The 72,089-nt window shown below is 41.3% G+C and overlaps 5 protein-coding genes across 5 annotated transcripts; all 5 read left to right on the top strand.

The window, feature by feature from the left end:
• The first annotated feature begins 13,095 nt into the window (after positions 1–13,095).
• LOC115816128 (odorant receptor 131-2-like) lies at positions 13,096–14,502 on the top strand. Its single transcript, XM_030779096.1, has 2 exons — positions 13,096–14,026; positions 14,486–14,502. Exons 1-2 carry the CDS (start codon positions 13,096–13,098, stop codon positions 14,500–14,502), a joined length of 948 nt encoding a protein of 315 aa, XP_030634956.1.
• Positions 14,503–15,913: 1,411 nt separating this feature from the next.
• Positions 15,914–16,813, top strand: LOC115816129 (odorant receptor 131-2-like). Its single transcript, XM_030779097.1, has one exon. It carries the CDS (start codon positions 15,914–15,916, stop codon positions 16,811–16,813), a length of 900 nt encoding a protein of 299 aa, XP_030634957.1.
• Positions 16,814–29,305: 12,492 nt separating this feature from the next.
• LOC115816130 (odorant receptor 131-2-like) lies at positions 29,306–30,235 on the top strand. Its single transcript, XM_030779098.1, has one exon. It carries the CDS (start codon positions 29,306–29,308, stop codon positions 30,233–30,235), a length of 930 nt encoding a protein of 309 aa, XP_030634958.1.
• A 4,228-nt stretch (positions 30,236–34,463) lies between these two features.
• LOC115817506 (odorant receptor 131-2-like) lies at positions 34,464–35,375 on the top strand. The gene has a single exon (XM_030780820.1). It carries the CDS (start codon positions 34,464–34,466, stop codon positions 35,373–35,375), a length of 912 nt encoding a protein of 303 aa, XP_030636680.1.
• An 11,552-nt stretch (positions 35,376–46,927) lies between these two features.
• Positions 46,928–47,839, top strand: LOC115817512 (odorant receptor 131-2-like). Its single transcript, XM_030780828.1, has one exon. The coding sequence runs from the start codon at positions 46,928–46,930 to the stop codon at positions 47,837–47,839; it is 912 nt and encodes a 303-aa protein (XP_030636688.1).
• Positions 47,840–72,089: the final 24,250 nt, after the last annotated feature.

Genomic DNA, 72,089 nt, shown 5'->3' on the forward strand with positions numbered 1-72,089 from the left:
CCTTTCATAAAACCTGTTTGGTCCAAATGGATATGCTTACCTAATACTTTCTCAAGGCATAAAGCTAGCACTTCGCCATACATTTTCAGCTCAGCATTTATTAATGAGATGGGACGATAGTTAGCACATTCCAAGGGGTCTTTGCCTGGTTTTGGTAACTCTTAAAATAGCTCTTATTCCTTTGAAGGCGCTCCTCGGGCCGTACCTGCGCTGTAGTCAGAGTAAAATTCCAAATGTGTGCCATCCAGAAGGGCTGGTTTTGCTTTACTTGCGCGCTGTAAGATTACCTGATGGTCAGAAAATGGTCAGATGGGCTCTATCGATCTCCAATGGCAGGGTGGCTGTCTTCTCTAACTCATTGATCCATTTCGGTAGCATGACTTTCAGGAACCCAGTGGCATCATCCCCTTCAAATCCCAGAGGAAGACTAGCAATTCTGAAGTTGTTTCGTCTCCATCTCTACTCTAATTAACGGTTTAGCTCCGCCTACCGGAGATATGAGAACTAGATAAATTAACAGAAGAACTTGCCAGAGATCTAGTTGAAGAGAAGACGTTCGACACGAACGGAAAGAAATAAAGAAATCCAAGAGACCCAATACGCTAAAAGTAAATTTTTTAGTGTTTATACTTACCGTGGTCATCCAGGTTAAACTCCTAGAAGAGAAGAAAAAGAAATAATGGATTACAAGTTTTGTTGAACATAATTGAATCAGCGTAAATTAGTTTTGTGATTTACACAAAGGGATTTGGTGAGTTAAACTCTTTAATTTTCAGAATGTGCATTTTATTTGTGAAAAAGTGTTGTGTAGCGTCGAAATTTGCAAATGCATGGAAATGTTGTGTGACTATATAAGTTGCTAGTCAGCTAGTATGCCGCGAGCAAGCCGGTTAAGTTAACGTAGCTGAGTTACACGTGTTTGGAAAAAGACGGTGTGATATTTAGTTATTTTGATGCCAAAAGATATGATGTTGATTAGAACTCATGGACTGTAATCCTGTTATATACAGGTCAGGTTTTTTTGTATGTATTATTCGAACTGACTTTCTACGGAGGAACCACCATAGCACCGAGGTGACAACGAAGTAAGATGGCGAGCCTACCCAAGAGAAAGGACGAACGCGAGAGCGGACTGCTTCGCAACACGGAGGATTTAACACGGTCGGATGTGTAATTTTCTTCTTATTTGAAGGACTTGACTCTGAAAAAAAAACTGAAAGATTGAACGTTGTGCACAAACTTTTAAAATCAGGTGATTGACTTGCAGTTTTGTTATGAATGGGATGTGTTGACGAAATTGTAAGTTTTAACTGTGTCTTTTGGTTCTAAAATTACGTTGTACTTACCGGGAGGCAAAACTGCAGTGAACTAAAATACCTAAAAGTAGAAGGAAGAAACATAAGTATTAAACAATATAATTAGACAAAATATTCCAAAATAACATTTTGAAATAACATTCCGGTACTTTTCTAATTAAATAGGGATCGATAAAAGGTTAGAGATAACCTAACTGAAGTTTTAATTAGTGAATAAAATTAGAACTGATAGGTCAAACAAACTTGGTGAACTTAGTGAGCCGCATCTAACCAAAGTAGTCTGATTTTCATTTTCTTTAATATCCAAAGAGGTGATGTCTTTTGTTGTTTCAGACTCGGGTTTGTTAAGACTTCAATTTACCTTGTTTTTCTATAAATAAATAATCTTAGAGGTGTGCGCTTCTCTGTTTACTGCCTCTCTTGATACCTAGAGTCTTTTCCATGGCCCAGTTTGTACCTATGGTCGCATAGGGATTACAAGTTCTTAATGGAATATCTTTAGAGGAGAGCCAAACTTTCTGACCTGGTTGATATTCTGGAGCGGGGATCCGGTGCTGATCTGTGATGCGGCGATTTCTCTCGGTGGAGTGGAGCGGAGTGGAGCCGAGCGGGCGTTCCTCCAGATCTTACGGAACCTCCGTAGATGGGCTTGGACAGACGGTACCATGAGGTCAGCTTCTTGCGCTGGAAACAAAGGAGGTTGGTAGCCTAAAGCTCACTCAAAAGAGGAAATCCTGGTAACAGCACTAGTCAAGGAATTATGGGCATATTCTACCTAGGGAAGCTGGGAGCTCCAGGAAGATGGATTCAGAGCAGCGATGCAACGAAGAGCCGCTTCCAGTTCCTGGTTGGCCCATTCTGACTGACCGTTAGTTTGTGGGTGAAAACCAGAGGATAGACTCACCGAAGCTCCCAGAGCCTGACAGGAGGACTTCCACACCTGAGAAACGAATTGAGGTACACGGTCGGAGACAATGTCCAAGGGGATGCCGTGCAGATGGAAGACGTTCTGTGTGAGAAGTTCAGCAGTCTCGAAGACTGTAGGAAGCTTGGGGAGAGCGACAAAGTGCACAGTCTTGGAAAATCGGTCTACAATGGTAAGTATCACTGTGTTACAGAAGGAGGTAATCCTGTAACGAAGTCAAGGCCTATGTGCAACCGGGGATGTCCAGGAACTGGCAGTGGATGGAGCAACCCTGCAGGTGGACAGTGGGAGGCTTTCCCGCGGGCACATACTGTGCAGGCAGAGACATATGCCCGAGTGTCAACATTCATGGTGGGCCAGGCAGGCAAAACGGGAGGTGTGGATCCACTGGAGAACCTGAGAGCGAATAGAATTTGGCACAAAGAGACGACCAGGAGGGCCATTACCTGGGTCTGGCTGATGACGTTGGGCTTCCTTGACCACTGATTCGATCTCCCAACTCACAGCAGCCACGACACATAGTTTCATTCTGCGGGGGATAGACGGCGAGAGAAAAAGGCACATGGATGGAGCTTTTGATCTGAGTCACAATGTTGGGATAGAACTGCTCCCACACCTGTGTCTGAGGCATCTACTTCAAAAATAAACTGGCGAGAAGGGTCGGGCTGAATTAAGATGGGGGCTGAGGTGAAACGTTTCTTTAAATCCAAGAAAGCATGGTGTGCTTCGGGAGGCCAGGGGAACGGCAAGGACGGAGAGGTAAGTCAAGTAAGGGGTGCTGTGATGTGACTATAGTTCCTAATTAAGCGGCGGTAAAAGTTGGCAAATCCGAGAAATCATTGCAGCTGCTTGAGGGATGTTGGTGTCGGCCATTCAGCTACTGCCTGGATTTTTTTTGGGTCCGTCCTCACTTGCCCACTAGCAATGATGTATCCTAAAAAACTAACTGAATTTACATGAAAATCGCATTTCTCTGCCTTGACGAATAATTTATTTTCCAAAAGCCTTCGTAATTCTTGACGGACATGGTCTACATGTTCAGTGTAATTACGGGAGAAAATAAGAATGTCGTTTAGATAAACAAAAATGAAATCGTTGAGGAAATCTCTTAAAACATCTTTTACCAGTGCTTGAAAGATGGCGGGAGCGTTGGTTAATCCGAAAGGCATGACTAAGTATTCGAAGTGACCGAGGGGGGTGTTGAAGGCTGTTTCCATTCATCTCCTGCTAGTCGTCTGACTCGATGATATGCATTTCTTAAGTCCAATTTGGAAAAGACGGTGGCTCCGTGAAGGAGGTCAAACGCTGAATTAATCAGAGGGAGCAGGTACTTGTTTGACAGTTATGTTGTTTAAGCCACGATAATCTATACACGGACGATAGACCAATGACTTTACCGGTAGCCCAATCTAGATGGGGGTTGTGTTGAGATAACCAAAAATGACCCAGAATCAGAGGTGCATTAGGGGAGGAAATCAGATAAAACTGAATCGACTCACAGTGGTTGCCAGAAAAGACCAGAAGTAGCGGCTCTGTACGATGAGTCACTCAGGCTAGAAGTCGTCCATCTAATGCATTGGCGTTCACAGGGTGAGCGAGCGGCTCCAGCGAAATTCCGGCTTGAGAGGCTAGGGCAGCATCCAAGAAATTCTCATCAGCTCCAGAGTCTACCAACGCGAGCAGGGGTAAGGATTGTTGTTTCCAGCACAGTGTTGCAGGTAACTGCATTCTGGGTCGTGAAATACGGGAGGCCGTTCGGCTCACCAGCACCCCCACTGTAGCTGGTGAGCCTATTATTTTGGGTGAAGAGAGCAGGTGGCAAGAAAGTGACGGGTCTGTCCGCAATACAGGCACTCGCCCACTCTCATCCTGTGGATACGTTCAGCAGAGGACAGGCGAGCTCGACCCAGTTGCATTGGTTCCTCTCCTGTGGCCAGAGGGGCAGCAGGAAGTGCTGGTAGAGGCAAAGAGGGTGATTCTGGGCTGGTCCGCACCTGAGGTAAGGAAGACACAAAGGCAGGTGATGGTCTATCGGTTCTTTCCCGACGGCGCTCACGATGTTGGTTATCCAGACGTGTGGCCAGTGAAACCAGGGAATCCAGACTAGTTGCCTTGTCTTGAGCAGCCAACTCATCCTTCATCTGTTTGTTCAATCCATACAGGAACACTCCTTTAAGGGATTCATTATTCCATCCAGAACCTGCTGCGAGGGTTCGGAATTCAATGGAATATTCTACCACATTACGAGAGCCCTGACAGAGAGTGAGAAGGCGTTTCACCTCGTCTTTGCCTCGCACAGGGTGATCGAACACTTTTTCATCTCTGTTACAAAACTAGAATATGATGAACTGATGTTCGGCTGGTTCTCCCAAATAGCTGTTGCCCAATCTAATGCCGTATCTTTAGGCAGACCCATAATATAAGTGATTCTCTGTCTATCGGTAGTGAAACTGGAAGGTTGTTGCTCGAACGCTAGAGAACACTGAAGGAGAAAAGCTCTACATTTTCCTAGATCACCAGAGTAATGTGCAGACTCAGGGAAGTGAGGTTCACGGGTCGGGAGAGCTGGCGGAGCGGAGGGAGCCACAGGAGCAGGTTGAGGCTCCAAAGCAGTCTGGGCGAGACAAGTAGAGATAAAGTCCACCTGATGGCCAATCTGCGCCACTTGAGTTGATAATGTCTGGAGTCTTTCCATTAATTCCTGGAGGGTTTGATCATGTTGACCCACTAAGGCCCCTTGGCTGGCGAAGGCTTGTTCGTTCTGTTACAAACGAAGGAGCGAACCCAAATGCAGACACAGACTCGAAAAGAAGGTTAAACAGATATTTATTGTAGTATGAGCTATGGGCAGTGGGTTGATGAGCAGGCAGGCAGAAACACTCGGCAAAGGAGGCTGATGGAGGTGAGGCTGGTGAGTAGGAGACGATCGGAGGGCAACAGGCAAACAAAGAGCAGAGAGTGTGGTTAGAGGTGACGATTGTAGTCAAAAAGCAGGCAGGTACGCACGCAGGCAGGCAGCAGTGGCGTGAATGATCCGATGCTGACTTAGACAATGAACTGGCGGAGAGCAGACGAAAAGCTGGTGTCTAAATGCAGCAGCGTCGATGAGTTGCAGGTGTGATGAACTGATGAGACAGGGCACCACGCCCACACACAACACACAGAGAGACAACAGGGGGAACACAGGAGACACAAGGAAAGGACCACACTAGAAACACAAGGGAAAAAATAACTAGAAATGTGACGGGTCATGACAATTGTACCTACATCTTTTGGTGCCCCATGTTAGGATTGCTATTGTACCTACTCTGGACAGCCTGTGTCCTCTATCCACAAAACCTGCTTGCTCTACCCAGCCTCACCCTTGGCCGACTGTTACTATTTGAAAGCTGCATACTGATCTCAGAAGCACTGAGAGAAAAAGGTGTGAATCCAGCGACCCCGCTGATCTCATGGCTTATTGATCGCTCCTATCTTCCTTGTAATCCAGCATCAGTGCTGCCAAAAGTGCTTTTTACAACGATAAGATAAGCAGTACCTCAGATACTCAGAAATAGTTTTCCACCTTTAATACATTACTCAGTTGGCCACCACCTCCTCCAGACTCTAACCTCTCAGCGGACACCTTTGGCTTTTTCTTTACTGAAAAAGTGGCAGCCATCAGTAGCCACTGAAAGCAAGGTATCTAAGCATGTAGCGGTCCCATTCCCACCAACCTCCTCCAAGCTGTGTCATCCACCATTGTGCCAGGAGTCACACTTGTGATAAATACTTCACTGGCTTCCGGAACGTTTCCAAACACATTCAAACTGGCTCAGATAACACCTCTGCTCAAAAATCCTTCACTCAACCCTGCTCAAGTTGAGAACAACTGAGCAGTCTCATTATTTCCATTCCTGTCTGAGGTTATCGAAAGGGCTACTTTCAAACAGGTTTCAGAATTCCTCACTCAGAATGATCGCCTTGATACAAATCAATCAGGCTTTAAGAGTGGCCACTGTGACAGAAGTCCTAAAGGCAGCCAGAGCCACTCAGTGACTCCTCAGTGCTTATTTTACTGGACCTATCAGTAGCCTTTGACACAGTCAACCTCCGCATCCTGTTATCCGTTCTCTCCGATATAGGTATCTCGGGAAAAGCGCATTTGTCACAGCCTGCACCTCATTTTGGACTCTTGTTTTGATATATCTTTGTGCTCCTGTTCTGTGTCTGTCTCCGCCCCTCACCTGATCCTTTTTGTCCCATTTATTAACCTCGTTAATTTGAACCAATCCTGTTTTGCCCTGTTTAGTTCTCCTTCTGTATTTAAGCCCTTGTGTTTGCCTTGTCCTTTGTCTATCGTTGTTAGTGTTTATATGCACTCTGTCAGGAGTGCAGTGGTGCAGGACCCCAGTGCAAGACACGATGATGGTGGTGACAAAAAGGAGGACTTTACTTACAGAAATGAAGATGAATAAACAGGTGCAAACAGGAACAAAGGCTAGTAACAAAAAGGTGCAGCCTAACAGAGTGCATATAAACACTAACAACGATAGACAAAGGACAAGGCAAACACAAGGGCTTGATCTCTGTGAAGCTGCTTTGAGACAATTTCTGATTGTAAAAATGCCTTTTTGCTCCTTGGGAATGGACCCATAAGGTCAATTCCCAGCATCTCCCCTGGTGCTGTGACTACGGTGCTTTGCAGCAGACCTGATGGCTTGGTGTTGTCTGCCTTGTACTGCCCAAGGGATGACTGCTCAAGGGATTGTCATGAAAGTATCGAAGGAACTCAGGGACCAGAGACTGGGGAACAACCAACTGGCACTTTTCTCCTTGGTCTCGTAATGGGACTCTTTGGTACAGCACCCCCTGGTGGATGACGAAGCCAATGCGGTTGGGAGGAGCAGATGAATGCAAACTGTCCTTTCTTTGGTCGTACACATGTTAGTCCTTATCATGTTCCTGGGCAATTTCTGGTAGGCAGCTCGGAGTGGACTTTAGTGGAGATGGCCAGACATGGTTACGGATGAATGGAGAGGGGTTCAAAAGCTCTGGACAGTGCGTCAGGAGTAGAGTTGAGGCATCCTTTCCGGTAGTGGACTTTGAAATTGAATTGCTGCAGTTGAAGTGTCCACCTTGTTAGACGAGAGGTGGTCTTTGGGCAGTTAAAAGCCCAGGACAGTGCAGCGTGGTCAGTGAAGACATTGAACTCCACCCCCTCCAGATAGTGTCTCCACTTCTCCACAGCCCAGACCACTGCCAGGCACTCTTTTTTCAGAGGTGGAATAATTCCTCTCTGGGCCTCGGAGTCCCCTGGAGGCGTAAGCTATCACCCACTCACCCTCTGGTGTCTTTTGGGGGGAGGATTGCTCTGAGACCCACTTCACTGGCATCAGTGAGTACCTGGAAGGGCAGGGATGGATTGGGCTGTGCGAGCACTGGAGGGTTCATCAAAGCCTGCTTCAAGGCGTCTATGCTGGCTTGACACTCACTGGTCCAGTTCCACTCCACTCCCTTCCTCTTGAGATGGTTTAGAGGGGCCGCCAGATCAGCAAAGTGAGGAATGAATTTGTGGTACCAGCCCGCGAGTCCCAGGAAACGCTGTAAGGCCTTCACATCCTGAGGAACAGGGAAGTCCAACACAGCCTGTGTCTTGGATGGATCAACCTCCAAGCCTCTGTTGGAGACAATGTGGCCCAGAAATTTCAACTCCCTCTTAAAAACGTGGCATTTTTTCATGTTGAGGCTGAGGTTGGCTGCCTGTAGCCTCTGAAAGACAGATGCCAGGTCACGAAAATGCTGTTCTTGGGAGTGAGAATACACAATAATGTCATCTATGTAGACAAAATATATTTTTCCCCTCAACTCTCCCAAGACCTTCTCCATTAACCGTTGGAATGTTGCAGCTGCATTCCGTAGTCCAAATGGCATGCATTTAAACTGGAAGAGGCCAAGAGATGTTATAAAGGCTGTTATTGGCTTGCTCTCTTCTGCCATAGCCACCTGGCAGTAGCTAGACTGCAAATCCAATGAACTGAACCGGGAGGCGCCTTCCAGTGATTCAAGGATGTCATGTATGATTGGCAATGGATAGGCGTCTGGTAAGGTCTTCGCATTTACTCGCTTATAGTCGACACAGAATCTGTAGGATCCATCGGGTTTGTTAACAAGGACCACAGGAGAGGACCAGGCTGACTGAGAAGGTTCAATGATGTTATCTTGAAGCATTTTCTCAACCTGCTCTTCTATGACTCTGTTCTTCAGAGGAGACGCGATATGCCTTGGATCTCACAGGCATATCATCCCGCGAGAAGATGGTGTGCCATGACAAATCTCTGTCTCTCCGCGGGTAGGAAGGCTTCCTCTGCAAGTGCCATCTGCTTCCACAAGCTCTCCATCAGGGTGAACGTACTGCCTGTGTCTATAGGAGATTAGGTTCTTTATTTCTGTAGCCCTGATATTGCACTACAGTGACCTCCGCTGTTACCTTCTGAGATGGTTTCTTGCCTGGTTTACCTGTGCTTGCCTGTATCTTCTGCCAGTGCTCCTTAGGTCCAGAGCAATCCCTCTCGACCATGGAACCCACCCTCACCAGCTGTGTCACGGTTGTCACCGTTCCACGCAGGCATCCAGCTACCTTTGGGTTGATGTTGTTCAAAATACGCCTCACTATCTCCTCCTCTGGCATGTCTCGCTTCCATTTGAGACACAGCGTCCGATAATCATAAGCAAAGTCTCTAAGACTCTGCTCAGGTTTCTGCACCATGGCCTTCAGTTTCCCTTCCACTTCACTCATATAGTCAGTGGGGAGGAAAGCAGACATAAAAGCATTTTTGAATGAGACCCAATCATGAACATGGCTTTTTTCAGCCTTCCACCAAATGAGTGCTGGCCCCTTTAAAACTGTGGACAGTGCACCTAAAAGCTCATGGTTGGAAAGTGGTCTTAGATCGAGGAAGTTTTCACACTGCTCTATAAAAGTTAAGAACATCAGAAGTTTCACTAGTGGAGCCAAAGGTTGGAAATTCCAGACGGACAGGAGGCTTGGAGTAGTATGGAGATGCACCAGGCAGACTAAATGGTGTTGTGGGAGCTATGGGAGCTATGGGACTGACATCAGTGGAGACCGCTATGGTTCGTTGTGGTATGGGAGTGCTTGTTGGTCTTAGTCTGTTAAGCTGTTTCTTCCATTGCTCCTCTCTGCGTAGGAGACAGTTAACTATGCCCCTCTCCAGCTTTCCTATGTTTGCCATTAGCAAATCTTCTAGTTTGGAAGCTAGAATTGACATAGTCCCTTAAGTTTGTCTCTCTATTAAAGGCACTGAAAACAGAATCTCTAAAATCAGTTTCAAGTTTGCTAACCTGATCTTTTAGAGAAATTACATTGTTTTTTAACTCCTCATACTCATTTTGTGCACCATTCTCCCCTTCTCCTCTGTTATTTTCAGGAATTGGTTGACCACCCACATCCTTGTCACCATCATCATCATGTTCAACATGTACATCAACACTGCCACCATCATCATTATTTTCACCATCAGCATTATCATTATTTTTGTCATCAACATTATCATCGTCTTCTAGGTATAAAGAACTCAACAAAGATGTTATTTCTTCAGCTGGATTTCTCCTTGTTACAAAAGGCTTAGCAGTGAAATCAGGATCACCAAAAGCAGGCCAGGAGCTTTGTTCAGCCATAGAAGTGGTTGCCTCAGCAAGGTCTATCAGTTTATCTGTTGCCATTTTACACAATCCAGTACAATTAATTTCACAGAAACAAAATCAGTGTAAATCAATCCCCGTACGGGCCACCATATGTAACAATCAGCTATCAAAACAGCGATTTATTACCAACAAATGCACAGGTTAAAATTGATTCTCTTTAAGATATGATTGACGTTTCTTTTTAATTGCGGCAAATTCGGATTGGTAAATAAAACAAATATGCAACACAGAAGATGCCTTTTTTAAATATATTGTCATTAACCCACCATCAAACACAAACATACACCCAACGCTTATCATTCACACACAAACCAAATACAGTTCTTAAAGTTCCAGTAGTAAAACGCTAGCTGCGCTTTATGCATCCGTGCTCCTCTCGCAACCAATGTAGAAAGTCATTCCGAAAGAGCGTGTAATCCAACGAAATACGAAAAAGGCAACCAAAAATTACACCAAAAAAAAAGAGTCCCAAAAAACCAACAAACAGCAAAAAAGATAATCCACAAGGAAACCAGCAAAAAGAGGATGAAAAAGAACAATCTCACCGGTTTGGCAGACTAGGGATCCGAAGACAATACCCCGCACTCAGCCCTGAATCTTCGGTGAGTGTAAGTTTAAGAAAACTTTCACAAAATTTTTTCACTTTCCCTTTATTTCAAGTGCACTTTTTCGATCTCGGCATTCAGGTCCCTCGCAGACTCCCTGACTTTCTTTTCACCTCTCTCCTCCCTCCTGGCACACCCGTGTTTCCTTTTAAAAGGATTTGAAAAGTTCCCGGGTTGGCGCATCAGCTGACAGGTGGGTCAGCTGACAGGTTTGACAGCCAGCTGATTCACCCAAACAAAGCAAAATGAAAACGGAACGAAAGACCGGAATAAATTAAAACAACCATAATACATGTAGAGGATGGAATGTTATATTACATGGATTCCCTTCATAGTGGTCAACCCTTATACTGTTAACTTTGAATTAAAAAGGAATCCTAAAACCCATATGTGGTGGTGCTACAACATCACAAGCAATGTCATCCCTTGCTGGGCAACAGGGAAAATATCACCTTGCGTGCCATATCCAACCCTGGACTGAGCCCACCTCAATGTCTCCACATGCCTCTTCCATTGCTTGCAGAAGAGGCAAGCAAGCATGTGGTTGGTGGTCATACACTTTCCAATGCCAAGCTAAAAACAATTCCTCAGTAGGACTGAGAAATGGGAAGTAAGAGGGCAAGTATACAACTGTGAAGTTATTGTGGTTGGTGAACCAGTCTCGGACAAGACCAGCCTGGTGGAAACTAACATTACCCCAGATCACAACAAACCTGGGCTGCTCTGGTCTGTCCAGAAGTATGTAGTGCATCCAGAAATGTGATTATGTGTGCCTTGCAGGAGCCCCCACAGACACCCCACCCCCACCAAAAGCTTACCTGAGGTCTGTTTGTAGTGCTAAGGCTCAGACTGATTGGTGTTCAATTACTGTACAAGTGTTTTCATATGTGTATTTGGGTGTTGCCAATTTCAGGTATGCATTTCTAATTGAAACGTTTTCCCAATGATTACAAGAGGCTTCAATTCATGAACAATGTGTCTAATGTAAGAAACAGTGTGTACTGTTTTGCAAACAGTGTGTTGCAGAATTGCAAACAAAGTGCAAAGCAGAAAATGTGTTTGTAGTTTTGGTGCCTTTGTTTAAGGCATGGTTACAAAAGTTAAAGTTTTGGTGCTTTTGTCTAGGCATTCACTTCCAGTGTGTAAGCAATCGGCAAAAACTGTAAGTGATGCAGTCAAGCTGGACCCTGTAATAGCTGAATCCTTTTGGGACACCAGGGTACAGGCAAGCCTTATCCATGATAACTGAAGAAAACAGCACCTACTTCACTGCACAGTCAGACTGCTTGAGCTTTTGGGGTCAGGGACATCAGTTGAGTAGGCCGCAGATCAGACTGAAATCCCCTTTCAAGTTTCAAGTTTATTTAGAGCCCAGTATCACTGTTTGCAGTCTCAAAAGGCTTTACAGGCCACAACAGTCAAAATCAAAACAGGACGGCACCCCCTGACTTAATCCTTTGACGGCTGTATGAAGGTAGAAGTTAGTCTAGACAGCAACCCACACTCACAAGATGTATTGTTAGCCCCTTAAGCTTATTATGAACGTGGCTGAATATCCAGTAATTGGCTTCAATGTTTTTTCCTCAGGTTTTGCAGTAAAGATTGTAAGACTAAGTCAGTTCTTTTGTTAATTCTGTTTGTGGATTGTTTATAATTTTGTAGTTGGATTTTGTTTTTAGGATACAGCAAAATTTTGTTTTATACTGGATGGCCTATCACTTTTAAAAAAAAAAAGTCAATAGAAAACAAATAGCAGTGTATAATGATGAACTAGACATCCTGAAACACAGGGACACAGGGAAAGTCCACCTTTGTTTGGTGCCCTGTTCTCCTAATACATTACAGTTCTCCTAATGTTATGTGCTATAAACACTTGGGGGGAAAAAAAAAGTCGTTCTCAGCGAAAACTAATCAACATGCAATATTTTATTATGTAAACGAAAACACTGGATGGACCGTTTAGGGCTCAGTCCCTTTTATTCTTTGTCCGAAACTGTCTTCTTCTTCCCTCCCCTTGTCTCTCTCTGTCTCTTCCACAGACACTTTATAAATCTGATGGTCTGTGTCTGTAACCAGATGGCTCGATTGGACAGATCAAAGCCTTCCTCCTCCGCGACATCATGTGAAAACATTTGAAAGACGACCGAGTGTCTTTCTAAATATCAGACTTTTCTATCCAACATAAGGTAGGTATAAAACTGGGCTATAGTTTACAGGTTCCTCCAAATAACTTTTCAAGGAACAACATTACAATGAAACATATTAGTACAGAAAAAAAAGCAAAAACCATGTTAAATCATTATATTATAATTCACTGTGCAACAAAATTAAAGTGTATTTAAATTTTTTTAAACATGTATGGTAAAAACAGAATTACTTAAATTTAAGATGAGACTTTAGTTCACAAGTTTCTGTGATTTTCAGAAATGTTTACCTTTTACCTTTTTACCATTTACCTTTGCATTTTCTTCCACTTGTCCTTATATTTTTTTATTTTTTTCCCACAGTTGCTATCTTTGAATTCACACAGCGCAAGAAGGCAATGAACTCCACAATTAATGAACAAGCCTTTGTCAGATTTGAAGAAATGCTTACGAAAAATGTGATCACTATATTTCTTGGAGTCACTATTAACAGCATAAATGGGATGTTTGTGTTCACCTTTGTTATGAATTCCATATTCTACAGTGATCCAAGATATATTTTATATATTCATTTAGTGATTAATGATATGATTATGACAAGTGTGACAGTATTTCTCTATATGCTGTCATGCTTCTGGCCATTTATAAATGTATCATTTTGTTGCATACTCCTAATAATTGCTTCAGCAACTCATAAGAACACTCCATTAACCTTGGCTGGGATGGCCATTGAACGTTACATTGCAGTTTGTAGACCATTACATCACCCTCAGATCTGCACTGTGCGCAGGACTCGCATCCTCATTGGCTTGATCTGGGGTGTGGGACTTATTCCAGGAGTGACAGACCTCATAATTGTGACTGCAACTCAACCCTTGTCCTTTTTTTCCACTGTTGCTCTTTGTAGAGCTAGTTATATATATAACACAATATATCATATAGAAAAGAACAAAGCTGTACAAGGTATTTACATGTTGTTCGTGTGGATGGTACTTGTTTTCACCTATTGTAAAGTATTGGTTGCAGCCAGAAAAGTTTCAACCAATGCCATCTCAGCCAGAAAGGCTCAAAGCACCATACTTTTACATGGAGCTCAGTTAATGCTCTGTATGCTGTCTTACATCACTCCTATTTTAGATTTAATTCTGGTTCCATTATTCCCTATGCATCAATATCATATCTTCTTCTTCAATTATCTACTCACAAACATTATACCAAGACTCCTGACTCCTCTCATCTATGGGGTTCGCGACCAGAAATTTGCTGCACAAATCAAGGCCCATTTCTCAAGCAGATTCATGATTGTTACAGTTGAACCGGCAAAATCAGGTAAACAAATCAGCCCAAAGCAAAGTGAGCCCAAAGCAAAATCTGCATTCTCAGGAACACGTTCCAAAAAAGAAAGAAAATAGAAATTTAAAGAGAGCATGATAATGGAACTGTTTGTCTCCAATTTTCTACAAATATGCATGTAGGTCTGTTGTACCGAGGCCTACACTAATATCTTGGTGTCTGAAGACAGCCCCTTTTTGGGACCATACAGTTTCCACTCTGATTTTTTTTTTTTTCCACAGGGTAAAAATTGCAAAACCCTCAAACAAAGGACACTGTATAACATTGTCATGGCCCTATAGGCTTTGCCCCCTTTTCCCCCGTCTGTGGCTTCGTTTTTCTTGTGAGTTCCCCTGCAGGTACACTGGTGGTGTGGCAGGAAGCAATCAGCCCAATTAGAGATTTAAAAGCCTGCCAATCTCTCTCCTTTTTTGTTTGCCTGTGTTCGGTTGGCAGTCCTGGACGTGTGTTAATTTTGGAGAGGGCTCATCGAGCCGACGCCGCATTTTTTTTTTTTTCCCTTGCTTTTTTTTTTAACTTTTGGGAAGCGTTGGTGTCTCGAATTTGTTTTCTGTTGCGTTGGTTAAATAAAATAATATTTGGTCAAACACTACTCCGCATTCTCCCCCTTTACTTATTGCACTCACCCTGTAGGCGTAACAAACATCTAAGTGAAAAGCTGGTACTGACATATGTGACAGATATATGCAGATATTTATATAAACTGATATTTTGGTCTCCTAGTAGCCCTTCTTTTTTCTCAGTCAAAAGCAAAGCTCAATATATGCAATGCTTTCCAGACTGGCATCAATAAGTCCCCTAAAGTATGTGGAATGTGCGGCTGTCAGCGCCTGCCTGTACTTTGTCTTGTTATCCTTCCATGCTATTTGAAATATCTCAAGTTTTCTTCCATCTACGCTCCATATCCCGAGTAGCTCTTTTAAGTGTGCAGGTGTGGTCGTGAAACCAAGGTGCAACCCTTTTCTCTCTAATTCTTTTCTTACATAGAATTTGTGATGGCATCCAGTGAGGTAAAGTAATATCTAAGAACTCGTTCAGCTTGTCCAATTCAGTGGGACCTGGTAGTACACTAAGTCACGGGGATAAGTCTGGGAGTTTGTTAATGAAGCTGTCTTTGGTGGTTGACATTATTATCTGACTACTTCAATATAAAACATGTCTTTTATTCAATTTCATTAGGTCTCCTTTGATGGTCTCTCAAAAGATTCAACCAGACAATTTCACCCTCCCTCCTTCTCTCTCTCTCTCTCTCTCTCTCTCTCTCTCTCTCTCTCTCTCTCTATCTATCTATCTCTATTTCACACATACACAAGGGTAAGTAAGCACACGCATACCATTTGTACAGAGGCTGTGAGTCTCCATGCCTGTCTCTTGAACGAATTAGCATAAATCAGCAGAGTATATAAGCGAGGTAGCCCTTATAAGACAGCACATTTTAAAGACAGAAAAACAAGACCAGCACTCAGGAACACGTGAATGTAATGTCAAGGGATCAAAAGTCTGACCATCTCTACGATGTGATATTTAGAAATTTACGTAGAGCATTATTCAGAGGAGGACTTAGTACCAAGGACCCTTCTGTCCAATGAGTGGAAAATACTCAAATTTCACCTTGCTCAACATCTTAATCACAAATCACAAATGACTGATGGGTGATTTTTTATGGTTAATGACTGCTTTTTTTAGGGTCTAAGCTTTTTTCTTCTGCTGTAGTAGAGTGACTAGATGCTTGCATGTGTGTATACTGTATGATTTCTATAAATGTTTATTTGTATTATTTATTGGCAGACATTATCACTAAGCAGAAATTGCAAATACATAAAACTGAAAACAATGAATTACACAGCAGGTCAAAACAGTTTCATGGACACTTTTGAAGAAGCGCTTATTAAAAACGTAGTCATTGCTCTTTTTGGGATTGTCATTAACAGCATCAATGGAATTTTTGTAGTTACATTCTTTAGGAGTTCTATTTTTTACAATGATCCCAGATACATTCTTTACATTCATCTGGTCATTAATGACATGATTATGATAGGTCTGACTGTGATTATGTATGTACTGTCTTATGTTCGGCCACTGTTCAATGTTTCAATCTGTTGTATACTGCTAATGATAGGTTCAGCCACTCACAAGAACACTCCACTAAACTTGGCTGGTATGGCTATAGAGCGCTATATTGCAATTTGCAAACCATTGCACCACCCTCAGATCTGCACTGTACATAGGACTTACATCCTCATTGGCTTTATCTGGGGTGTTGGGTTTATTCCAGGGCTTGCAGATGTTGTCTTACTTAGCACTGCTGTGCCTGCATCTTTTTTTTACTCTTTTACTCTTTGTACTCCAGTCACTATGTACGGCTCAACTTATCATGCAGAGAAGACTAAAGGAGTGCAAGGCATTTACTTATCGTTTGTCTGGCTAATCCTGGTGTTCACATATTGCAGAGTACTGATTGCTGCTAAAAAGGCCTCAGCAGATAAAGTCTCTGCCCAAAAAGCTCAGAGTACCATACTGTTGCATGGAGCTCAGTTAGTACTTTGTATGCTATCCTATGTTTCCCCTGTTATAGATATGATTTTCATCCCGTTTTTTCCGCAGTATCGGACTAAGATTAACTTTTCTACTTACTTACTAACAAATATTTTACCAAGACTGTTGAGTCCCCTTATCTATGGTGTTAGAGACCAAAAATTTTTCAAATCTATGAAAAGTCATCTGTCATGTATAGCTATACAGGTTGAATCAAGCAAATCATAACTGGGAAAAAAGCCTGAACCATGTAAAGGTAGATGTATTTCTTTCTCTGTGTGCTCTTGTTCTGGCCTGGGAGGTGGCTGGTGTTTTAGCACCTGCAGTGCACTGAGGTCTGAATGGGATCTGCCAAACGGAAAGGAGCATGCAAAGACAAGGGGGGTTTTCCATTATCTCATCTCATTCACTTTTTAGTACATTTAGGAATATTGCCAAAACAACCTGCTTTCTGCACTGGATATGATGCAGTAAAAATAGTTTTAATGACTTGTTACCTGTCTTGTTCTGTTGTGATATTATTTTCATCTTCTAAAATGGAAGAATTGCTGTAAGTTAATGCTACTGCCTGCAAAGGAAAGCTAACATGTAATGTTTTGTGGCAATGGATAGCTAAGTTTATGATGGAAATGGTTATTAGCTATTTAGTCAGGGCACGTGGCCAGCTACAGATTTTTTTTATGATGGTGACAGCAACACCCACAGATTGTCCATTTTGAACACTTAATTCATGCAGTTCCTTTGTGATTATATGGAATGGTAACAGAATGAAGCTGACACGTACACATAAAAACACAAAAACATGTTTTTGTATCCATATGGCTTGTAAACACTTTAAGCAATCTAAAATTATTTCACAATAGCTATATAATTTCTTTAGAGATTACATGCAGTAATTAATTACTGACAATTGTTTTGACTTAACAAGAAATGTGAATAAACCTCATTTATGCAGGTGCACTACTGGTGTTTGGAGGGCAACATCAAAGAACTAACAGTCTTAAATAATGTTATATTATGCCCAGTGTGCTTTTAGATTTTAAGTTCTATCATTTATACTCTAGAGCATATCAGCAATTGCTGGGAAAACAGAATTTAGCTGTACTCTATTTAAAACAAAACAAACAAACAAACAAAAAAAAACGACAACAAAGAGCTGCAACCTAATAATATGATGGTACTTGAAAATTGAAAGTGTAGAAGAATGAAAATCTTAAAAGAGAGAGAGAGAGAGAGAGAGAGAGAGAGAGAGATACCTTTCTTGATTTTATTTTTTCCTTATTTTTATGGCATAACAGCAAATCGCATTCAAGTAATTGAATGCTATGCCACAGTGAACCACTAGATGGCCCTTGGGAACACAGAATACAGAAGTTAAGTCTTGGCAAGGGTCAAAAACAGGCAAATTTATTATAGGTATCAGCTCATTGTTAAGTAAATGATTGTGTAGTTCTTTATTTCAAATATTTCAGATGTGTTGCTGTAGTTGTCCCACCCCAGACACCATCTGAGACAACTAACACAAGACACATTAATACTCAAAATGTAAATATAATGTAATGTAATGTAATATAATATAATTGCAGGTGGTGTTATGCACACAATATAAACAGATAGTTATCCACAACACACTGGCACATCTTAACAGAATGGATGAAACTGACAGTAGTTAGAAACTAACTACCAACACTGGAAGGCACTGGAAGTATTCGACAGATGGCTTCTGATAACCTGCAAGTCCACCCTTATGGCAGGTTTCACATGAATCTGACGGCAGCAGCTATGGGATAATACTTATTCTACTCACTTATTTCACTCACCATTGCAGGTAAAAAGACTTTAGAGACTGACAGAACAAAGAGCCACCTTAACTTTCTCTCAGTTTTACCATTTGGTAGATGTGTTTGATACATACCTATGAAACTTGTCGATATAAGTATGCTCGATGTCAGTCAGCTACACCAGCTAACTTTAGCTTGCCAAACTAACAATCTAAAACAAACCAGCTTAACATCTTCAAAAGCAAATTAATTGTATAATGCTTTTTACAGTTACGTTGCCTCAAACGAAATTCTCTCAATACAGCTTGTCAGAGAGCAGTGCTTAAACCCCCAGTGAGCAAGCTCAAGGTAACACTGACAAGGAAAAACTATCTGAAATTAAGTGAATATGAAGAAAAAACTGTGGGGAAGAACCAAGTCTCGGAAGTGAGAGCCCATCCTCTCCTGGCTGGCATTAAGAATGAAGATATTCACAGTATAAAGACACCAGGGTCTAGATTATATGGTATATTAAATTATTTACAGTATATAATTTATATGTTTACAGTATAAAAGATTTATGATGTAGAAGATAGTAGGAGGCTTAAATGCCATGGGATATACGTTAATTTGACAACCGTAAAGTTTTCATATCAGTAAGGCTGTCTTTAAGTACTAGTAGCTGTACAATGCTTGGTAATATCAGATTTAATATTGGGATTTTACAGTAGGTAAAGAGGACAGGTTGGTCATAACTCCACAGTCATGTCAAGTGTCATCATCACAGATATAGACCACAAGGTATTATACCATCATACAAGTAAGCAAGTTAGCACAGAGATTTGGTTTGTTGATTTGACACTTGGGCTAATTGACTTGATATTTTCTGACACTAATATTAACCTAAACTGTTAAGCATTTGTAATTCTTGGGATTCCTGTTTAGCTAATATGATGTGGTGACTCACATACAGTTAGGGGCACTTACAAGTCTGAATTCGTTCATTCCATTAACATTTCAATTGGGAAACATCTTTGAATAAAACATAATTGTTGACAATCGTTTATTATAGCCAATAGTTCAATGATACCCCTCATGTGATCTCTATTTCTAAGGTGCCCCATTTGCATGAGATCAGAGTAGGTTTTTGTAGTCATGGTTTGCATCTGGAACATCAGCTGCAGGTTTGAATATCATTTTAAACAAATAATGTAGGCTACAAAACTCTCATGTAGTACATTAATACACAGAACATGTGAATGCGGTGGTCCCCAGGCGGTCCCCGGCTGATGAACCTGCAGCTAACAGAGTGGGCACTAGTGGAGGTGCGGCAGGCCGAGAGCCTAGCAGGAAGAGCGCCTACCTGTTAAATTAAATATGTGTAAATTGATAAAGGAATGAATCAATGAATGAACACACAAGTCAGAACTCTTTGCATTCACTTTGGCAATAAAGATAAAGGTTTTGTTAAATTGCAGGAGAAGGATGTGGGAGCGCCTCACAATGACACACTGACTTCATACTGGTGCCACTTTATAAACGGTTTCTCTTAGGATGTGACACTCTTTCCATGAATCAGTCTGCTCTAAGGTACATGTCACCATAGTGAATATTTTATTTTAAGCCCACAGACATTCTAGAAGGGTTTGGTGATCTTTCTCTTCAAGACAATTAAAAAGGAAATCACAAATGAAAATGATACTGAAGTTTGCTTTTGAGGTGAATAGCATGGCAGAAAATAGAATTTGAGGGATCAATCTATGATCCATTTATTTGGGTGAGTAGATTTGATAGAATACTCAGTACATTTAAGAATTTCTCTGTGCAGCTGCACTAATTTTTTAATTTGAAATGATGTTTGATCTTTTCGTGTTATCAATTCCAGGTCAGTGCAGAGACTCCAACAAGGCAGGCAATGAACACAACAAAAGTGGACAATTTTGAAGAAGCTTTAGCGAAAAACATTGTTACTGTTTTTCTCAGCATCATAATTATCTTTCTTAATGGGATATTAGTGGAAACATACTTTGAAAATTCCATTTTTCACAATGACCCTTGGTACATTTTGTACACTCATCTGGCAATCAACAATATGTTTATGATTTTTATATCGGTAACTCTCTATGTTCTGACATATGCATAGCCTTTTGTAAATGTTTCATTTTGCTGTGCACTACTTGTTATTGGATCATCCACTTATAAGAACACTCCACTAAACCTTGCTGGTATGGCTATAGAGCACTACACTGCAATTTGTAAACCATTACACCACCCTCAGATCTGCACTGTACGCAGGACTTACATCCTCATATGAACCGATGAACATAAAAACTGATAAAAACTGATACCATGTAGGTCACCCAACAGTGCCATTTGTCTCTTTCAGTAACAAGAATGAGGTTTGTTTGTTTGTTTGACTTGGATGGTGAATTAAAGATTTTTAAAATGTTATTTAAACAGATCATTGCACTGATTTGCTATTGTAAGTGGGTTGTTCATATGTCTCTTCTGCATATGGTTGATCCATCTCATGTCCTTCGTCAGTAAGTGAGAACTATTGGAATTGCCTTACAATCTTTAAATTTTAGCCAAATTTTATGTCAAGGCTTTAAAATGAATGGGCTACACTTTGCTGTTTTCAGAATGCACAATTGTGAAATTATGTGATTATATATTTGTTCGGATCTTTGCTGTTTGAATGGTTTAAACAATCAAGGTCATTGGTGGAAAAATTATGTGAACCCTTATATTAAGTAAATAGCATAACTTCCCTTTGTTGACAATAACCTCAACCAAATGCTTTCTATCAGTGCTGATCAGGTCTGTTCAGTAGTTGGAAGGTATTTTGTCCCATTCCTCTATACTAAACTGCTTCAGTTCTTGTATTTTTTTTCTGGATGCCTTGCTTGAATGAATGGTTTCAGATCATGCCACAGAATTTCACTGGGATTGAAGTCAGGATTCTGAAGTCAGGATTGGCCATTCTAAACTACAGAATTTCTTATCTGTTTGAGTCACTCTGCTGTTTATTTACTCTTGTGTTTGGATCAGTGTCATGATGCATGATGCAACTTCTTTTGAATTTTAGTTCACAGACACACATCCTGAACTGCTGCTGATGAATTTCCTGATACGACTTGGAATCCATTGGTCCCTCCATAACTCCATTGCATCCAGGCCAAGAGGCAGCCAAGCAGACCCATACCATACTCTGCACACCATGTTTCACATTTAGGATGAGGTTTTAGTGTTAGCATGCATTCTTTATTTTCTCCAAACACAACACTGAGTATCCAAAAAGTTAAAATTTCATCTCATCTGTCCACAGAACATTGTTCCAGCTGTCCTATGGAACATCCAGATCACGTTCCAAACTTGGGGAAAAAAAAAAAAAACACAGGCTATAGGGGGCTAGGCGATAACAGGAATGCAAACCGGGAGCAAGACTAACAAGAGAAAAGTCTAGCAAGGAACAAGTCTATAAGGAAACAGGGAAGGTAAACTGGAAAAGATGCGATGGAAGACAAATTGTTAATAGTTAAGAAGGGCCCAGTTCAATCTTGGATTGGATCAAATCTTGAAAATGGGTTGTACAAAAGAAAAAAAGGTTTCTGAAATTGGATTAGATCACGTAATCCAGTCTTGGTTCTGATCTGGATCAAACCTTCAGTATGTGTTGTTCAAAACCTTTTAGTAGGATTGGGATACTTTTGATCCAAACAAAATCAGGATCATCCTGATCCCAGCAGAAGGGTGGATTCAAGGATCCAATCATACAGTTCCTCAGTGGTGTATTGCTCCAGTGGTTTTGTACGCTCAATGTACACCCTTTGACGGTATCCTCTCCTACCCAGCCAGTGGTGGCGATAGACAATACCTGCCATGTCAGTGCCTTTCTGTAAGTCCTGTAACTGGTCTTTTCAAGCACACACCCATTAAACATCAATTAGCTGATGTGCTTTGCCTTGTGTTCAATTAAATTAATCATGTCCAAGGCCTAGAAACTCCATGTTCACTACACCAAAGAGGTGGAACCATGGACTCAAAAGGACCTAATTTCACGGTTGCAGAAACCCACACACTGCTGGAGGGTGTTAGGTACCATTATGCCTCAACAGTAGGAAGCTGTCATTCTAATAGGGGTAGAAAAGTTGTAACGAACACTGTATTTCTCAGAATAGAAAGGGCTACAAACGCATAAAAAGGTCTGGGCGGACTACTTGACTATACCACAGCTGCTGGTGATGATGGAAAAAAAAACCCTACGCCGTCCTTTTTAAAAACACAGTAAGGAGAAAATACATATTACTGTACTCACAATCCTCCGTTGAACTGCCCGTACTTATACCAGATTTGAATTAAACCGTTTACAGAACAATAAATCCTCACCATACATTTATTCCAAAGGGGAAAAAAAAGACTGCGCACATTATTTACAAAGTGCACCTGACAGACAAACAGACAACACCATACAATCAAACAACACAATTTCCCAACAAAAATTCATGATTTACACTATGTACAAACCCACAGATCCCCACCAAAAAGTCCACTATATACATTGCACATCCCGGCTTCGCAAAGCGCACAGGTCTTTTGAATACCAATGATACGCTACACCTCTCCGAATGGGACTCGGCGGTCCTGTTTAAAAAAACCCGTGTCTCACCCGTCTGTACCAGTTGGCGACCGCTTCCAGGATTTTGCCCCACATTAGAGGTAAAAGGGGAAAAATTACCAAAAAGTGAAAAAAGATCAATTGCGTGCGTCCACGCCAACAAGAAGAGTAATCCTTGTAATGTGCGACATTTATCAACACAAATGTTGACCAACATGAACAGAAGGTGATGCCGCCTCTCGCGCTGCGCCGCTTCTGCCTTCTCCCAACCTAACCTGCTGGCAGTACATAAAAAAACTTGTCCCATCCCACCAACACCTCCAACTGATTGGCAGTCCAATAGATGGGACCTTAGTCCTTTTCCCGTGTTTTTTTCCTAATGCTTGCTGTCTGATAGTCCCATCCTCCAACTATCTGTTTATTATTAAGACAATTTTATAAACAGACATTTCAATGAGAACACAAGGAGGAAAGGTAAAAAAAATAGACATATTAAAACATATATATATTTATATATTTTTTAATGGGTGACCATTACAAAGTGACTAACAAAAAGGAAAAAGACAGAGATGAAATCAACCAAAATGTGAATGCCATGGGGTCTGGCCAGAAGAGGACCAAAAAGCGAGTGAAATTTAGATGAAAGACTCTGAAGGCCAGGGAAACAAAGACCATGCTGAACCAAAAAACACCCAAACAGGCAACAAGCCCTTCAGGACAGGTGATTACACAGATGTGGTTCTTGACATTATTGGAGGTGAAAACTTGCAAGCTCTGCACAGGATTCAAGGTGTTGGAGGGGATGGTGAGTCCATTATTGCAGAGGAAAGCGAGCCAGTTCCTCCTAATGCAGAGGAAACATTTGTTCTGGATGTCAGCCCTGTAACTGAGGAAGAAGGTGGAACCTCATTGTAGAGCCAGTAGTTATTGCCACAAGAGCTCAGAATAGAGGCTGGAAGCTTTCTTTGCCAAGAAAAGATGATAATGCATATAAGTCACTTCTTAACCCTGCAGCGCGTAGCGTCACACTGGTGTGCTGCTTCCTACTTTCTGTTGAAGTGTATTGTCACACCTGTGTGATTTGGAATATTAAACAATGAACATTCTAACGTATTCTAACTTGTGACGCAACAATTCAAGTTAATGGCAATTCAAGAGTAAAATCGATATGCCATCATATTTACACTTAGAGGTTTTATACTGGTACTGTATACTTTTTGAGTTGCCTGTTGAGTTGATAACTAAATCGCACAACACATGGCGGACATAGCGAAGGCTATGCAGTACACTTGAGAGCATAACAGATCGGGCATACTTGGCATGTGTCAAAGCACTACCGGCAAATGACAGTCAAATGTATAAGCAACCAAGATTTCATTACAATAAATGCACCCATAATATTGTGTATGTATATTGTTGTGATTAATCAAACCAGTCCTCTTTACATTGCCAAGCTGTTGTTTTTGTTACACAGCTTAGTAAACCATTTATCGAGTATTTATCTTCTCCCTTATTCATTCGTAACTACTATGGTATTGTAACCATAGCCACCATAGCTCGTGCTGTTGTACAACAAATCATCTTGTCAAATGAGTCGCGAGTCAAAGTCAAAGTCAAAGTCAAACGAGTGACACTAGCATCAAGGCTAACATCGTCTTACTGACAAGCACATATTTGGATAATTAACATCTTTATTTTTAAAAAAAATGGATAAACTTAAAACACCAAAGACAAGGATACAGCTCAAAGATGAACAGATTAGGCAGATATTTCAGGATGATTCTGACTCTGACACTGATCTGAGAGCTGAGGAGAGTGATGTTTCGTCTGAGGAAGAATCACCTGAGAATCTGACTGCTTTGGATGACCCTGACAATTTTGAGGTGGCATCAGAGGACAGAGAGGATGGATCCTGGAGGACAGGAGAGTTCACACCCAATCTTGTGGTACTTGATGGTTCCCAATCTGGGGTAAGGACCAATCCAGATGAAGTTAAGGAGGCGGAGTGTTTTAAATAATTTCTCAACATATCCACAGTGGGTGTTATTGTGAATGAAACAAACAAATATGCAGAAATTCTGAAGGAGAGGTCTGAGGGTGTGGGAAAGATTGCAAAATGGGTGGACACCTCAGTGGCTGAAATCTACACATTCCTCACCACAGTCATGATTATGGGTCTTGTCAAAAAAAAATAAATAAATAATATGAGGGACTACTGGACTGTAGACCCCATGCTGTCCACCCCTTTCTTCCCTGTAGACTTTTCTCAGGACCGTTTCTTCCTCCTCCTCCATGCACTGCACTTCAGCAACTCCAGCCCCGCCTCAGACCCCCTTCACAAAATTAGAAATATTCTAAATTCAATTTGAAGTCATTCGTCTTCTACCCCTACAAGGACCTCTGCATCGACGAATCCATCTTGAAATGGGAAGGACGACTGTCTTTTAAACGGTATATCACCTCAAAGCGGTACAGATTTAGGGTTTGTCCTCTGTGATGTCCTGTCTGGTTATGTCCACCAGTACTGGGAGTTCCTCAGACATACTATCTTTGATGGTGTTGGGATGTCTGGAGTGGCTATCCTCACCCCTAAGCAGCCCTATCTCAACAAAGGGTATTCAGTCTTCATGGACAACTGGTACTCGAGTCCTGCCCTCTCCCAGTGCTTTTGGGACAACCAAACTGGGGCCTGTGGCACTGCGAGGCCAACAAGAAAGGGATTGCCAAAATTTGAAAAGAAAATGGGCAGGTGTGAGGTGGCCTTTTACAATAATGGCACAATGCCGGCAACAAAATGACACAACAAAAGAGATGTCCATGTACTGTCAACAGTCCACAAGGCAGAAATGCATGCAACAGGCAAAAAAGACCATGCCACAGGGAGAAGAGTGTCAATGTCTGTGTGCATAATTGAGGACAATCAAAAGATGGGGTCTATTTGACAACTTCAACAAACAAAACAGCTTTGTTGAGGGCACCAGGAAAACCTTAAAATGGTATAAGAAACTTTTCTTTCATCTTGTGGATGTGGCCACTTTTAACAGCTATGTAGTCAATCGTAGGCTTACAGGACCGGTACAGAAAGAAAAAAAGAAAACAGAATATCATTAGAAAGAATAATCTAAATTATACTAATCAATAAATGTTATTGTTAGTAGCACTTAGTAGTAGTAAAAATCCATGGCTCTGTGGAGGCTTTTGTCTACGAGCTGGAAGACAAACCGTACATTTATGGGAAACTGAGGGAAATCAGGGAAAATCTTGTGGATCTGCAGTGTGAAGACGGTGTTCACAATGCTCTGGACTGTTGGTGGGGAAGAAGCGGTTGACTTGTGTCAACATGGGGAATGTTTGTGGCAGGGCCTGGCGGAGTTTGTCAAAGGGATTTGTTAAAAACAACGTATGAAATTTGAATGAACTGCCTTGTTATACAAAGTTACAGCCGATGAGATCGACCATTTTAACGCTGTACAAACGGTCAGTGCTCAATATCTGCACAACCTGAAAAACCAAATGACGTTAGCCAGGAATGTGTCTGAAGAGTGGCATGACCTGTTGCAGATGTGCACAAGCGGTGCCAAACCATGTCACGTGACTGTAACTGATCTTTTGGAGTGTGTGGACTCGTAACATAGAAGTCTCGACATCGGACACATCATTTGTCTGTGTACATACATAACAGATGTTTGAGTAATCAAATTGTTGAAAAATGAATCAGTAAATGTGTGTAAAGTAGTTGTAAAGTCAACCGCTTCTTCCCCGCCAACAGTCCAGAGCGTTGTAAACACTGTCTTCACACTGCGGATCAACAAGATTTTCCCTGATTTCCCTCAGTTTCCCACAAATGTACGGTTCGTCTTCCAGCTTGTAGACAAAAGCCTCCACAGAGCCGTGGATTTTTTGCAGGTGTAGTCATAGTCCGTATGCCCCAAAAGGCGTGCGATGGCTTGTGGTAACTCCGGCTTAAATAGTTTCTCTTTTATTTCATCGATGTATGAATGAAAAAAGTAGGGGTCTGGTTCAAAGAGACAAATGTCGTAACTGACTCGGGTGGTTCATCTGACACACAAAACAACGTTCCTGCAACTTTGCTTCAATGATGTGTTCGAGTATGACACTCACAGCGGCCTTTATGAGTCTGAACCCCAGCAGGGATATGCAGCCATCCACGTCTTCAGCTGGTTGTGGTAGTGTGAACGTAGTCTCTACGCCCCCTGGAGAAGACGATCCTGTCAGCATTTCGGGAGACTCAGACCCCCGTGTGTAAGTCAAATTCATTTTCCCAAGCTTCTCACAAAATTCGTCGAGCCAACGGCAGTCTTCAGGCATGGTTGTTTCATTTACCTGCGACATAGCTAGTCAGTGATCAACAAGTCTTTGAGATGGGGTCCGTGTCAGAGCTGACAGTCTTTTTAATGCATGTAGAGAATGGGTGGTGATTCCGAACGGACACCCCCACAGTCACACCCAATGTCAGAGTCACACGTCTGAAAAAGTTTTACTTTGATGTCTTGGTATCTGTCCAGCACATTACACCATTTGAACAACCTATCAATCTTCTTGAAAACCGCATGTAAAGCAGGCATGTCTTTCCAAAGAAACATAACTTTCAGGTCACGCATGATCCTCTCAACATCTATATCTTCACCCACATTCACAATCGTGTAATCGCCACAACACATATACACATAATCATTAGGATCCTTTTCAAAACGATTAGCAAATATGTAGTAGCTTTTCTGTTGTGTCATACTATTCCACACCGCGTTGTAGACACGTTCCAAACCAGCAACTTCAAGGTCTCTCCAAACTTTGTTTCTGAACAAACTCCAGTCTTTACCAAGGAACGGTATGTGTATCGTGTCCTCTGTAAACATCTCCCCAGATTCAATGGCGTACAGCTTCACAGATCGCGCAACCTTGTCGAAAGGTTTTCCAGCAACGTGCCCATCAAACAGCGGCCATTCGTATTCCACCATTTCATTCTCATTTTGAAGAAAATGAATCAAACTCTCGGATTTCCTCTCCTTTTTTGACGTAAAAGTCATTTTATTGACCGCTATAGCGTCGTCGCTAATAGTGACGAGACGCACCCTCTTCACACTCTTTGCCACTGTAGATGCAGACATTTTTAAACAGCTAACTCGTTAGACTTAGTCGCGAGCACCAGGATATGTACAGAACACTATTTCCAGGTCAAGCGTATTTATTACAAGCGGGACTGGCCCGTACATGTCCTGACTAGCCCTGTCAATCATGCCGGCCAAGGGAGGGAGAGAGGGGAGGGGTGTCCTCACAGGGGGGTCATAAATCACTTTGATTGACAGTTTGACATAAAGTGTAGGACTAGCCTGTATATACTACTAGCCTGTTAGCTTCATATTGTCTATGTGACACTTCAGCTGTTACACTGACCCGCTGCCTCAGCTCAATGACATAAATGATCAGTATCAAACAGTTACTATAGAATTTTTCTGCCTAATTTTCTGCCACCTTGTCTTTTGTGTTGTGAGGCAAAGATTTACAACTGACGGATATTTCAAGTGTTTTCAGGTAGACTTTATATGGCCTACTTCGCTTGCCTATGAGGACTGTTTACATACTGCTCTTAAGCAGGTCGGTTCAGTTCACACCTGCAGATTAACCTGAGAATTTTTTTTTCCTTTAACCTGTATGATTCGGGATTTACACACACACACACACACACACACACACACACTCATCACACACACACATGTACTAGGTGAGGGAGGGTGAGAAAGGGAGAAAAAGGGAGAGACAGGCAGAAAGACGAACACTCACAAGCCAATGAATATTAAAGAATGAGGACACCTTATAAAACCAGGACTTTGTATGTGAAAGACATTGCATATCTGTGGAGCAGCTCATGCTGAGGTAGGTGTCACTACAGTTACTCTTCACTCTAAAACCTGGTGTTCTAAAAATGAAACTTAAGAGTACCCAATTTAAAGAGGATCTTAATGATATAATGATATAATTTCTCTTATGATATCCCCTGACCCTAATTAGGATAAGTGGCTTAGAAAATGAATGAATGAATGAATGAATGAATATCTTAACTGAGTAAAAAAGCTAACAAACACTTCATCAGTTTAAGCTCAGTTCCTAGATAAGCCAGATGGGTTGATGTAACAAAGGACTTCAACTCACGGTAATAACAGTCCTTTTGTAAAATGATCTTGCAAAAATAAATTAAATGAGACATTAGAGATTCATTCATTTAAAAATGTCTCTGTACAGTGATATTTTTCACTTTGTGTGCTTCTGGAGAGTCACAGTTTTATCAATTTCAGGTAAAAGTGAAGGCAGCAACAAAGCACAATGATGAACTCAACAAAGAACTCTTTAACAAATCCTGACAAGTTTGAGGAAGCTTTTGCCAAAAATACTGTTATTGTTTTTTTTGGTATCATGATCAATACCATTAACGGGATATTGGTTGTAACATTTTTCAAAAATTCCATTTTTCACGATGATCCCCGGTATATCCTGTATATACATCTGGTAATCAATGACATGCTGATGATTTTTACATCAGTAACTCTCTATGTTCTGACATATGCATGGCCTTTTGTAAATGTTTCAGTTTGTTGTATACTGCTTCTTATTGGATCAACCACTTACAAGAACACTCCACTAAACCTGGCCGGTATGGCTATAGAGCGCTACATTGCCATTTGCAAACCATTACACCACCCTCAGATCTGCACTGTACATAGGACCTACATATTCATATACTTTATATGGACAGTTGGAGTTGCTCCTAGTGTGACTGACATTATAATAGTAATTGCCACCAAGCCTTTGTCAGTTTTTATGTCATTTATTTTCTGCTACCCCCTAAGCATATTTAACACAAAATATCATGAGGCACTTACAACAGCTGTACAAGTTATTTACATGTCATTTGTGTGGATAGTTCTTATTTTCACATATATTAGAGTATTACTTACAGCTAAAAAGGCTGCAGTAGACAGTTCTGCAAAAAAGGCTCAGAGCACAATATTGTTACATGGGATTCAGTTGCTCCTGTGTATGCTGTCTTATCTCACTCCAGTTTTAGACATGATTTTGATTCCTTTTTTCCCAGCTCACAGAACAAAAATCACCTTCTTCAATTATCTCCTCACAAATATTATTCCAAGACTGTTAAGCCCACTCATCTATGGGATTCGAGACCATAAATTTCTCAAGCATATGAAAGGCTACTTCTCATGCAGATTAATCTTTGTGAAGGTGCGGCCAAAATAAAAATAAATAAATAAATAGATTTAAAAACCCTTAGTGGTGTTGGGTTAAATGCAGGATTACTCACTGGTCGTTTTATGAAAGATTTGAAAAGAATTGCACATTCGTGCATGTGTAGTCCTTCAGTGATGAATGCCTGGAGAAAAGGCTCTATAGCTTCACCAGGCATTGAATGTCCTCAATGCCATTTTTTTCTTTCATTAGACCCTCCTTTTCCATTCGATATCTTCATGTGCTCCTCAGGAGGTTTTTCCTATTTATCTGCATATTTTAATTTTAATTGCTTATAAATGTCTAAAGAGATGATGATCAAAACAAATAATTTACTTGATTGTTCTCTCTCTCTCTCTCTCTCTCTCTCTCTCTCTCTCTCTCTCTCCTTCTCTCTCTCTCTCATTTCCATATGAATTCCTTGCTTGTAATTAATGGAGTTGAATTTGTGATTAAAATAAATTTTATGCATTTTAAAAAATAGTACTTCAAGCTGCCTACCAGAACGCGGTGAACTGAAGTCATTTTTATGTCAAAGGTTTTGAAATAATTTTCAGAATTTATTGCATAATTTTGAACATACTTGGGTTTAGGAAGGTTTATGCCCAGCCATGTCAAATATTTTCAACAAAAAATATTTACTTTTGTCCTACCATAAACAGGAGGAACAATTGAGTCATATTTGTTAACTCTGAAGAATGATTAAATTTTAAATAAAGATTTTCTCTTGTTATTTTTTGTGATGTCAAGCCATGGATGTTCATTTAAGTATTTGCGGTGGACGGCTGGGTGTTTCCCCATTGAAAAACTTTTACTCACTACATACCTTTCCTTGCATTTTTATTATATTTAGTGGGTCTTTTCTATCAAACCACTTAACATCATTTTTAGGGGTACAAAAATATATGTTATGACAATAGCAGTCTATCTACAAGTGTAAATTCATTTCTGACATGATGTAGATCAGTGGTAAGAACCCTATACAGACTGTCCATTTATAACACTTAACTTATGCAGTTCCTTTGTATTTATAGTTAATGGTTATGGTATTAACCTTACATATACAGTAAGGGGCAGTTGTGGCCGAGTGGTTGGAGAAGCTTGCGACCGGAGGGTTGCCGGTTCAATCCCCAGGTTTGACAGGAAAAATGTGGACAGGTGGAGTGGGTGAACAGCACTTTCCCGTCCCACAACATCCACGGCTGAAGTGCCCTTGGGCAAGGGACTTAACCCTCAACTGCCCCTGGCCGGGGTGAGCCACTAATGTTATTTTCCGAGCTGAAGTTTATTTCTGACACGGTACAAATAAGGTGGTCCATCTTGCACAATAATGATTCTGTCGATCTTTAATGTTGACACATCTTTTGGCTACATATTCTTCTGCCTTGAAGGCATTACGAAGAAGCACCCCAGTTTCTCACAATGAATTTGGTTACAAAATATTCCCCTTTTTAACCTGTGTGTGTTGACTATTTACATCTGGAACCAAGTAAAGGTGGACATGAATACATACTTGTTCTCATAGACCATGCTATGCAGGTGTACCCACCAAAGAAAAAGTCAGGAAACACAGCAGGTCTGGATATTCCAAGACCATTCCCATTTTGACCACCCTGGAGAACTTTGGGATGATCAGGGGCATGAGTTTGAAAGCAACCTGTACTACAGAGTATAACATCTCTCAGGAATTGCTCACTCACAGGCCATGTCTTATGAGTCATGATGCAGTTTGGTGGAAAGGGTAAATGGGACACTCCAACAAAGCTTGTGGCTACGTGAGTGAATGGAAAGACCACTTGCCTCCCCTTATGCAGGCCTAAACTGTATTTGACATGAAGTCGCTGGATATTCTGCAGTTATCCTCTTATATGGCAGAGCCCCACAATTCCCCATTGATCTGTTATTCAATCTCGAAACCAAGATCTAACAGTGGTTAGAAACGAACTACTAACAGGTGCTAGAAGTGCTTGAGAGATGCTTCCCAATTAGCCTCAAGCTTATCCTTAATGAAAGCTATGAATGAGGATATATGAGCTTATAGTGCTTGCCTCTGGATCTCCTGGTCCCATCACCACAGAGGCTGTGCCTGCCTCTGGGCTCCCTGGTCCTGCTCCTGTGCCTGCCTCTGCTGCCCCCTTACAGAGCCTCCTGGTCCCATCCTTGTCACCTTGGAGGCCCCTCTCCCAGCTCTGGGTACTATTCTTGTCATGTTGGAGGCCCCTCCCCCGGCTCCTGGTCCCACTCCCATTGCTGCAGAGGTCCCTCCTCTGGTTCTGGAAGCTATCACACCCATAGCTCCAGTTGCAGGACCTGCAGCAGTGCCTAAGCAGCACCTACCATTGCCTACTCTGCCTGTAGAGCCTCCTGACCCTCTGTCCCCCCCATCACCTGCAGAGCCTCCAGATGTCCCAGCCCTGTCTTCTGCCCCACCCCCAGTGTCTGTCTGTGTCCTCCCCAAGTCTCCTGGTCCTCCTGGCTCCCCGGTTTCCCCAAGATGGTGCATTAGGTCACCTCAGATCAGAGTAGTTGTGATGCTCTTTCCATGAATCAGACCTCTGAAATAGCTTGGCAGGCAATGCGATTTGAAAGGATCAATCTATAGTGCATTTCCTAAGGACAAATAGATTTGATGGAACACCATACATTTAATTCCAAAAATGCCATGTGTTTTTTGTTGATGTTTTGACAGGCCATGTGTTTTTCTTGGTGTTGTGTTTTCAGCTGAGTGGCTGCTATCCCTGAGTGTGGGGCTGAAGTTGCACCGCTCATCCGAGGTTTAGCGTGCCACTGATCCCCTGAGGCGCAGGCATCATATGGAGTTTCAGTGCTTTTATGTGTAGGGTATTGTAGGAGTCATATGTTATTTGTTATCTCAGGTTTTTGGCTTAGATGTTTCCTTTTTTTGTCTGATGTACTTTGTGATTTATTAAAAAAGCAGTATTACCACTATAAGAACTTGACTGACACTTGTGTGCAGTAGCTTGTGGTTTCATTCTGAAAAGATTTCACACACATTTGTTCTGGAAATTGTGAGAGTAAGGTTTGTCTCTATTTGGCGCTGTCTCATTTTTTTAATTTTTGGATTGCTGCATTTTGGCAAGCTTGTGATTTTGCAAGAGGTTATATCAGACTAGTTAATCTTGCAGTTAAATATAGTTATATTTACTGGTTGTCTTTTAAAATCCCAAGTATGTTCAGGAGATTATTCTGTCATGCTAACCGTATATACTTGCAACCTTTGTCATTTTGCTGTAAACCTAATTTTTGATACTTTGCTTTCCTTTCATTTCTCACAAAACCTGGCACCAAGTTCACATCCCAGTATGAGCAGTCACAATTCACACATCCATCTCATTAACAATTGAAATGAGGAACATCTTTAATAAAACGTAATGGTTAACAATGCTCTTTATGTGACCTCTGTTTCTAAATTGCTCTGTTTGCATGTGATCCTAGTAGCTTCTTTGTAGCCATGGTGTGCATCTGGAACATAAGCTGCAGGTTTGAATATTATTTTCAACAAATAATGTAGCTTACAAAAGTCTGAGCACATAAATACACAGAACAAACAAAATGAATATATAAATAGATTATATAATAATATAGATTTAAACTTATCTTTAAATGGAAAAATGAATCAATGAATGAACACTTTTTTTAAGAGTCAGAATTATTTACATTCATTTCCTTGAAAAAGGTAAAGATTTACTTTAAATTAGAGGAGGATGGTGTGGGGGTGTGAGTGAGATGTCACCACCCACCAGGGCCCCTGGTCATGGACTGATTTCACACTGATGCCACCTTATAAAACGATGACACTGTGTGATATTCTGTGATATTCTGATACCCTCTGTGAGTATGACGCTCTTTCCATGAATCAGACCTCTGTAAAGTAAGTGTCACTATAGCCAGTCCTTTTTTCTGAGATCACTGGCATTTTAGAAATACCTACTCCATTCAACTTTTAGAGATCTTATCTGTCTGTTTGAGACAATTAAAAAAAAATCACAGATGAAAATTATAGCAAAGATCATTCTTGAGGAAATAGCTTTGCAGGCAATGGGATTTGAAAGGATCAATCTATAATGCATTTCCTAAGGACAAACAGATTTGATGGAACACTGTACATTTAAGAATTTCTCTGTGCTGTCAGATTGATTTTTTAATTTGAAATGATGTTTTGCTCTCTTTTTGTGTTATTGATTCCAGGTGAATGTGGAGAATCTAATGAGGCAGGACAATGAACACAACAAAAGTGGACAATTTTGAAGAGGCCTTTGCCAAAAACATTGTTATTGTTTTTCTTGGCTTCATAATAATCTTCATAAATGGGATATTAGTGGTAACATTCTTCAAAAATTCCATTTTTCAAAGTGACCCTCGGTACATTCTGTACATTCATCTGGTAATGAATGATATGCTTATGATTTTTTTATCCGTAACACTCTATGTTCTTACATATGCATGGCCTTTTGTAAATGTTTCAGTTTGTTGTGCACTACTTGTTATTGGGTCATCCACTCACAAAAACACTCCACTAAACCTGGCCGGTATGGCTATAGAGCGTTACATTGCTGTTTGTAAACCATTACACCACCCTCAGATCTGCACTGTACACAGGACTTACATCCTCATATGCCTGATCTGGAGTGTGGGATTTATTCCTGGGCTGACTGATGTCATCATTGTAATTGCCACCCGACCTTTAACCATTTTTAACTCATTTATTGTTTGCTATACTCTTAATATATATACCACAAAATATCATGAGGAAAAGACCGTTGTAGTGCAAGTTATTTACATGTCATTTGTGTGGATAGTTCTTATCTTCACATATATTAGAGTATTACTTACAGCTAAAAAGGCTGCAGTAGACAGTTCTGCAAAAAAGGCTCAGAGCACAATATTGTTACATGGGATTCAGTTGCTCCTGTGTATGCTGTCTTATCTCACTCCAGTTTTAGACATGGTTTTGATTCCCTTTTTCCCAGCTCACAGAACGAAAATCACCTTCTTCAATTATCTCCTCACAAATATTATTCCAAGACTGTTAAGCCCACTCATCTATGGGATTCGAGACCATAAATTTTTCAAACACGTGAGAAGCTCCTTCTCATGCAAACTGCTTATTGTAATGGTTGAGCCAACATGAATAACTGCTTTCTGTGTTACTTAAAAGTGATGTCCTTTAGGTGGTCATCTGCCTGTCATTTTTCTCTTTCAGAAACAAATACATGCAAATGTATGTCAGTTTTCATGTCAAAACCTTCGAATGAATTAGTTACACTTTGTTGTTTTCACAACGTACTACATTTTAAAGAATTTTTTACATTATTTGTTAATTTGTCCGTAGATCTAAAAACCTCAGTGTGGTATGGTATTTCAGTAGGAAATATATTCAACTTTACAGCTAACAACTGCTGGACATTAACTGCAAAGTCATACAGTTACATCTAAACACTTACTCTCACTGAGTATTAACTCTGAGTATTAGCTTGAGTTGGTCCTCAGTAAGACAACTCATGTTTTACAGGTAACTGCCATACGGACATATGACTAATCTACTGAAGTCCAGATTACTGACAGGAATAATTAAAATGAATCCATGTAGAATTTGTTTGAAAATGTGTAAAGTACAAAAACATCATGCAAAGTTAGAACAATGGAGGGTATAGCTAGCTTGCTGTAAAAACACTTGAGAAATTTGGGGAATTTTGAGTGGATACAAGTTTAACAAAATACATCCTGTGGATTATTAAATCTTAATTTTTGATCTTGCCCGCTCTCTGAACTTCAGGTAGTGAAGGTCCACAATACAGCACATATAGAAAATATACACATTTGCGTGACATTCCTATCACTGAGCAAAAAACCACACATTGTTATCGACAATACCAAGCAGGCCCAGCGCCGGGCAGGGCGGGTTTACGAGGGTGTCGCCCCCTCAGATGGACGACCCTACCCCCTCAGTGAAGATTAAGGCCTAATTTGAATTCTTCTTTTATTTATGTATTTATTTTTATCTTAAAATACTAATACATAATTTAACCCACCATAATTCACTAAAACCGAAGTCACGTTCTAGCCTACATTTTCAAATCCACGCAAATCCACTTGACTGGCTGTCTGGGTGAGACAACTAAACTAGCGTCGTGTTGCTTTGTGTGTGGACTCCGAGTTGGCAACTTTCCCACGGTATTGCAAGAGGGTAGCTAGCTTAGTTTGTTATCTTGCTTTAAACAAACAAACTGGACATCTGAAAATGGATAACGAAAAAAAAAAAAAAAAACCCACGATAGAGGACTGTGGGACAAGCAGATCTACCAGCACTTACCAACCAGGCGCTCAGGACAACACAGGCAAGCCACTAATATGTCACTAATGTCACTGTAATGTCCCTTGGCTTGATAAAATGTGATGCCGGGAGTTCGACAGGGGCTTTAATTTTGTATCTATTGTCTTGACGACCGCTAGCACCGTAAAAACTACAAAAATGGAGAACACACTCTCAGTTTCACAAACACAAATGAAATTACTAATTGAAACTAACATAAAGAACACAAGGATCGCTAACGTGGGCCTACCCTGCCCATAGCCTGATACCCATAATTCTTTGCTCAACTTCATGAACTGTCTCCACTCAGCTTCTCCTCTTTCAATGTAACGGTATTGGATACAGCAGTGCTGTAAAAGTGACGACGCAGCTGTCCCCTTAAAACCCGTGCCTAGAATGAAATTCTTTCTCTCTGGTGGTGGACACCACTTGTAACAGAGATACTGGTACCTTGCAAGGACAAGCAAAGAACAACCACGTGAGTCATCTGTGCTAAACTTCTGGCCAAAGTTGGAACGTACCTTTCGCTCATAGTTGTGACTCTTAGATTAAAACCGATAATTATACTGCAGCCCACGCAGTTTTATTGAAAAGAAAGGCGGATCCCTTTTTGTTTCTCCAAGACGTCGACGAACTGCAAGCAAAACCTTTTCCAAATCTTCGGACAACCAACAAAATCCAAAGATGTTCAGCTGATGAGCTGGGACAAAAAGGACTGTTTCCCTGGACCTGTGCTACACGCTGTTCATCGGATAACAGGAAACACACCTTCGATCGGCAAGCAAGAGCGATCCCAAGTAAGGCTGGCATCTGGGCAAATGTTAGTTTTAATTGTATTTAGCTAAAATGCGAAAATAGTTTTTATTTGAATTCATCTGTGGTTTGAATATATCGCTGTGATTCACTTAGAGTCGGTCTTAGATTGTGTGTTGTAGTCAGTGACAGCTGGTGGTAATATTGGGTGGGTGGGCTAACAAGTGGATTATACCCATCAGTAGTTTACACTGCAGCAACAGCAGCATCACATCCGAGATACCAAGTTACAGCAAGGACAATATATACCATGTTATAGCAAGTGCTCTACAACAACACCATAGAGAGGTACCCACAAGAATGGCCTGATGCCAACGAACTCTGTATCTGCCTCCCCCCCTCCCCCTCTCACACACACACACACAGGCTACATACCATTTAACTATTTTCCTCTGTACACATTAACACATGTCATTTTAACAAAAACAAAATATGCAAGAATGATGGAATGATAGGCTGCATGATAGAACAGAATGCTCCATCACGTAGCCTACAATGTCAGAAATCGGTCTACCTAGGGATGCACTACAAAACGTGTTCCAACTGTAACGACTGCCCATAGATACTGCAACTGTTTTTATATCACAACCATTTTGCAACACAGGGCCACGATTTAGAGGGACAGCTGGGGGCTTCTGTACTGCACATAGGTGAAATTCATGGACCGGCGCAAGGCAAACAAAGGTGAAAGCATTTGCCAAGAATGTTTTCATAACTCAAGAACGAAAGTTGGAGGATCGAAGACGATCAGAAACTGTCCTGCTCCCGACCGTAAACATTGCCGAGCCGCGATCCCGCAGCGTCCCCTACAACCCGCCAGGCAGCGTGAGGGAAACCAATGAGTCTTTGGGTTCTGGGAGGGAGTGCGGTTGCAAAGCTGAAACTTATAGGAATTCACGGTCCAAGCCATGTCTCTTCCAAAAAGCACGCATGGGAAACAGAAAAGCGAATTCTTAGCTACACTTATCGCTAGCCAGTCATTTCGTTAAAGCCAAGTTACAAAACTTACGATTTTGTCGGTTGTCCTTTTGTGAACGTCGTCTAGACGATGTGTCCCCAGTCTCTTCACTTCCAATTCTTCCACCAACGACATCGAAGAAAATGGATGTGAAAGTAAATAGTCCGCCTCGTTCATGCTAACGCCCACCATTGCCACAGTCGCTCACTTCTTTCTCCCCACTCTCATACATGCAGGTGCTACAGTAGCACCTCACTGTATGTATCGTCTGTACATTCGCTGTCATTGGTCAAAAGTAAATGGGCTGTGGGCTGAATTAATTTAGCCCAAATGATCAGCAATTCAAGGGGGCGTGGCATGACACTTGTCACTCACTTGACCCTACGAAGATGAATGGTAGCTGATGCTACTGTGTTTGGGCTGTAAAAAATAAGCCCATTTGGATATATCCTGTGTTTTTCTTGCGACTGTTTGGTGCTGTTGCTGCTCTAGGTTCCACCAAAATGTAAAACAATCTGTTATAAGGTTTTTTAACAATAATTTTCTCATCTTTATTGTAAAAGATAGGGAGGGCTTAGCCCTGCTAGCCCGTTTATACCCTGGTTGTAGTTGTTTCTCTGTTTATTATCTGTGTTAGATAGACCGTGCATGCATTCTTTTTATATCTCTAACTCCCTCCGTCGCACCACACACCTCAACAACGGGATTTCAGGAATAGCTAAAGGTTGAACAGAAGTTTGGGTTTAGTGACTGCTCAGTGACATAAGTGATAAATGTTTAATAAATATCCCAGTAGACTTTATATAGCTTGTTTACAAACAAACTTTTAAGTCATCCACCATTCCATTTCAGTGTCTATCTGTTTACCAGTCTCCTCCTTTTCATTTCCAAGGGATTCTTTCTCCAATTCTTCCTTTATTTTACATATCAGTCTGGAGCACCACTGTCCAGTATTTCTGAGGTGTATTGACTGGACGAGCACTAGAGTGGACGACAGATGTCTGTAATAGAGGAACAGATGAGATAGAGTCCTTGGATCAGTTCAGCTCCCTGTTTTTTTGTTGACTTCGACCATCCATACAGCTAACTTCATGTGACAAGGTGTTTGTAGTACACAGTAAAGCTCCTGATAAGGTGCTGTCAAATCACAGTTAAGCTGTCTTGCTTATGTTGAGCGACATTTGAATGGGGATTCCACATGCAGCAAGAGAATCTATTTGTCTGTTGAGGTAAGCTGAGCATGATGCCCCCCAAAGTTGTTTAACAAAACTCCAACCAAGTGCTAAACATTGAAGTTAAACTGAGCCGGCTCATGTTTAAGACATGGCAGAGAATGGTTTTGATCTTTTGGCCTGGGTTACAGGACCAGCACACTTCTACTGTGCCACTCTGCTTGCCAGCACCCTAGATGGGACATGAGTTTACAATCCCTGGCTGAGGAGGCCAGTACCTTATCCATTAGGCCACTAGGGCTGGAGGCCACACTCACAGACCTTGGAGCATTCCACAGTCAGCCATCAGTTGTCACTCCAAGTAATATCATGCCTCCTGAAACATTGTGCCTCTTACCCCTCCAAATCAGTATTTGTGGCAAGCACAGCTCTTTTGAAGGATGCTTGGTTTTTCAACCAAACTCCCTTACCTGCTAACTGAGGAGACTTTTCACCCACCAACTGTAAGCATGGCTCCAAGAAGGGCTAAGCCTGTTTCCACAGTATTAACCTCAAATTACTGCTTGTTCCTCTCTTGATATGCCAGAGCCTTATCCATTTGTTCAATGAGGCTCTGGTCAGAAGTGTACTCTCTTGCTTTTTTTCTCCCACCAAAAATGCCAACCGTCCAGCTGATAAAGTCCTGGTGGTGCTGCTGGATGAAAAAGCACTCACATGTTGCATTTGTGGAACTTGTGGCAGTGTAATGCCTCACCACAGATGATGGTTCTCTTCTTTCCAGCTCTGAATTTATGTTCATGTACGGTCCTTTACAAGCACACTTTGCTTAAGAGGGACTTAGTGATACTGCCTTAATAGGGATCACAAGCCAGCCAGAACTTGAGCTCTGACCTCTGATCTGTGGCATAACTGGCCCACCCTCCTATGAGTGCTGTAAAGGTTACTACAGTGTAATGGATCTCATCCTCCCTAAACTGAAGCGTACCTGGATTTGAACCAAGGTTGCTATGGCCACAACACAAGACATAGTGAGTACTATCGACACTATGATCACAACTGGCTGCTAAAGTAATAACAAGCACAGCTTTTGCAGTTTCATGACATTCACTGTTGGGGATGTGCCCACGTGGCAAACTCATTGCCTGGTAAATAACTCCACAATTTCTTTTATTCCTCTAAGAAATGCTATTATGATCCTAACTTAGCACCAGAGGCAAGTCTGTTGGAGACAAGTCAGAAACAACTGAACATGCAAACTGCCTCCTCTAGCATGCCCTTTCTGTAAGTGGCAGTAATACCTCATTTGGCAAAAATGTCTTCCCAGGCAGTGAAACCAGAACCTTCTGGGTTAAAACCAGGGATCCTGGCATTTAGACCATATGAGAACTTTGCACACAGTTGAGGGTCACATGACACTACCTGACTCTAACTCATTTGCTGTCTTCTCTAACAGGTTTGTGCCTGGATAGACTGCAAATGCCGGAGGGGTTCAAGCCATGGGCAGACCACATGTTGGAGACACACCTGAGAAGCTGAACAAGGTGAGAGGCCAGAGCATACAAACTTAGCTACAGCCTCGGATTTTGCAGTGCTTATCTGGGGCCGAGTGGTTAAGGCAGTGAATTATAAGTCCACTGTGCTCTGCACATATGGTTTTAAATCCCATCCTCATGGGAAAAGTTGTCTTTATGTGAAAATGTACCTCTATTGGGCCTTCCAGAAAAGCTGTTGACAGTACACAGTAATGCTGCATGTGCTGGCCACCTCCAAATCAGGTCCTGGGAGAACGCATTGCTGTCTTGCCCATGGGGACCAATATTTGAATGAGTGTCCACATGCAGTGAGATAATCTTTGCTCTTTTTGAGGTAAGCTGAAGCTGCTTGTCAGATCAGGCCAAAGAGTAGAGGATGTGTTTGGTTCTGACACAGGAGATATGTCACGATTTTCTTTCAATAGCATCTGTACTCCTGTTTAGGTCATGAAGTAGGCCTGAACTGCTCATCAGATTGGGCCAGAGAGTAGGGGCTGTATTTGGTTCTTTATTTCTCCTGAAAGAGCAATCAGAGGATCATCTCCAACCATGGATCTCCAGCATAGGGACTGGGCCAAGCCATAGGAGTGTAGTTTCTGAGCGAAACTGACTTGGATTGAAGGGTTTGGATGCAGAACCTTGATTAGCATGCAATAACTAATGATTCTTCTTTCAGTCCTACTGGCCAAAGAATGAAGGTGATTCCACAGACCTCAGATAGCGCTCAAAGGCTAGAGTTTCCTTTTCAGACCCATCCCCCCATACAAGTGTGTCCTACTGATGTGAAGCACAGGCTACAGAGAGGACACTCTTGGTGCATGATGCCCTACAACTCAAGTCATCAGATCAGTGTTTCTTTTAAAAATAAGTGTTTTTAAATTGAACATGGATTCATATTCAATTTAAAAACACTAATTTTTAAAGTTGTATATTGCTTAAATAAAGTTTTCTGCCTTCCTACTGGTAAATTTTTATCAATTATATTTTGCTGGCTATAAACTGACCAAAGAAGTGCACACACTGTTTATTTGGACATGATCACTACTTACTGAAACAATTATATTACATCAGAGCAAGCATTTTGATTACATGATCAGCTTGTCCTCCGTCTTGACTGAAGAGATACCTGGGAAGGGGGCGTGGCTTCTAGTCCTTCTTGAGTAATCTGATTGGTGTATTCAAAAATCCTTGCTGTAACGTCGCACGAAGGCATGCAATCAAAACCCAGTTCAATGCAGCACACACTTGCTACTGTTTGTTTTTAGTTAACCATAACGTTAGGCTGGCCAAATAACAGCTGTTTGTAGATATGGCTTTATATTGAGTATGCCTGCTGCTGTTAATGTGTTTAGTGAGTACGTAGTTCTGCTTCTGTTAATGCGTTTAGTGAGTACATAGTTACGGATTTTATATAATGCAGCTTAAGATCGAGAACTTGCTATGACCGCAGAGAACAAGAGGGCCCCCTCCCCGAAATAAGGACAGAAACAGCGTCACCCACCAGGGAGGTCACCGCCATTAAGAACGACAAAGGCAGCGCTGGATTGGAGGTCACTGCCATTAAGAACGACAAAGTATGAATTTAAAAGTGAAATTCTGTATTGTACTTATAACCATTACCAGCGAATATTGTATGCTTAGTTAACCATGTTTAGGCTTATTAAGTAGCCTAGAATTTGACACTGCCGTTTAGAAATGTTTAGAAATTTCCATCCTCCAACGCACTGTATAGCATATTAAATCAATCAAACAAAACATTTCCAGAGGCACTGCATTGCCACTGTTACAACATAAATCAAATACAGTGATGTAATCACTATTATTCCAGGTTCCACTAATTGAAATTAGTTTAATCCATTTAAATACCAACTGTAATGTTTCACACACCATTGTGAACTCAATAAACCCTGTTGTCTCCAGCTAAAACCAATACAGACCGTTGGAGACCAGTTCAGCCAATACAGACCATCTGAGACCAGTTCAACCAATACGGACCATTTGAGACCAGTTCAAACAATACAGACCATTTGAGACCAGCAGTTTCTGTCAGATGTTTTTCAACTGGAACCAGATCAATACTGGTTTTCTACTGGTGTTCTACTGGATATCTACTGGATTTCAACTGGATGTCTACTGGGCTGTTGCCGTATTTTTCTGTTCCTTATTATTTCAATGATGTCTCAAGTTCTCCGATGAAACGTAAGAGGCTGTCGATATATTTGACTGAATGATCAGTGGGTTAGTCCTTTCCCTGGCGCCGAATACAAGGCAAACCGTACAGTTTGCCATTGAGCTTTTTCGGTCGCCCATAGAGGGGTGTCTGACCTTAAACAGCACGCTGCAGGTGCTACCCATGTCCGAGTAGAGCAGACTACACAGAGTGGAATCGCTCAATTCCTTGTACCTCAGACTTCCCCCAAGGCAGACATGGTGTATTGTCTGATTGTATATTGCCAACTGTAGCCTATATTATAGCCTACATTAGCCTATATTACACAGTAACCATTACAAATAGCTAGGCAATGATCAGTGCAAATATCATCCTGGTATTCCAACCATTCTCTTAAATTTTGGGCTGAAGGTTAAGATAAGTTTTTTATCTTATAATTCAAAAATATGATTATGATTATATGATGACATTATATAAATATGTGTAACAAGCTCATCTCCTCCCCCACCGATTTCAGCCATTCAGCCATCCAGCCATCAGCGTCGCCGGTTTTCTAATCACCGGCCTGTTCACTCATCTCCCGCACCTGTCTTCACTTCACTCAGTCGTGAACTCAGTCACTCACTCTTACTTAAACCTCCGCTACGAAGTCTACACTTGCCTCATGTGTATTCCAAGCGTCTATACTAACGTACCTGATTTGTTTGTTTCCTCCGCACTTCTCTCGTCAATTAGCTTTACCGAGTTCTGTTATTCCTTTACTTATTTCAGTACCTTGTTTGTTTGATACTTTCTCCCGTTCTGGTTTGTGTTTGTTTTTCTATAAGTTGGTTAATAAAATCTGCCACTCTGCACTTGCGTCCTGCCTGTTGGTAATCCCTGACAATATGACAATGTAAAATTTAAAACATTTATATAAATAACCCCATAAGTCAATCCTGTATAAGCCACAAATTGATGCACTTTTAAAAAATTGTTTTTCTTCTCTAACTTAGGTAAAAAGGATCACATTTCAGCTGCAAAGTTGACACATGTATATCACGCTGTCACACTGTTAAGCAAGACCCAAGCTAGGACTTGTGGGGGTGTTGGCAGGCTGTCCCTTATTTCTCTGCATAAAAGATGGCAACTCTACTATAACTATGTAAGGGATCATACACAGCGAGCCACTTACTCTTGCGAAATAAACCTGGACAGGGTTATGCAGGACCCCGGCACAAAGCTGCATTTTCCTACTTATTACATGGCTACTTACAAAAGAAATATGTCGTTTGACTCAAAATACTAATTTAAAATGATTTTATTGCTTCTGCTAAAAACAAGTTCGTTAGATTCTGCGTTTGGTCCATAGCAACAGTCTGTTATTCATAGCAACGGTCTGCCATTCAGAAATAACACACCGTAGAATGCCGTAATTGACCAATCAACAAAGTTGTGTAATAAATGTGTATAAAAAAAAGGACTGAGACAAAATAACCTTGCTCACAACAATATTTCGGTAATAACTACAATAAGAATACCGTTGGCTAGCATAACATGCTAATCGTTCCTAGCAATACATTAGCTGTAATGATCATCCAGTTAATTACTATCATCAGAATTTGATGGTAATTAAACCATACATATTGTCTTCATTTGAGACAGCACTGTTTTGTACTGAAATATGTTGAGTTTAAATTGACGAGTGTTGTGGATCATGACATCAGGTGACATGGTCATAGCCACAGCTAAAAGGTCAGGCTTATCAGCTCAATCATTTTTATGTAAACCAAGCAATCTGCCAAAAGTAGTGCCACGAACAGGTAGGCTTTTTAGATTAACCATAACATTTCCTTTGTATGGACGCAGACGTAAATGCATAGGCTTAAATGTATGAAATGCACTGGCAGAGCAAATTCCATGACTTGAAGCAGAATTTCCCTGCACCACACCCAGTATTTCAACAGTTCGTCAACCTTCATCCGAATCACAAAATTAACACAACACCACAATTAACCGAGGTAACAATATGTCTGATGTCTGCTTCTCTTAAAAGGCCATTCGGTGACCGTTTCTTAGTAAGCATGCAAAATGCCTTCCGACAAGGGTGAATTAGCAACACGGCTAACATTCTCAGAACACTTAAACAAACATGGCTGCTCCTCCTGTCAGAATGTCTCAAGGGGTATATCATGATGTAGGCAGCTCAATACGAACCCCACTCATAATTTGATTGGTTAAATATCCTGTTACTCATCAGACTGGTGAAACGGGTCACAAATCTGTTCAGAGGTACCCAAATTCATCCTTTATCCATGGCTACAGTGTTCAATGTATCAAAAATACCTTCTCAGAATAGAATCAAGACACCCGTGACTTTATGTACACAAAATCTGAAAAGAATCCCATGAACCGTCTAGGAGCACTATAGCCGAGATGGGTGAAAAAGCCACTCTTTCTATTACCAGATGGTGGCACTATACCGGGATGTCACTCTGGGTTTGTGGATATCGTCATAATCATCATAATCAATAAGATGTGAATACAGTTCAAACTTCACAATGGAGAACTTGACATGGAGAATTTATGAAGCATTCCTTTTTGTGTCGTAAGACATATAAATTCATCGTTTCATCATTACAGCACCTTTCAAGATATCACAAATCCCTCAGCAATTTAAAATCTGCAACATCTTGACATCGTACATAGGAAGTCTGACAGGAATCCTAGAAGGAGTATGTCAAAATGTAACACATGTCAAAACACCAAAATCCAAAATAACTAACTTCCTGTTGGGAATGGCTATTACAATGTAATTGCAAATTTGTTCATCTTGGAGAGACCCACATGCCTACAAAATTTGCTGCATGTAGGTGAAACTACATGCCATGCACAAGCCATATGGGGGCGCTGTGGGGTCTCTGGGCCACACCCGGGACCAAACCTCCGTCTCTAAGTAAATGTGTGTACCAAATTTCATGAGGTTTTGCCCATGGGAACCACCTCAAAAATGGCCAAATCTTGAAGAAAAAGAATGCTAATAATAATCCTTATGAAAACAATAGGGCCTTGGACACCAGAGGCACAGCACCTTAGGTGGTCGGGCTCTAATGATTAATATAATATAAATTAATATAATGAAAAAGAAAAGAATGAACACAGTTGAAAAGCCCATGATTTTCTCAACTATTTTGTCCATGTCTTTGGTAAAGATACAAGTATGATTTAAGTGAGAGGGGAAGGGATGGGGGTGTGAGTGAGAGAGCCCCCACCTTCTAGGGTCCCACAGTCACAGACTGATTTCAGACTGATACACCCTTATAAAACAGTGAGTCTCTGTGTGAATATGACACACTCTCTATGAATCAGACCACCAGAGCATGTAAGTTTCATTAAAGTCTGTTTTTCTTCTTTGACTGCTCACATTTTAGGAATAACTACAACATCTAATTGGTTAAGGTTTTTAAATATATCCATCTACTCACAACATTTAAAAAGAAATCACAGAGAAAAATTATAGCAAAGATCATTCTTTAGGAAATACTAAGGCAGACAATGAGATTTCAAAGGATCCAACTATGCTGCGTTTCTTTTGGACAAATAGATTTAATGTAGCACTCCATATATTGAAGAATTTGTTCTCCGAAGACCATTTTATTTTTTTTTTTTTTTAAATTTGAAATGATGTTATGCTCTTTTGTGTTATCAGTTGCAGGTGAATGTGGGTACTCTAATGAGGCAGGACAATGAATACAACGAAAGGGGACAATTTTGAAGAAGCTTTAGCTAAAAACATTGTTATTGTTTTTCTTGGCTTCATAATAATCTTCATAAATGGAATATTAGTGGTAACATTCTTCAAAAACTCCATTTTTCACAACGACCCTCGGTACATTCTGTACATTCATCTGGTAATGAATGATATGCTTATGATTTTTTTATCCGTAACACTCTTTGTTCTGACATATATATGGCCTTTTGTAAATGTTTCAGTTTGTTGCGCAATACTTATTATTGGAACCACAACCACTAAGAACACGCCACTAAACCTGGCTGCTATGGCTGTAGAGCGTTACATTGCTGTTTGTAAACCACTGCATCACCCTCAGATCTGCACTGTACGTAGGACTTACATCCTCATATGCCTGATCTGGAGTGTGGGGTTTATTCCTGGGTTGGCTGACGTCATCATTGTAATTGCCACCCGGCCTTTAACCATTTTTAACTCATTTATTGTGTGCTATATAATCAATATATATAACACAAAATACCATGTGGACAAGACTGTTGTCATCCAAGTTCTTTACATGTCAGCTGTGTGGATAGCTCTTATCTTCACATACATTAGAGTATTACTTACTGCCAAAAAAGCTTCAACAGACAGTTCTGCAAAAAAGGCTCAGAGCACAATATTGTTACATGGGATTCAGTTGCTCCTGTGTATGCTGTCTTATCTCACTCCAGTTTTAGATATGATTTTGATTCCCTTTTTCCCAGCTCACAGGACAAAGATCTCCTTTTTCAATTATCTCCTCACAAACATCATACCAAGACTATTAAGCCCACTCATCTATGGGATGCGGGACCAAAAATTTGTCAAAAATGTAAGAAGCTGCTTCTCATGCAAACAGATTATTGTAAAAGTAGAACCAACATAATTAACTGCCTTATATGTTAGTTTAACTGATGTCCTTAAGGTGGTCACCCAAGTGTGTCATTTGGCTTCTTTCTGAGACAAAAATATGCAAATAATGTCACGTTTTTACAACTGAGGGGCTGTACAGTGATAAGTATACACTACCTATCACTATGTTCTTCATCATACAGCTCTGCAGAGCATCATCTGAAAATATATTCTCTTTTTCTTTCACTGGAGACACCCTATAAGACGTCTGTCAGTCAGGCGAGTCTTTGTGTTCAATTTGACAGTTTTCATCTACGAATATAGCATCTCACAGTCTCACAGAGATAAGTTGTTCAAAAATGCGTTGACCTTGAGAGTTGGGGTTAATTTTTGATACAGGTAATCAAAAATCACCCTCTCTGATGTAGCATTTAAGTCAATGTCACTTTGCAGATCAATGATCTCCATAGCTGGGTTGTTAATTTCTCTCTTTGAAGTGTGGGATTGATCAGTGCCCTCTGTTAATAAGCGAGTACATTTGGGGATGCCTTTCCAAATTTAAAATTAAGTTTTACTTCGGGGAATTTTAAATAAATGTGTCACACTTTGCTGTTTATTTTCAGAGAACACTATAGACTACACAAGTATATGATTAAGCAAATATTTGGGGGGGGGGTTTGTTTGCTTGTTTGTTTTACTTTTTTTCTATAAATTGTTAAGCATTTAGTGTGAAATAGTTTTGTATCAGTTAGTGAATTACTGAAATCACATCCTGCAAGTTATTTGTCCCATAAATTTTCACATGAAAGAAAACACATGAAAGAAAAGAAATATCTTCATAAGTGTAAATAATAAGTTCTATAGAACGCACCGTCAAGATGGCTGTCATTCTCTGAGCTCTATCTTAAATTGAAGTTTTCTGTTAATTTATTTACACTATTTTATGCAAGAACACTATAATTTTGAACGTTATGATTACCTACGATAGGGAGACTTTGATCAACATCAGATCTACAATCGATGCACATTTTAGAGCCAAAAAGTGTTCAACGGACTCAGCGGACTTCCTTTTGTTTAAATTTAAATTGTTTAGCCTACCTGCTACACCGTGTAAATGGAGCCGGAGAAGGAAGCGGGGCAAAAGAGCTAGAGCACTGGTCAGAGACAACAGAAACAGCGAGAAAACCATCGCTCTCCTCAAAGTATCCTTCTAACGAATAATGTCCATCGTAATGAACATCATAATGTTAAGACTAAAATGACTATGTATATAGCTAGTAGTGACATTTTTCCCATTCGTGTACATTCACGACCACGTAGCTCATTTCGGTCTTAAGTCAAACAGACCATATTTCATAGCAATTTAGTTCCAATTCAACTGACTCCCTCCACTGATATGATTACTGTAAGCCCGGTTACGCTGAAGTTAGGTTTTATCAATATCAGATTGCTTTCACCTAAGGCATCGCTTGTTAGCGACCTGATAAGTGATCTTAGCCTTGACATGACGGGTTTGTGTGAAACTTGGTTAAAGCCAGACGCTTTTCTCCCATTAAATGAAGCTTCACCCCCTAGCAAAGAAAGGTGAGGGTGTAGCTCTAATCTATAATACTAAATTTACTCCTAACACCCTTAGTTTACCTAATTTTGACTCCTTTGAGTTGCTCTCCGTGAAGCAATATGGTACTGCCTCATCTTTCCTCATAGCAGTGCTCTATCATCCCCCGGGGCCCTATAGTCAATTTCTAGATGAGTTTTCTGAATTTATCTCTGGTATTCTTACAAGAGTGGATAAAATCTTGATCCTGGGGGACTTTAATATTCACATCAATAACAATTCTGATTCACTTAATAAAGCATTTACAGCTATCATAGACACTTTTGGCTTTAACCAATATGTCCACGAACCAACTCATTTCACTGGCAACACTTTAGATCTTATTCTAGCTCGCGGACTAGATATCTCTCACGTTGTCGTCTCTCCTTACTCCGCTGCCCTCTCAGACCATTTTCTTATTACTTTCCAAGTAACTCTTCCGTTCACACCGTTGTCTCTACCGTGGTTCGTAGCTGCCGTCGCGTTAATGCTTCCACCACTGCTGCGCTTGCTGATCTGGTTCCTACTGCTCTCAACTCTTTCGAAGATCAGCAAAGATCTTTGAACGACTTGACGGACAGCATAAATTCTACCCTTTGTAATGTACTAGATATGGTAGCACCATTAACTATGAAAAATAGGAGTAAACACTTAACACCTTGGTTTAATAATGAAACCTGCGCGCTGAAGCAGGTGTGTAGGAAATTGGAACTGGCGGGCAAACAAACTAGAGGTTTTCCGCCTCGCATGGCACGACAGCCTGATAGATTATAAACGCGCTCTCTACACAGCCAAATCCGCGAATTACTCAACAATAATTAATGTTAACAAAAATAACCTCAGGTTCCTTTTTGATACAATATCTAAACTTACCCAGAATCACTCCCCTCAATCTAGCCCTTTTACTGCAAACGGTTTTGTTGAATTTTTCTCGCAGAAAATAGACTTAATTCGTCGTAATATTCAAATTAATTGATCAAATCAGACTGCCTGCACACTCTCTGTTACTGCGCCTAAGTTTAGTCAGGATGTACACCCTTTAACTCAATTTAACCCTATCTCTCTAGACGCGCTGTCCAAATTGGTGCACTCTACTAAACCAGCTTCTTGCCTCCTTGTTCCACTACCTGCTAAACTTTACATAGAGCTTTTCTTGGTTCTCGGCCCAACAATGTTAAACACTCTAATTATGTCACTTAAATCTTTTGTTGTACCCTCCTCTTTTAAAACAGCCGTGATGAGGCCTTTACCTAAAAAACTGAACCTTGACCCTGAAGCCTTAACACTAGAAGCGCCGAGCGCCGGTCATTTGACCGCAGTGACCCAAAAAAAAATAAAATCTTTGCACTCAGTCAAATTTCAGGACCGTCCTTTCATGACTTTTCCTAGATTTGTGCATTTTATCACCCAGTGTCCTTAAATTTTCAAAATCACCCTGGTACAAGCTAATTTAAAGCTATTTTGCTTCTAATTCTGTGAAACTGCTGTCAGCCTTGCGTTCGGCCATGTTGTTTCCTGCCTTTCAAGGCTGCAATTCTCTTTTCTCGCAGCAGATGGCGCAAGGGTTCGCTCGTACTAGTTTTCTGTCTTTATATATATATATATATATATATATATATATATATATCAGGGTTTTATATATATTAATATATATATCGAGAGTTATAAGAGTCATAAATTAATATTACATAATGTGCAAAAATGACGACAATTTAATAACTATGAAGCTCATTTTTGTTTCATGTAGGCCCACATGGGCGTATCAATTGTCACTGATTTTTGCACTAGCCTACTTGAACCGTGCGTAATTAGTCATCATATGACTGATAGTTCGTGTGTAAACTATGGTAAGCTTTATTCTCATGTCATGACATTACATTATTTTAGAGCTGCAAAAATAATTTACAGTATTAAAATGCAAATGTTTTGTAAAGCAGATAAACGTATAATAAACACATTTTTGTTTCATGTACAGGGGCGTAACTAATTATTATATGACTTAGATAGTGAGCAGGAATTTTGCGAATGCTAATTCATTCAATATAATAACACCCTACGCAAGAGACAGCACAGTATGGGTTGAACAAATCACTGGCGCGAGAGTGCAATATCATGAGAGAAACCCCAGGGCCCGCATGTTATGCCAAGGACAATATTACAAGTCCACTGGGCAGTTTCTTGTGTTTGACTAACACAGAAATGTGGTGAAAGATTCAGAAATACTCTGAAGCAGAAACTGATCGAAATGATGCTGATAAGTTCAAACTGCAGGTCTCCTTTATTTGGGAGGTATTACGGGCGGTAAAATCATGAACCCGGATGACTACTGGTCTGCTAACGTGGGAAATCCCATTTTCAGAGACGGATGTCTCGACAGAGATTCCACGATATCATGCGCTATCAGCGCTTTGATGACAAGAACGCAAGGGCTGCCCACCTTGTGACAGATAAATTAGATTTGCGATAAAGTATTGCTTTTTACACACCTAGTGAGAACGTAACTGTAGATGAACAGCTGTTCTCTATCAAGTTGTTACTGTGTCGTTTCACACAGAACATGGCCATTAAACTAATTTGCTATTAAATTCTGGGTGGCCGCTGACCTTGAAACAAAATACATGTTGAACGCAATTCCCTATCTAGGGAAAGATGACAGTAGGCCGGCAGTAGGCCGAAAATTTCTTCACCTCGTTGGCACTGGCAAACAATCTTTCGGTCTACGTTGAAGGGAACTTCTGAGTTGGTTGACCAAGTGATTCATGACGCGGTCGTTGGGAGGGGGTTGGGATCACACCTAGGCTATTGTTCTAGGCTGTCGGTCGAATATCTCTCCACTTGAATTGGGAACAGAAAACATCGAGGTACAACATTCCCTACTTGTGTCTCTTTTCCACTACGACGGTGCTGGTGCCCGTGCCCGTGCCGGTGCGGAGCCGGTGCTGCCTTGGTGCCTTTTGAGAACCGGCCCGCATTTCCACTGGTTTGGGAACCGAACGCTACATAGCGAAAGTTTGGGTAATTTCCGTGGGGAAAAAATAATGTCGGACAGAACACATTGCTTGCTCTTTATAAATTTACTTTTACGCTAGACTTCCACACAGCGAAACACCTCACGAATATTGTCCCAGAACTTTTCGCTCTGGGGGCAAAATTCATGAAAATAGTAAGTCACCTAGCTCAAAAGTTAAAACGAGTGTTTAAATGAAGGTCTGCATGAAGTGGTTTAATTGCATCAGCCAGAGCCGAGAGAGAGAGTGTCTTTTTCTACCACTCTGGGTCCGACTACGTTCATGTAACATGTAAACAACAGCCCGTATTGATGTAGACACAAATTGTTACTCATGCATCTTTTAATCATATACATTTTCATGCTACAAATATCCTTTAGCCTACCGCTACTTGGTCAGACGTTTTTTGTTACTCCCGCCTCTCTAAAAAACGTCACGTATCAAACGCTGAACTGATTGGTTCTCGCGTGGTTTTTATTAGCATAGCCTCTGACGTCAGCGGTTCCAACTTTTGGGACCAGCAATTCTGTGGTGCCGTGCCGGTGCCAGCTTTTCGGCTCCGGCACCAGTATTTTGTCAGTGGAAAAGCGCGGGTGCCGGTGCTCGATCGGGCACCGGCACCGGCACCGCGGCAGTGGAAAAGGGGTATTGGACAGGCTGTGTAATAGTGGTTACAGCATCCCGACACACAGGATACTAAATAGCTTGAAAAGTACTTTATCTGTTTATTTACTTAGTGCATTTCACTGTATACACTATCTCGTGTATCTATCGTGTGTAATGTATATTTCATTCTTTCTTAAGTATTTACTGTAAATAAACTACACAGCTGTCGATTTACTAAAAAGAAGGGCTTTTTTCGTGCTGTAATTTAGTGTCAATAAATGGTAAAAATTCGGCCATCTTATGCTACGTTATTTACTCTAAAAACCTACACCCCTGACACAGCTTTGTTTACGAAAATCCATTGCGACATACATATTTTGTAAAAACAACATCCATGCATATTTATTCATTTCCAAGCGCTGCCTACATTTTCTATTACATGTGTGGAATTAGATTTAGCTGAGACTCATGATAGACGGTGGTAGGTTACTCGTGGTATATACTAGTTTTGGCCAAATCATTCTAGTGCGGGAGACTAACAATAGACTATGGCACTTTATTGGGAGGGGGTTGGGAGGTGTTACTCGTAGGTTACTTGGCAGGCTAGGTGTTAGGCTTCTCATAGCCCACTGAATGCCTTGAAAAGTCGTAGTGTTTGCTTCTATCATGGCATAGAATGATCTGTTAGTTGTGATAGATAATTAATTTATTAAAATGCAAGTGTAAAGCTTGATATGCTCGGCTGGGCTTATTATGTGGTATAAGCGATAATTTCACGGAGACAGACGAGTTCGGAACTGAAACGCTTTAGTCTACTCCTCCAGCGCCACCCAAAGCAGTCTCACACTCTAAACTTTCACAAGTTTTGATTTACACGCATTGTAATTCTCAACCAATTACTGCCTGTCTTGTCATTCCGATAGGTTGTTCTATTGAGTAAGCATAGAGTCCAGTTTATAGCTTACTCCGTCACCCGACATGTCGCCCAACAATTACAATGTTCAAATCTGTAATCGCTCCCTACAGTAGTTAATTTACAATCACAATTGTCTCTGATTTTTGCACTACCTGGACCGTGCCCCTACAATAAATTAATCACTAGGGGCAACGACGTGATCATTGTCAGTCGACAACTGAATGTTGATACAGTCGGGCTACGCATTTACAGACCAACCGCAGTCTAACTTGCAACGTGTGTGACATCCCGTATAATAAACTAATTCTCCAAGGTAGAAGATTAAATGTTAAAAAACAAATACTATGAAAAAGTTGCCTGAACTAGTCTTGTTCAGATGGTTTTCTCAGTCAAATTTGATCAAGACTTCCTCCGGAATTTATGCCTTTGAAAACACGGTTGCCACAAATAAATAATCAAAACATTATGTTGAATGATGGAAGGGCTGGACAAGAAACGTTCTAATGAAATAATAATCGACTGCTAACACTGAAATGAATGATACATTGGCCGAACACGAGTTGATCTTGTAAGCAAACTATTTGCCTCGTGCAAGAAGCGCCATCTAGCGATCATTATGTGTCAGTAACAGTGTCCTTGTCTAATGACTCGGCGGTCTTTTGACCGCCTAGCCGCGCTTTAAGTAGGTAAAACCAGCACGGCGCTCCTAGTAGGTAGTCACAGCGGTCAAATGACCGGCACTCGGCGCTTCTTGGTATAAGTAGGTCAAACTGGCGCGGCACTTCTAGTGTTAAATAATTATAGGCCGATCTCTAATCTCCCGTTTCTTTCAAAAATACTTGAAAAAATTGTAGCTGCTCAGTTGATAGCCCATATGTCCTCTAACAGTCTTTTTGAAATATTTCAGTCAGGCTTCAGGTGTTTTCATTCTACTGAAACCACGCTTACTAGAGTAACTAATGATCTTTTAGTAGTAACTAATGATCTTTTGGATGCTGGTGCTACTTCTATTCTTATTCTGCCTGATCTGAGTGCAGCATTTGACACGGTCGATCACACTATATTGTTAAAGCGCCTGGAAAACCAAATTGGCATTCGTGGCCTGGAGCTCTCTTGGTTTAAATCTTATCTCTCTGAGAGAAAGCCGTGTGTCTACTATAGTAATGTGACCTCTGAATACCGTAAGCTTAACTATGGTATTCCTCAGGGATCAGTCCTTGGCCCTCTTCTATTCTCTGTTTACATGCTCCCTTTGGGTGACATTATTCGTAGTTACAACATTAACTTCCATTGTTATGCTGACGATACTCAGATTTTCTTACCTATCCAGCACAATGACCGCTCTGAACTGGCTAACCTTGAGGCGTGTCTTTGTGCTATTAAGGGTTGGATGTCTTCAAATTTCCTGATGATTAATGCAGGCAAGACTGAAATGCTGATCATTGGTGCCCCTACGCATAAGCATCTTTATAGTGATCTTACCCTAAATTTTGACAACTGCATCATCTCTCAAAACAGCTAAAAACCTTGGTGTGATTTTTGACTCTAGTCTCTCGCTAGTCTCTCATATCAAGAACACAACCAAAACTGCCTTTTTATCACCTTTGTAACATTGCTAAAATTAGGCCCTTTCTAAGTATGGCTGATGCAGAAACCATTATTCACGCATTCGTCACGTCTCACCTTGATTACTGCAATGTTCTTTACTCTGGCCTGCCTGCCTCTAGTACCAATAGTCTGTAGCTGGTCCAGAATGCTGCTACTAGAATTCTGACCAGAACGAAGATGTTTGATCACATTAGCCCTGTCCTGGCTTCCCTTATTAACATATAAAATTCTACATGGGCTTGCGCCTTCCTACCTTTCTGACTTAATTACACCCTATAACCCACCTCGCACCCTGCGCTCTCAAGATTCTGGATTATTAGTCATCCCAAGAGTTAAAAAGAAGTCCGCTGGCAACCAAGCCTTTTCCTACCACTCTCCCTTCCTCTGGAATGGTTTACCTACAGAAGTTAGAGAGGCAAACTCTCTCAATACTTTTAAAACAAGACTAAAGACTTATCTATTTTCTCGAACTTATGCATAATATAATTTTGATTTGACTTTGTTATAGACATGTTAAGCCCTTGTTAAGACTATAAATAGTGATATTGGGCTCTAAATAAATATTATTATGATTATTATTATTATTATTATTTTTAACTATGTTACGCATTATACCTGTTTGCATTTCACTGTGCTATGAGCCATGGTCTAGCTCAGTGAGCACAAACCATTTCAGGCAGTAGACCACTTAAGTAAAAATGTAAGCCAAGGTCTACCTATAAGAAAAGTTGAGAAAGAAACAAGCCCTCATAGTCATAGTCAACTTTACAATAATAGTGCTTCTCTAATTACCAAAAGCATTAGCCTTGTTGGCTAACAGTATTAAACCTAGTATCATTTATATAGTTATGACAAGTCACAAGTCCTATTATGAAAATTAATTGTAATAATTGTCCTATTATGAAAATTAACAGCTGTAAATCATTTAAATATCATGCGACAAAAGTCTACTATTATGCATAACAGATAGATAGATAGATAGATAGATAGATAGATAGACAGATAGATAGACAGACGAATAGATTCCTTTACTGTCATTGCACAGAGTACAATCAAATTGGGTAGCAACTCTGACAGTGCATTCACGCATAACAAACAGCAATTAAAAGCTAAATATATAAATAAAACATAAAGTTATGTATTTGTATTTGCATGTGGCTGTAACCAAATATAAAACAATAAGATATGTAAGAGGATGATAAAAAAAAAGGAAAATTATTAGCCGCTGAGATATCACATTTCAAGGATATTGCACATTTGCTGAATTGCACTGGCCCAATGTAAAAGTAGTGCAGTTGGGAAAATATACATACAAATATACAGTTGGAATGTAAACATATATGCAGTTTTCTGTGCAGCAGGTAAAACAGATGATGTCCAGGGTGGAATGGGTCTTTCAGTATGTTGGCTCCTCTGCTGAGGCAGTGAGAGCTGAATAAGTCCTCCAAAGACGGCAGTGATGATATTCTGGGCAGTATTGATGACCCTCTCAAGGGCTCTCCTGTCCACTGCTGAGCAGCTGGCATACCACGCAGAGATACAGTACGTCAGCACACTCTCGATGGAGCAGCGGTAGTAGGACACCAACAGCCTCTCCTGTAGGTTGTTTTCCTGAGGATGCTAGGGATGCAGAGTCACTGCTGTGCCTCCTTGACTACTGTGGTGGCATTGGTAGTCCAGGAGAGATCTTCAGCGATGTGCGTGCCCAGGAAACTGAAAACAGATACCCTTTCCGCACAGTCCCCATTGATGTATAATGGATCGGGGACTGTACTATTTTTCCGGAAGTCTGTTATGAGTTCTTTTTTTTTTGAGGACTTCAGGATGCGATTGTTCTCTGAACACCACGCTGCCAGTCTTTGGACTTCATCCCTGTAGGCTGTCTTGTCTCCTCCTGAGATAAGTCTGACCACAGTCGTGTCGTCCATGAACTTGGTGAAGGTGTGGGTGGGATGGGTGGGGGGACAGTTATGAGTGTAGAGAGTGTAGAGAAGGGGGCTCATTACACAGCCCTGTGGGGCACCGGTGCTCAGTGTAAGGGTGGAGGAGAGGTGGGGGCTTAAGCCCAATTTATACTTCTGCATCGAATCTATGCCGTAGCCTGATGCGCACCTCCCAAGAAATGTAACTACGCATCGCTGTGATGTGTGTCGAAGCAGACCACAACAACTGTGATTGGTCCGCTTGGTAGCATCAACCTCCTGCTCAGTCGGTTCAATGTTCGTACACACCATCTCCTCCGATCTCTCCTCTCTTTTCTGTGTTGCAGTAATTTCAGTAAAAGGAACTGTTGTTCAATATTTATTAGCTCCAACTCCAAAATGATCCGCTTAGTTTCAGTCGCTGTTGAACATTTTTGGCAAAATTGCGAACTGAGTGCTCATTATGTTGAGAGCTCCATTTGTCCCTCAAAGTTTAGAAACTAGTCCTTCTTTTGATCTCAAAACTTGTTTTACAGATATTGCTGTGCAAGGACTGAATTCCGACTTTTTATTTAACATTATTCTCGAAATTATTTGTAATGCACAAAGAAAATCAACACAGTGGCATAGAAATCCCACCGCAAACTGGCGATTTGGTGATGTGATTACAAAGTGACACAGACACACTCCGCAGAACTATAAATGCTCACAATGGCGTAGGCCACTTGCATAGCCTACGGCAGGGGTGGGCAAATCCGGTCCTGGAGGGCCATAGTCCTACTGTTTTTCTTGTCAACCAACTAAATACAGTCTCTGATTGGCTGAAGAGCATGCACACCTGTTTTCAAAGTGAAAATCAACAGGTAGCTAAGAGGTGAAAACAAAAACCGGCAGGACACCGGCTCTCCAGGACTGGATTTGCCCACCCCTGGTCTACGGCATAGGCTCCGCGTACAGCCTACACAGAAGTATAAATCAGCCTTCAGTCTTACAGACTGTGGGCAGTTAGTAAGTCCTTGATCCAGTGGCAGATGGGTTGGGAAAGTCCTAAGTCAGTAAGTTTAGTCTGCCCGGGATGATGGTGTTAAAGGTGGAGCTGAAGTCTATGAAAAGCATCCTCACATAGCTCCCCTGGTGTTCAAGGTAGGAAAGTGCAGTGTGAAGAGCAGTGTCAATGGCATCTTCTGTAAACCTATTTGCTCTGTAGGCAAACTGGTATTGGTCGAAGGTGGGTTGGAAGCTGACTTTGATGTGCTGCAGGACCAGCCTCTCAAAGCACTTCGTGATGACCGGTGTAAGTGCAAAAGGACGATAGTTATTAAGGCCGCGGATGAGTCTTTTTTGGCAGTGGAATGATTGTGGCAGACTTCAGGCAAGGTGGGATGATGGATTTAGACAGGGACAGGTTGAAGATCTTTGTGAAGACCTCGAACAGCTGGTTTGCACATTCCTTCAGCTGGTTCGCACACCATCAGGGCCAGCAACTTTCCTTGGGTTCACCACTCTGAGCACCCGCGTCACATCATGCTCCTGCACAATGAGGATGTGGGTGTTGGAGGTGTCATAACTGTTTCTGTTCCTTTCACCTCAAAGGAAGCAAAGAAACAATTAAGTTCCTTTGAGAGCAATCAACCAATCATAACAATAATAACAGTAATAATAATGACCTTCTATTATGTACTGCTTAATTGTATGGCACTACTTTGTGTTACTGGTGCACGTACACATTGATGCGTAGTGTTACACGCATTGAGTTGAGAGATTGCTATTTTTTACCTCAAGTTCTACAGTAAAACAGCTCGAACTTATTCGGAAGCCTGATTATTGTGTCCTCAAGGTTAAACACTAAAGGTTATAAAAATGTTTGAATGGCAAACATAACACTTTCCCACTAAATCACAGGCCTAAGCCAACATCTGCAGCTGGCTATTTTGCTTGCCCCCTCATTCAATATGCAATAATGTACAAGAGAACATATGTTATATTACATTTTACTTTCAAGTTAGTCCTATCTGTGACAAAATTCACTCAGTGCATTCTGAAGCATGTGTCTGTGTCCGATGATAATGCCTGTGCATTATCATCAAGTGCTCTTTAGTCTGGCTCATAGTTTCAGTTCTTCAGACAGAATCTGTGACCCAAAAGTCACTGTTTCTTAATGTAGTGTTTAACTGAATGTCACTTTGAAAATCAGTAATCTTCTGCTGAAATTTGGTAGACACCTCCTCAACATCAATGGAAAGGAGAGGGTTTGAAATAAAACCCTCACCTTCCTTCATCACATTTAAATCCTTCATCACAATGAAAACATTGGTCAAACGCAGATGCCAGTTTAGCCATGTGGGTACAGAATTCTTCAGGGTGAAAGTACCTTTGTCTCCAATGCTTTGCAATATTTCCTCAAGGTTTATGAAGCATATCAGTCACCAATTCCAGAAAGGTTCATGCACTCACCTCTAAATCTGTTAGCAGTGCATATTATGTGTTCCATCTCTCTGTCTTTCCCTTGCAATCCAAAATTTCCAAAATGTTCAGTTTTGTTCTTTTGTACTTGATAAAACTCATCTAGCATTCATGTATCAAGACAGTTCCTCAAATTACTCACTCTTGACTCCAAAGATGATTGAATCTCAAATTGGAAGTCAGTAAATTGCTGTAGCAATTACCCACTGTACCTCAGTGTGGAGAATCAAACCATCATATCATAATCAGAATCAAGCCCTTCCAGTAACGATTTAAATGAGTAATGCTGAAGTGTTTTTGTCCCAATCAAGCTCAATATTCAGACAAGTGTCTTCACATGGGACAAATCCACTGTTTTTACCAGCCAGTGTCTGAAAATGAACCACACGGTAATACATCAACCCCAGAGATGGATAGTAGCGTATTACGTTTACTCCATTACATGTACTTACGTAACTTTTTCCAGTAAATTGTACTTACAGGAGTAGTTTTAATGCATAATACTTTTCACTCTTACTTGAGTACATTTACACCAGGGGTGGGCAAATCCGGTCCTGGAGGGCCGGTGTCCTGCCGGTTTTTGTTTTCACCTCTTAGCTACCTGTTGATTTTCACTTTGAAAACAGGTGTGCATGCTCTTCAGCCAATCAGAGACTGTATTTAGTTGGTTGACAAGAAAAACAGTAGGACCATGGCCATCCAGGACCGGATTTGCCCACCCCTGATTTACAGTTTTAAAAAAATGTACTTATACTCCATTACATTAGACTACACACTTCTTGCTACTTTTGTTTAATTTATTAAATTATTTCACACGCGCACAGCTTCTACGATGTCGACTGCTTTGCTACATGTTTGTAAGACAATCAGCAGTACTTAAACACATAGTGAATGCAGTAGCATTATGAGCTGGAGAGAGAGCATGGAGGTAGGTAGCATCAGCTAACTGAGCTTCATGAAACAGAGAGGAGTGTTGCTACAGCGCTCGTTTCAACCACGGAGAAGACATTTTGGAGATTTTGGATGTTGCACCAGCTTTCAGTAAGCTGTGTACCTGCATTCTCTGGTCTCTGTCTCTTGTGACAGAGTAGTAGCAACATTCTCCATTTCATATCCTAGTGTCCCCAATAAACAACAGTGCAGAGAACTTCTTACTGGTTTCTTTATGTTATGAAATAAAACTGTTAGCCAAAACCCACCCCTTAGTCATGGAGCATGGGGGCTCAGAATTCTTAGCTACAACCCTGCACACATACAATCTAAAAAATTGCTGCAAAAATACAGCCAAATTCTAACAGTAACGTACTGTTTTTCCAAAATACTGTAAAATACTTAGTCTGATGCTTTTTTGGAGCCAAAAACAAGACTGACCGCTAACAGCAAGCTATCATAAAATTTGATCGTGCAATGCAGTATTTTCTTATCTGCAGTCGTGGAGCAGTGAGCCACATGCAACAGCGGCTTTCAATCATTATTCATCCTGCTTTCTAGAAACCAACAAAAAGGTCTGTAACATCATACTGAGAAATTAAAATTACATTTGTGAATCTGGTTACCCAATTTGTGCGACAGGCCTATAATTTATGCTAACTAGAACAAGGCTTAACTTGGTCTCCAATTCGCAGTGTTAGCTGACGTGTTCTGAGCAGAGCAATGGTGTCCAGTTCAAAAACGAGTTGTTCTTTTTGAACGACTCTTTTTAGTGTGTTGTTTGTACCGGTTAACCAGCACAACTAAGTTGTTCTTTATTTCTAATTCAGCTGCTCCCAGTCAACTGCATGCAATCGGTCGGAAACCTCTGGTATCACTACACAGTGTGCACAGCAATGGGCTAATAACAATCAACAAAGCGCAAGAAAGTGTGGACTAATGCGCCCAAAAAATGGGTCGCAGTAACGTCCACCTCTCAAGAAAATAGACTAATTATCTTACTAAATTGACAAGTGTTAACATTTACCCCAATGAAGTAATTATTTTTAATCTTTGTATTACAAATAAAAGGATCTGAATTGAGTTAAACCTTGAGCCTTCTGCAGCTCCGTAGCCAGGAAGCTCCAGTTCAAAAGCACGTGTTCGAACTCGGTCTGCTCGAGTTCGAACTCAGACAGCTTGAGTTCGAAAGCACGAGTTCAAACTCAGCTTGAGCTTGAAAGCTCAAGTTCAACAGTACATGCAGTAGACGAGCCTTCCCAAACTCATGGCTCAGCTCACAATTGATGGTTCATGCAGCAGAGCGGACGATTCTACCCAAAGACGCCCGAAAACTTAACTCGTGTTCTGGGTTGATCTGTCGATTCAGTGGATACACCATTCCAGTATCCCATAAGGCCTAGCTAGCAGATACTTCTTTGACAGTTTGGAAACAAGAGTGTAAGAAGCTGAAAGACACGCAGGCTTGCTTTTGTGTGATGAAATAGAAACTATTGTGTACCTAATAAATGCAACATATCAGTTTATGCAACCTGATTAAATGTCTGAAAGATTAAAAATCTTTCTTTTACAGCAATTAAATTCTAGCACTGTTTCTTCAAAAGAAATAAAAAGAGTTTTAAAGACATGCACATTAATCTGATGTGTTGAATAAATATATGTGAGTATGTAAATTTACATGAATTTAAATATGAGGGGAGCATTAGAAAAGAAGAGATAAATAGCTTTATTGAAATTATGCAAAGTTTGGGCAATTATTTTATCAACATTAGATTTATATACAGCCTTTTGCATTCAACGTAAAGCTTCAGCGAGTGGCATAAGCTGAAGAAACAAGTGAGGAAACGTGCCGAAGAGTGCGAAGGAATCAAAACTTGAAAACCCCAAGAAACCCGGTTCAGTTTCTTGAACTGTTCAAAAGTGGGTAGTGCGGTCGCCTCACAGCAAGAAGGTCCTGGGTTCAGTTCTTCTTGGAGCTCCAGTTTCCTCCCACAGTCCAAAGACATGTAAGTCAGGCAAATTGGAGATAATAAGTTGAATGTGTCTGTCTGCCCTGCAGTGGACTGGACTGGCGACCTGTCTAGGGTGTTTCCCCGCCTTTTACCCCTTGAGCACTGGGATAGGCTCCAGAACCCCCTTAATTAGGATAGGCGGCTTAGAAGATGAATGAATGAAGTAATGAACTGCTGAAATAAATTACGGTAGAGACACTGTAAAAATAGCCTACAGTAAAATACTGGTGACCACAGCTACCAGTATGTTACTGTGAGCTGCACATTCTACAGAGGAGTGATGCAATACATTTTACAGTAATTAACAATTGAAACAAATTATGGTAGTGACACTGTAAACACACAGCACAATGCTGGCAATGCCAGTATTTCACTGTAATTTTACAGGAAAATTTGTTACAGTGTACACTTTGCCCTCTCCTGGCCAGGTATTTTATCAACCCCATGGACACATTACTCTCCAGGCCTGCAGAGGGTGCAGTAAACACTAACATAAGACTCATTTTTCCCAAGTTTAAAGTTACCTCAAATCATCTCATTACCTCAACAAGAGAACAGAGTCAGTTTCCTTAAGAAAGTAGTACCAGACCTCCTGTATCATGTAAACCACACAGCAGAAATGGAGAACCAAACACATCGTCTACTCTTTGGTCTGATGTGACAAGCAGCTTCAGATTACTGATTCAGATATTGCTCCACTTGAGCAATACAGCTTAACTGTGTACTGCGTAAAGACAGCTGTACCAGCAAGGATTGGATTCAAACACACACGTGCAGAAGAGAACAGATTAGCAATCCACTGCAGTCCACTCAGTCACCTCGCCATGCAAATGATCTTTCTTCTTGTCCACAGACACTATCACAATGCTGCTCTTGTCCAAAAGAAACATACTGCCTTCCTTTGTGCCCCACCAGACATAAGCACTGCAAAATCTGAGGCTTCAGCTAAGCTTGTATGCTGTGGCCACTCACATTGCGGAGCTCCCCAGGTGTCTCCAACATGTGGTCTACACAATGGCTTGAACCTCTCTGCCCTTTGCAGTGTGTAAGAGAAGACAGCAAATGGGTTGGAGTCAGGTGGAGTCATGTAGCCCTCGACGGTCATACGGCCCACTCATAATGGTGGCCACACCCTCGATCTTATACTAACACTCGGATTAAATGTAGGAAGTATAGTCACATTTCCACAATCTGAAGCTATCTAAGATCATTATCTTATCTCATTCAAAATGTTTCTTAGTAATAATATATGCAGCTCGCCACGCCATCATAATAAACGTACGTTTACGCCAGCTACTACGCAGAACTTTATCAATAATCTCCCAGAGTTATCAACTTTGACTGGAACAATGTCACACCCCACAGAACTTGATCAGGCAACTGAATCTTTAGAGTTAACATTCCGCAACACCTTAGATAATGTGGCCCCACTTAAAAGGAAAATAATCAGAGAGAAAAAACTAGCTCCCTGGTATAATGAGCACACACGCGCCTTAAAACTTACCACTCGAAAATTAGAACGTAAATGGCGCCAAACTAAATTGGTAGTATTCCAGTTAGCATGGAAGGAGAGCCTCCTGAGCTATAGAAAAGCTCTTAGTGCCGCTAGATCAATGTATCTCTCCACCCTAATAGAAGACAACAAAAATAATCCTAGATTTTTATTTAATCTCGTATCAAAACTAACTGGGAATAAGAGCACCTCGGAAACAGGCACACCATCAATGTTCAGTGGCGACGCATTTATGAACTTTTTCAACAGCAAAATTGAAAATATCAGGCAAACAATCCAGGCTATAAATTTTAAACCAGATAATTTGATCACTAACACTGTAGATAACAATATAACTATATCAGATCAGCGATTAGAATGTTTTACTCCCCTTCAGGCGACCGAATTGACCTCACTAATTTCTTCATCAAAATCACCAACTTGTGTACTAGATCCCTTACCTACACGTTTCCTTAAGCAGATACTGCCAGTAGTCATCGAACCGCTTCTAAAAATAATCAATTCCTCCCTTAGTACTGGCTATGTACCTAAATGTTTTAAACTAGCAGTTATCAAACCCCTAATTAAAAAACCTGACCTTGACCCCTGTTCATTGTCCAACTACAGGCCAATATCTAACCTCCCCTTTATCTCCAAGATCCTAGAAAGGGCTGTAGCACAGCAGTTATGCTCATACTTACATAAGAATAACATCCATGAACTGTATCAGTCAGGATTTAGGCCTCATCTCAGCACAGAGACAGCACTGGTTAAAGTTGCAAATGACCTCTTACTGGCCTCTGATCAGGGTTGTGTCTCCTTGCTTGAGCTGCTTGACCTCAGTGCAGCCTTTGACACCATTGACCATACCATTCTCCTTGATAGACTAGAAAATGTTGTTGGAGTTAAGGGAACGGCCCTCTTATGGCTTAGGTCCTACCTGACTGATCGTTATCAGTTTGTTGATGTAAATGGTGAGTCCTCTGCACATACTGAGGTAAAGTTTGGAGTCCCACAGGGTTCTGTTTTAGGCCCACTGCTTTTCTCTTTATATATGCTACCTCTAGGTAATGTTATTCGTAAACACGGTATTAGCTTCCACTGCTATGCTGATGACACACAGCTGTATGTCTCAGCGAAGCCAGACGAGAGACACCAACTTAACAAAATTGTGGAATGTCTAAAGGATATTAGGCACTGGATGCTTACGAACTTTCTCTCACTCAACTCTGAAAAAACAGAAGTACTTGTACTAGGATCACATGCAGCTAGGAGTAAGCTTTCCGATCACATAGTCACTCTGAATGGCCTTTCTCTTTCATCAGGTGAGGCAGTAAAAGATCTTGGTGTAATTATTGACCCCAGTCTTTCATTTGAATCTCATGTAGATAATATTACCAGGATAGCCTTCTTTCATCTTAGAAATATTAACAAGATAAGAAATGCATTGTCATTTCAAGATGCTGAAAAATTGGTTCATGCTTTCATTACCTCTAGGTTAGACTACTGTAATGCCTTACTGTCTGGATGTTCTAATAGGTGTATAAATAAGCTACAGTTAGTTCAGAATGCAGCAGCCAGAGTTCTTACTAGAACCAAAAAATATGATCACATCACCCCTATCTTATCCACACTGCACTGGCTCCCAGTCAAATCTCGTACTGATTATAAAATCTTACTATTAACATATAGAGCATTAAATGGTCTTGCGCCACAGTACCTGCGCGAACTCCTGGTCTCTTATGATCCACCACGCCAACTTAGATCAAAAGGTGCAGGCTATTTGTTGGTACCTCGAGTTATGATGGCTACAGCAGGGGGCAGAGCCTTCTCTTACAGAGCCCCACAGTTATGGAATAGCCTCCCAATTAATGTTCGAGACTCAGACACAGTCTCTATGTTTAAGTCAAGGCTGAAAACTTATCTGTTTAGCCAAGCCTTTTGCTAATAGCTCCTCACTAGGCAAAGGAGCAGATCTGGAGGGTTCTCGGGCATAGATTGTTTGGTGAACTGGGATGTTTGGATGCTGTCGCCCCCCCACTCTAACATGTTCACTCAGGTTTGTTGACTGTGGAGTGGGTGGCCGCCTTATGTCCCAGAGTGCCATCATGTCCATATTACCTTCTAGCTCTCCCTTTTAACTATGCTGCACTAGTTAGTCTTGCTGGAGTCCCTGCCTGCACTCGGCACACGATGTATATTTACCTTTACCATTATGTGGAAATGAACATCTGACAATGTGTCTCTCTCTCTCTCTCTCTCTCTCTCTCCCTCTCCCTCTCTCTCTCTCTCTCTCTCTCTCTCTCTCTCTCTCTTTCTCTCTCTGTCGAGCCACACATGCTACTCCTGAGACACCAGTGATCCTGACTCCCCCCGCCCTGTGGACTGATCCATCCTGGTGTTATCATCTTCCATCCCCCGTCAGCCTCCTGTCTACATCGCCATCCCCTTTGTTCATGCCCCAATTTACTTTCAATTGTAACTGCCCACGTGGTCGGCACCTATTGCACGCCTGTCTGGCCAAGGAGGGGTCTCCTCTCTCTGTGGTCCTCCTCAAGATTTCTCCCATTTTCCCATTTCCCTCTTGGGTTTTTGGGGAGTTTTTTCTTGCCCGCCATGAGGATTAAGTCAGGGGGTGCCGTCATATTTTGATTTGACTATTGTGGCCTGTAAAGCCCTTTGAGACTGTAAACAGTGATATTGGGCTCTAAATAAACTTGAACTTGAACTTGAACTTGACTGTGTGCAAGGCTCTCACACATAGAAGTGAACATTCATCAGGCTCTGAAGGATGACCCTGCTCCTGCTTCCTGTCTTCACCGGAAGTTTTAAGTCATGCATTCCCTTCTTAGGGCCCAAGCACCGGAAGTGCTGTACCACCCGTGTCCAACGGAGGGCGCATGCACCAGTGGTGCAAGACCCTATTGTTTTCATAAGGATTATTAGAGTCCGAGCACCAGAGGGTGCATGCACCGGACTGGAGGTGGAAGGCTCTATTGTTTTCATAAGGATTATTATTATTCTTTTTCTTCAAGACTTGGCCATTTTTGAGGTGGTTCCCATGGGTGAAAACTTATGAAATTTGGTACACACGTCAGTGCTTGTGTCAGTTAGTCAGGGAGAGAGGCTTGGCCCTGGGTGTGGCCTGGGAACTCCATAGCGTCCCCATGTGACATCAAGTCTTGTGCCCAACGCACCAAATTTTGTATGCATGTGGGTCTCTCCAAGACAAACAATTATATTGTATTACCCATGCCCAACAGGAAGTGGATTATTTTGGATTTTGTGTGTTTTGACACGTGTTACATTTAGATTTTCTCCTCCTAGACACAGGGTTCCTATGCAGTATGGAAAAGTATGGAATTTGATTTTAGTAATTTCCAGGTCTGGATAAGTATGGAAAAAAGAAAAGAGAGTATGGAAAAATATTTGTGTTTCCAGACTGTTGTCCCTATTCTGTTTTCTAAAATATAAAAATTCAGAATTTCTAAAAATAAATTGGTCATACAAGCAGAGTGTTTTCATGGCATTTGGAGCAGGCAGCCGGCACAGGTAAAAAGCCCAGCAAAAGGGACTTATAACCCTTTTCCACCGATGTGGTGCCAGTTCCGACGCCTAATCTAGAACCAATTCCACATGTTTCCCCCGAAAAATTGCTTGTCCAAAAGTTGGAACCACTGACGTCAGTGGCTATGCAAATGAGAATCATGTGAGGACTAATTAGCTCAGCATGTGATGTGTTTGGCACATGACGTTCTCTAGAGATGCGAGAGTAACAAAAAAAAGTCTGACCAAGATGGCAGAGGATAAAGGCTACATGTATGATGAAAACATGTATAATTAAAAGATGTATGGGCAACCATCTGTGTCTACATCAGTATGGGTGGTTATTGTTATATGAACGTAGTCAGGGCCAGAGCAGTAGAAAAAACTCTCTCAACGGCTCTGGTCGGAGCAAATAGACCACTGTTGCTTCATTTAAAGACTCGAACTTTTGAGCTAGGTGACAGGCTTACTTTTTTCGCGAATATCGCCCTACCACTTTTCACTCTGGGGGCGAGTTTCACGGTCTGGAGGTGTTTCACTGTGTAGAAGCCTGGCATAAAAATAAATTTATAAAAAGCAAGGAAAGCAGATGCGTTCTGTCCGCCATGACTTTTTCCCCCCACGGAAATAACCACAACTTTTGCTACGTAACATTCGGTTCTCAAACCTGTTTAAATGTGGACCAGTTCTTAAAAGGCAGAACTGGCTTGCAACAGGCACCATCCTGGTGGAAAAGAGGAATTAGACAAATTTCTCTGGCCTCGTGGTAATCCAAATTACTAAAAGACTCCTAAAGTAAAAATAAATCAACATTCCAGGCTCTGAACCTCAGGGGAGCCCCCTGGACTTCTCCCTCATCTCTTGGGGGTAAATTTGTATAAGTAAAAACAAAAATCTAAATTTCAGCCTCTGGTCCCCTGGTAACCTAAAACATGACTTTCTCTCTATTTACTGTACCAGGCTATGGAGCCCAGGGCACCTCCCTGGTTCTCTCTCCAAACATTATGGGGTAAACTGGTGTCTCAAACCCCGGTATACACTTATTTAAATTTACATGATAAAAACTGAATAACATTGCATTGTTTTAACACTGCAGCTTGAATAAAATGCTGTGCATTGAACTTGTCTGGGTTTAGTGTTAACTGATTTGTATGAGCTACAGTATCTAGCTACAATCTTATGGCAATTATTTGGTAACATACAGTAATATCATACATAGTCAGAATGTAACATACATGTTAACAGTTGGATTTTAAAACCATTTATTTACATAATAAACATTTAGCTATTTGTACTTGGATGTCAGATATGGTCTGAAAAATCTACCAAGAAGTCTGGAAATTTGAGTCTGGAAAAGTATGGAATTTTGAAAAGGAAAATGTGTAGGAATCCTGATCTACTGAGGGAATGACTTAAACTCGTGTGTCACCATTTGGAAGTTGACTAGTGCACATGGGTATCTAGCAGTGGTGTGATTGTGGTACATTAACTCTATATGCCAAATACCGGTTACCTACTTACCTACCTACCTACGGCCACAGCGTTGAATAGTTTCGTACTGGTTTTAACTAGTGGAGTAGCTGTTGACTTTATAGGGAAGAACTCAGTTGTTGTAATGTAGCTGTGCCAGTATATATAATTATAAAAGTAAGACAAAGTGTACTTAACAAATGTCATCCATACATTTTGATGGAATTCTAAATAAATTTCCCTCACATTACAAGTGTATAAACAGTTATCTGAAAGGTATATTAATATATACTTAAAACTGAAAAAAAGTACATTTTAAAAAAGTACAGAATTAGTAAAAAAAAAAAAAAACTGTACTTAAGTATATTTAAGTGCATCTTAATGGTGTCTCAAAATAGTACAATTAGTACACTTAGATCTGATTTTGGTGATCCAATCACAAGTGGACAGCTCTAAGTACATCCGTTTACACCTGGCTTTAGAATTCCTGTCTCGAATGACTGCTTGAGATAGGATCTCACTTCCCCGCTCTATATGAAAATAAACATGTAAATCATTTCCAACACGTTACCCCTTTCACTGAATTTCACTTTTGCTTTTTTTTTTTTAATTAGAGGTAGTGCTTATAACATGTGAGATGTCAGACGAATTTGGTGATCACCGATCGCTGTTTTGGGACATTAAGCCACGTTAAGCTTTTTCACGTTAAACGTTGTTTTTAATTGGCAGGAGGTATCAATGCACTTCCCGTGCCTAGTCTGTCGGAAATTAAAAGAAGAAGAAGACGACAGTGGGCTGTGTGTATGGCAGTGCTGACTTCCTCATCAGTGGACCAGTTCCGTCGGTAAGCAAACTGCAGAGGGTCTAGAATGATCTAGAAGTGTCTGGAATGATCTCCTGGATGTGAGTCATGACTATCCTTTCAAAGCACTTCATCACAATTGGAGTGAGTGCCACAGGGCGATAGTCATTCAGGCGGGTCATGGTGCTTTTCTTTGGGAGGGGTACAATTGTGGTGGACTTGAAGCAGGAAGGCACAGAAGCTTGCTTGAGGGACAGATTGAATATGTCTGTAAACACATCAGCCAGCTCTGCTGAGCAAACCCTGAGTGTGCGCCCTGGGATGTTGTCTGGGTCAGGCGCCTTCCGTGGGTTTATTCTCCTCAGAGCCTTACGCACATCTGCCACTGACATGGCGAGTGAAGAGTTCTGTGTGCTCTCTGTGTCCATGGCCTCTTTCTGTTGGTCCGTGTTGAGGGCCTCGAAGCAAGCGGAGAACTCGTTCAGCTCATCTGGTAGTGTGGCGTGGCTGGTTGTGACCACCCTGCTCCTCTGCTGGTAGCGCCAGGAGTCTGCGGTGGTGTAGTATCCCTCCAGCTTCAGTCTGTATTGTCTCTTGGCCTCTCTGATAGATTTGTGCAGGTCATATCTGGCCTTTTTGTACTCTTCAGCGTTGCCTGAGACAAATGCAGTGGAGCGAACAAGTAACATGGATCGGACCTCCCTGTTTATCCAAAGTTTCTGGTTGGGATATTTTCTGCAGTGTTTTGTGGGAACAATGTTCTCTGTGCAGGTCCTCTAGGTCAACAGTAGAGTCCTCTCTCAAAGAAGCAGTTCTATACGCATCCCAGTTTGTACTCTTAAAGCAGTCCTGAAGCATCAGATGAGTTTCTTCATTCCACACTTTAACAGTTGTTTGTTGATCATGTCGTGCAGCAGCCCCAGCACCATCACGGAGTTCGCCCTTGGCGGTATGTAAACAGCTAGTATACTGCACTGAACTCCCTTGGCAGATAGAAGGGTCTACAGTTCACCATCAGCAGTTCTATGTCGGTTGATCAGTGTTTTTCTACAGCCTGTACATCTGAACCCACCTGTTGTTCACGTAGATGCAGATACCACCGCCTCTGTTCTTTCCAGATGCCGCTGTACGGTCCCCACGGTGGACGGAGTGTGTTGGTAGCTGAAACGCGAGTCTGGCGTGCTGTCTGAGAGCCATGTTTCCGTGAGAATGAGAGCACATCATTCTCTGATCTCACGCTGAGTTGTAATCCTAGCTCGCAGCTCGTCCAGCTTGTTTTCAAGGGAGCAAACATTAGAAGTAGGCTGGGTAGCGGCGGTCCTGTAGCTCTAGCCTTTAGCCCAGCATGTAGCCCACTTCTCTTGCCACCCTTCTGCCATGCCAGTTATTGGTAGCTATTGGAGTCCGAGCGCAGAAGAAATTCTAAGTCAGAGAGACTGAAGCTAAGTTTATGTCGAACTTTTCCGATGTCCAGGAGTGTCTCTCTACTGTATTTTACTTTTGCATAAGTGATCTGTACATTTAAGATAAGTACTAAAGCTAAAATAGATAATAAATAGCGTTGGTGTCAGGAGGATGACGTCTGCCTCAGTGGGCGCCATCTTGCAATGTCTAACTTTTTTAGTCAGAAGACTAAAACTAAGACTAAATCAAAATCACCTACCAAAACTAACACTGATCTACAGCAAAGAGACAAGCCCTCTACGCCAAAAATTGTTGGAAAGAAACACGTTGTAGGGAAACACGACGACTCAACTAGCCAAGCCAAACCATGCACTGCACCACCAACACCGACGCCAGGTTCCCAAGCAGAGGTGAGGAGTGATAGAAAACATCTCTCCAAATAACAGTCCCCAGCCTAGATATAACATTACAATGGGACCGCCCTATAAATTACGGTGCCCACTAATCA

The sequence above is a fragment of the Chanos chanos genome, chromosome 7, assembly GCF_902362185.1.
Source record: "Chanos chanos chromosome 7, fChaCha1.1, whole genome shotgun sequence".
NCBI lineage: Eukaryota > Metazoa > Chordata > Actinopteri > Gonorynchiformes > Chanidae > Chanos > Chanos chanos.

What these genes read in the sequence shown, in the direction of transcription:
- LOC115816128 (XM_030779096.1), top strand. Translation starts at nt 13,096, where the DNA reads ATGAACTCCACAATTAATGAACAAGCCTTTGTCAGATTTGAAGAAATG.
- LOC115816129 (XM_030779097.1), top strand. Translation starts at nt 15,914, where the DNA reads ATGGACACTTTTGAAGAAGCGCTTATTAAAAACGTAGTCATTGCTCTT.
- LOC115816130 (XM_030779098.1), top strand. Translation starts at nt 29,306, where the DNA reads ATGATGAACTCAACAAAGAACTCTTTAACAAATCCTGACAAGTTTGAG.
- LOC115817506 (XM_030780820.1), top strand. Translation starts at nt 34,464, where the DNA reads ATGAACACAACAAAAGTGGACAATTTTGAAGAGGCCTTTGCCAAAAAC.
- LOC115817512 (XM_030780828.1), top strand. Translation starts at nt 46,928, where the DNA reads ATGAATACAACGAAAGGGGACAATTTTGAAGAAGCTTTAGCTAAAAAC.